At 48.2% G+C, this 69787-nt stretch overlaps 4 protein-coding genes across 6 annotated transcripts; 2 read left to right on the forward strand and 2 right to left on the reverse strand.

Annotated features, from left to right (window-relative positions):
- Nucleotides 1-21798: 21798 nt before the first annotated feature.
- TRIM72 (tripartite motif containing 72) lies at nt 21799-30147 on the reverse strand. Its single transcript, XM_081133692.1, has 7 exons — nt 29861-30147; nt 29198-29593; nt 26846-26941; nt 26531-26761; nt 26046-26068; nt 25003-25121; nt 21799-24101 (listed from the first exon to the last, which is right to left on the reverse strand). Exons 2-7 carry the CDS (start codon nt 29585-29587, stop codon nt 23530-23532), a joined length of 1431 nt encoding a protein of 476 aa, XP_080989818.1. The 5' UTR covers nt 29588-29593; nt 29861-30147; the 3' UTR covers nt 21799-23529.
- PYDC1 (pyrin domain containing 1) lies at nt 27720-28864 on the forward strand. Of its 2 annotated transcripts, none has more exons than XM_081133694.1 (3): nt 27720-28008; nt 28283-28318; nt 28502-28864. In XM_081133694.1, the coding sequence occupies exons 1-2, from the start codon at nt 27743-27745 to the stop codon at nt 28284-28286; spliced, it is 270 nt and encodes an 89-aa protein (XP_080989820.1). In that variant the 5' UTR covers nt 27720-27742; the 3' UTR covers nt 28287-28318; nt 28502-28864. The 2 variants fall into 2 exon arrangements, with proteins under 2 accessions (XP_080989820.1, XP_080989821.1); XM_081133695.1 differs by having other exon boundaries at nt 28505-28864.
- Nucleotides 30148-37876: 7729 nt separating the features above from the next.
- PYCARD (PYD and CARD domain containing) lies at nt 37877-42782 on the forward strand. Its single transcript, XM_081133693.1, has 4 exons — nt 37877-38196; nt 38447-38506; nt 38776-39058; nt 41933-42782. Exons 1-3 carry the CDS (start codon nt 37920-37922, stop codon nt 39030-39032), a joined length of 594 nt encoding a protein of 197 aa, XP_080989819.1. The 5' UTR covers nt 37877-37919; the 3' UTR covers nt 39033-39058; nt 41933-42782.
- A 3621-nt stretch (nt 42783-46403) lies between these two features.
- On the reverse strand, nt 46404-56189 carry FUS (FUS RNA binding protein). 2 transcript variants are annotated; one of them, XM_081131834.1, is made up of 15 exons: nt 56091-56189; nt 54596-54620; nt 54356-54507; nt 53453-53594; nt 53073-53260; nt 52654-52867; nt 51046-51080; nt 49577-49609; nt 48735-48838; nt 48196-48325; nt 47836-47937; nt 47580-47703; nt 47140-47240; nt 46865-47012; nt 46404-46600 (listed from the first exon to the last, which is right to left on the reverse strand). In XM_081131834.1, exons 1-15 carry the CDS (start codon nt 56101-56103, stop codon nt 46561-46563), a joined length of 1551 nt encoding a protein of 516 aa, XP_080987960.1. In that variant the 5' UTR covers nt 56104-56189; the 3' UTR covers nt 46404-46560. The 2 variants fall into 2 exon arrangements, with proteins under 2 accessions (XP_080987960.1, XP_080987961.1); XM_081131835.1 differs by having other exon boundaries at nt 53453-53591; nt 56091-56187.
- Nucleotides 56190-69787: the final 13598 nt, after the last annotated feature.

A 69787-nucleotide genomic window follows, 5' to 3' on the forward strand; every position in this document is an offset into this window, starting at 1 on the left:
CTCACAGTCCTCTTTGTCATGCTTCTTCTCCCAAGTTTTTCTGGCTTTGCTCTCAAGATAATGAAGGTAGCAGGGTCTTCATCTCTCCTGGCCCCACACATCAGCCAGGATCATGGCTGCTCTCTTCTCAATCTCAGACCAGTCTCTCCTAATCTTTTCCCCTTGCCTACACAAATAATTTACCTCTGTCCAGAACCCTCCAATTTGCTTGACCCACCACATTCAAAAGAATTGGCCACTCAGGATCTAGCCCCCGTGAGAAGGTTCTGGGAAATACAAATGACAAAATATTGTTTTTCCATTACACTGAATTGCCAATAAGTTTCACCTGAAAGCCATTCTCAGCAATCGGATTAAGCCTTTGGGGTCTGGAACCAGATTATATGGGGGGTTAAAATCCTAACTCTATAAGTGACCTTGAGCAAGTTAAGTCTCTGGACCTCACTATCTTCATCTGGAAAATGATAGTAATAATAGTCCTCATCTCTTGGGGTTGCTGTGATGATTAAGAGAGATAACAGATATCAAAGCGCACGGAGTGAATATTCAGTCAGTGTCGCCACTGTGTTCTGGGTTGACCAGCCCTGAAGACACATAAAGAGTATTGGCCTCCAAGTTGCCTGCTGCTCAGTTGGAAGCATTCCAGACTGCTCCCCCTGCACCCCTGGTAGTCTAAGCAAGGGGCCGAATGTCAGGCACGTCAGGAAAACTGACCGCCCACAGACTCTGGGGGAGGCTTGGGTGCTTCCACCGAGATCACGCTAAGAGCGTGGTTGGCCAGAGGTCACTTGCAGGGCAGGACAGCCATGTAGTAGCACCACCCCTGAAATGCTTCCTCTTGCTTCCCGTCCTTGGAAACAGAAGTGTCTCAGAGCCTGAGTTGAGCAATACAGAGAAGAAAACTACTCACTCCTGGACCAGGACAGGAGGGCCACTCACTTCCCTCCCAGGAGAAGAGCCACACTCCTCTGTGTGCCTTCTTGTGCTTCCTGGGGTGAAGAGTGTAGATGCAAATGTCAATGAGTAACACCCCTCCCCAGCTGCACAGGACAGGTAATCTCTGGGGGTGGATCAGATGTGGCCTAAGGTACCTGACTGTTCAACCCCTGAGACGCTGGGCCAGCCCCAGGAAGCTACTGTAATTGCATTTTTTTCTCCCAACTTTACTAACTATACAAACAGTATTATAACCATATTAAAGAAAAAAGAAAACAGAGGACAGTCCCACCACCACAATAGATCAGCTTTTCTTCACTCACTCCCAGCGCAGGCATCACTTACAATCTTGTCACGCTAGGGTCGGTTTAATTTTGTATCACGGTTTCGTCATAGAACATTTTAGCACAAACATTTTGTGTAGCTTTACAGGACGCGATTTTAAGGCACACAAAACACTTTGCTAAGCTGGGAAATTTTAGTGCTTTCGTCAATGCTGCGTTAAATAATTCTCTACACGCAGCTTTTTGCTTCTGTGGAATTCTTTCCTCCGGATGTAATGTCTTAAATGAAAGGACTGGGGCAAATTAGACGCACATTCTGGGACCCTTCGTACTCACTGCCAAGCGGCTCTCCAAAGGGGTTGCACCACACGCATTCTGCTTCCAAGGCAGCGTCTGCAGAGCGTTTATAGTTTCAAACCATTTTATAAATTTCATCTCAACCGCCCTGGCAGGTGGGTCTGCCCTGCACCTCCTGAGGCAGCTCCTTGAGCGGATAACCCGCCTGCCTCGCCCGGGCCTGTCTCCAATAGACTGGAAAAGCCGCCCGCAGGCCTTCCCAGCCTGCCTTGCAGCTGTGAGTGGACATGTGACCCATTCTGACCAATGAGATCTAAGGGAAAGCCTTGATGGACAGGGGGCTGGCACCGCCCCTCTCTGAACCCCCTGCCTGGAAGGTGGAGGTGCTGCCTGGAGCGAGCTCGGTGAATGAGTCGACGTAGCGGGGAGGGGGTGGGGTCTATTCGCAGGGAGGGGCAGGGGTACAGGGGGACCGGGGAGGGGGACGGGGGGCGGGGGAGAGGGGGCACACGGCCCGAGAGGCGGGGGCCCGGGTGCTGGCGGCCTTTCCAGCTCAGTCCCGCCCTCACGCGCCTTCACTCCAAACCCCACTTTCTCGTAGAACTTGGAGCAGGTTTCTGTCCCTTGCACACAATTAAGGCTGCAGGGAGGACAACTGTTTTTCTCACAAGTTACGCTCTACGTTGGTGGAGTCAAAGGCGGGGGCAGTCGGGGGTTTGTTCCGGGCTGCGGGGGGGGGGGGGGGGGTCCGTACCCGGCCCGCGGGCGCTGCGCGAGCCTCGCCTGCAGCGCGGTGCGCAGGGCGCGGCAGCCTGCGGGAGGGCGGCGGTGTCCCCGACTCTCCAACCGGCCCGGCAGATTCTGTCCTCTCGCCAAAGTACGCCCCCAACTTGTGACCAAAGAATCGGCAGGGAAAAGGCTCCCATTAGATCCACCTTCATACCCTCTCGGTGAACAGAGCTGGGTGGGCACAGGACTGCTCTGTGCCGGCGCAAACATCAGTGTTCCTGGTCTGAGTTTAGAAGGCGAGATCTAACCCCCAGGTCCTCCATGAAAGCGTGAAACTGGATCAGACCACACCGGGAATCCTCTCTGTCTCTGCACTTTGCATGAGCCAATAAATTATTTTTATCCCTTAAGTCATTTTGAGTTAAATTTTATTTGCAACCAAAAGTATCCCAACTGATACAGAGATATTAAGTTCTACATAGTAGAATAATAATATTCAAGCTGGCATATGACACAGAGGTTCCAAAAACAGCCCAACACAAAGCGACAGAATGAGATGTGTGTAGGTCTACACGAGGTTTCACGCACCCCAAAGAAAAAGCACAGAACACCGAGGGGCTTATTTAAACATACTGGCAAGCTTCCGCTGCCAAATTTGGATAAGAAGAGACAGTTCGACCCTTATGTGCCTTCTTAAAAACCTTTCAACATTTCCCTGTCACCAACAGTTAAAAGCCAAACTCCTTAGCTCCTGACAATTTGGTCCATAAGTAACTGTCAGCTTTATGCCTAACCATTTATAGCCCAAGCGCGCCACATCGGTTATACTCAGCCTGCCCTATGTGGTAGCCAGCAATGAGGATGGCCCCTAATGATATTCCTCTCCAGTCATACCCGTGTGTAGTCCCCTTCCTCAACGAATCGTGGCTGGCCTGTGTGACCAATAGGATACAGCAGAGGTGAAGGTGTGTGACTTCCAAGACCAAATTTTTGCAACTTTTGCCTTGCTCCTTTGGATTACCGTCTCTGGAGGCTGGAGGAAGCCACTCACCTGGGAGGACACTCAAGCTCCCTTGTAGAGAGCCCCTGGTGGAGAACTGAGGCCTCCCACCCATAGCCAGTCCCAACTCACCCTCCATGTGAGTGAGCTACTTTGGAAGCAGATCCTTCTTTTTTTTTTCTTTTTTTCTTTTTTTAATATATCTTTATTGATTTCAGAGAAAGGAAAGGAGAGGGAGACAGAGAGAGATAGAAACATCCATGATGAGAGAGTCATTGATCGAGCCCACAACCCGGGCATGTGCCCTGACCGGAAATCGAACCCCGATCACCTGGATCCCAGGTCAACGCTCAACCGCTGAGCCACACCTGGCCAGGCAGAAGCAGATCCTTCAGCCAAAGTCAAGCCTTCGGATGACTGCTGCCCCAGCTCACATGAGGTCATGAGAGACACTGGGCCAGATTACTCAGCCACACCATCCCCAATTTCCTGACCCAGAGATATCATGGGAGATAAATAATTATTGTTGGGTTTTTGTTCATTTGGGGTTTTTTAAGTATAGACTTAATTTTTTTAGAGCAGCTTTAAGTTTACAGCAAACTTGAGGGGAAGATTTCCCATATACTTCCTACCCCCACATAGCCCAGCAATTTTCAAACTTTTTCATCTCATGGCACACATAAACTAATTACTAAAATTATGCAGCACACAAATATAATACATTTTTTTCTGATCTCACAAAAAATAGGTACAATTTTGATTCATTCCTACTGGACAGCTATTGTTGTGCTGGCTGTTGTCGTTTTTTTAATTTGACAGTCTAAGGGGAAAGAGGTCAATGTCCCTGACTAAATAGACAGATACTGCATATTTTAAAAATTCTTGTGGCACACCGGCTGAAAATCACTGGCAAAGCCTTTCCCATTATTAACATCCTCCACCGGAGTGATCTATTCGTTGTCTTCGTAGTTTTGCCTTTTCCAGAGCATCATATATGCAGTCTTTTCAGATTGGCTTCTTTCACTTAGTAATACGCATTTAAGTTTCCTCCATGTTGTCTCATGGTTTGGTAACTCATTTACTTTTTTTTTTTTTAATATATCTTTATTGATTTCAGAGAGAGGAAAGGAGAGGGAGAGAGAGATAGAAACATCAATGATGAGAGAGTCACTGATCGAGCCCGCAACCCAGGCATGTGCCCTGACCGGGAATCGAACCCCGATCGCCTGGATCCCAGGTCAATGCTCAACCGCTGAGCCACGCCAGGCCGGGCTCATTTACTTTTAATGCTAATACTCCCTTGTCTGGATGGACCACAGTTTATCCATCCACCTCGTGAAGGACAGCTTGGTTGCTTCCAATTTTGACAACTTTAAATAAAGCTGCTATGAAATCCATGTGCAGGGTTTTGTGTAGACATACTTTATGGCTCCTTTGGATAAATACCAAGGAGCACAATTGCTGGGTCATACGAGAAGAGTATGTTCTGTAAGAAACTGCCAGACCATCTTTCTAAGTGGCTGCACCATTTTGCATTTCCACCGGCAATGATTATTGTTGTTTTAAGTCATTAAGTTGGGGGTAATTTGGTACTCGGTTTTAGATAACTAATACAATCTACCATTGAACATGTCTAGAATGCCTTCTGCATCTTTTTGTAATCCTTAAAAACTCCTGCTTGCTCTCCAAGTGCCAACTCAAGCTGTCACCTTTCCTGAGAAGCCTGCCCTGATTACCTACTCAGACCCAGGCTCTCTTGCACATAGCTCTATTAGAAGATCTCACACTCTGATCCCATTAAATGTTTATGAGGTTATTTCTTCCATTACAGCTTATTGAAGGCAACAATTCTGAATTATCCAAATGTATATTCCCAGTAATGAGAATGGTCATGCCACATTAAAAGGAGCTTAGCAAAGTGTTGATTGAATAAATAAATAACTGAAACTTCAGCTCTGGACAAGGCAAAGAATGCTTTACACTGGTCTGAGGAGCAAAGAAAGGGTAAGAAAGAAGGAAATAGTGGAGAGAAAAACCAAAGGTATTATTGCAGGACTGATCTTGCTCCTAGTTCTTTAGTTCACTTTGAAATCTCCTTTCCCTGGTCACAAAAATGTCAACGAAACCTAGGTAAGCAGTAATGGGTTGTCCCATTTTTTCTTAAAAAAAATTATTCTGTGTATAGAAAAGTGTAAAAACCATCGCAATAGAGAACTGGAGCAATACGTGGCCAAAAGCTGAGTGTGAGGGCCGTGGTGAGGGGAGGAACAAAGGCTGGATCTTGACAGCATTGAGAAAAGAGGAAGGAACAATCTGGCTTTAGACATTTCCTGCTCACAGACAGAGCAAGAGGAAACGTGGTTTTAAAAGGGGCCCACCAGTGAGGCTAGAAAAGCCATGGGTGGGGGGCCTTTTTCCAGAATCTTGACAATGAGTTATTTTTGGGGTAGAGGACAGAGAGGTTGTCCTGGATGTCCAGTTAGAACATAGGAGGGAGAGGTGGATGTTGGACATATTTAGGAAGTGGTGTCCAATGAACTCAAAGTCTGGAGGAATTGCTAAAAGTAAGTGATAAAGAGTTATTCAAGGCTCTTAGAGTTTGCAGACTGGGAACATGGCTAGGAAAAAAACAAGAAGCATTCCAAAAAAGGAAGAAAAGTTAAGAGTTCTTATAATAAAAAGTGCATTCTTGTGCAAACGCTATCACTGACTCTGAATGATGTTACAGAAGGGAGGGGAACCAAATTTGCTAAAGTAATTGTGGCGATAGAAATATTATTAGCCTCAGAAGCTACTGAGGTGATCCATTCTATCCTAGTTCAGTGTAAGGGGGGGGGGGAGTGCATTCTTAGCCCTGGGGTTGGTCCAGGATGGTTATCAGTCAGGTGTCAGGCTGTCTGGATGATGGATGCCAGGTGGTCTAGAGGATGACCACCAGGAGGTCTGGTCACGTTTGGTGGCTGGATGATGGATGTGTCAGGTGGATGTTAGGGCACCTGGATTCGTGAGTCCTTCAGGGGATAATCAGAGGGTTATCTGGAGGTCTGGTGTGCATCCATGTATTAACACATAATGAGCTGATGTATATCAAAGGCCATGACACAGGACTGGAAAGTTCAAGAGTCTAAGTTCCCAGGCTAGTGAGCACAAAAATAGGATCATTTCCTCATGCCTCAGCCTATTAGATTTTGGTAACTTAGCAGCTTAATTATAGTGACCCCAATTTATTTCTCTACTCTTTTCCTCAGTAAAAATTGAGGACAAATTCTGATTTAGTTATAGATGTGGGAATTAAGCGATTGATCTAAACAACACAACTAATAAGGTAACAATTTCAATTTTATGCCCCAAAAGAGGAAAATGATACATGCCATATTCTCTGATCATGATACATTACGGTAAAAAATAGAAAATATCAACAAAAATGTTTAATTTTTTAATTAAACATTTTAAGAATGTAGAATAAATAGCTAACACACAATATAACAACATGTTTTATTGTAAAATAATAATCATGAACACTAATAACGACTGACATTAAGTGTTTACTCTGTGCCACTATTAAGTGCTTTGCATGTGTTTACTCGTCTAAATCTGCATAGAAATCCTATGAAGAAGATAGCATTCCCATTTTGTAGATGAATAAACTGAGGCACACAAAAGTTATGTAATTATATACCAAGTTTTTACAACAGAGATTATATCTGTTGGGCTGCTTTGGGCTACAGATAATGGAGACTGCAACTCAAACCATAGCCAACGTTCATATCACATCACAGAACAAGAGCGGAGGCGCACTCCAGAGTTGGGGATTCAGCAGCTCAGTGACACTAGTAAGGACCCAGTGATTTCATGTCATTTCATTTGAATACCATGATTATGCTAAACTGAGTTGTTCTCAAGTTCCTCCTCACTACTGTAAAGGTTCCCCTTGATCTTTCACCTAAAGTGTTTCACTTCCACAGTATCTACTACTGTAGTTTGCTGAGTCTCCTTCTGAACCTTTACAATTGAATTCATGAATTCCTCACTCATTCCTTTGTTCATTAAAACACTATAGATTGAACAACTATTATGTGCCAGGCACTGGGGATCTAGACATAAGCAAAATACCCAAAGCCCCTGTCTTCATAGACCTTACATTCTATTCGGGGAGTCCAGCAGTACCGCCCTCAAATCCCTCAGATCCTAACACCTCAGACCCTGCAGGTCACCTTCCAGATGGCTGCTAGGCCCAGAACCCATTAAGCTGAAAGCGCTACTCTGCTCCCAACCAACTACTTTTCTTTTTTAATATATCTTTATTGATTTCAGAGAGAGGAAAGGAGGGGGGGAGAGAGAGAGAGAGAGAGAGAGAAATATCAGTGATGAGAGAGTCATTGATCAGCTGCAGCCCGCAACCCGGGCATGTGCCCTGACCAGGAATCGAACCCCCATCGATGGCCTGGATCCTAGGTCGATGCTCAACCGCTGAGCCACGCCTGGCCAGGCCCAACCAACTGCTTTCAAAAGTTGCTATATAAATACCTCAGCTCCCTTGCACCTTAGGTGGGAAATTCTGAGGTATGTGTCTTCATCATTTCCCAGAGTTTCCCCTCAGGATTAAGGTCTAGTCATTCCCTGAGGTAACTGCTTAATAATGTACTCTTTGTACCAAGTTTTGCAGGCTGAATAAGTTCTGGGGATCTAATGTACAGCATGATGGCTATATAGTGAAAAATACTATATTGTAGACTTAAAACATGCTAAGAGTAGATCTTAAGTGTTCTCACCACAGGGGAAAAATGACTGTGTGAGATGATGGATGTGTTAACTAGCTTGATTGTGGATAATCATTTCACAATACATACATATATCAAATCATCACATTGTACACTGTAAGTATATATAATTTAAAATATATATTTTTACTAATTTTTAGAGAGAGAAAAAAGTGGAGGGAGAGAGGAGAGCAAAACATTGACCAGCTGCCTCCTGCATGTGCCCCCAACCAGGGATCAAACTCACAACCCAGGAATGTGCCCTGACTGAGAATTGAACCAGTGACCTTTGGGACAACACCCAACCAACTGAGCCACACCAGCCAGGGCTTTGCAATTTTTATGTGTCAATTATACTTCAATAAAACAAGGAGTCGGAGGATGCTCCCTTAATTGGCTGCCTTTCCTCCCTTGCCCCTCAGCCAGTGATCCCTGCACCACCTTCCTGGTTCTAGAATCCTTGTCTCAGGGTCTGCTTCAAGGAGAATGCAAACCAAGACAGAGAGACAGCTGATTAGCAAGAATGAGGAAACTAACTGCTTCCAGGAAGTCAGACATCAGCCATGTGAAATGCTGCTGAGAGGTTAAGATAAAAACAGAACTGAGTGCATTGGATTTAGCAATACAGACTTGACCTTGTAAAAGGCGCTAGCGGAGGTGTGGGGCATGTGGATACCAAACTGCCGTGGCTTGAAGAGTTAAAAAAAAAAAAAGCTGGCCCGGCCAGACATGGCTCAGGGCACATGTCTGGATTTCCGGCTCAATCCCCAGCAGGGGGTGTGCATAAGGCAGCCTCTCACCATTGATGTTTCTCTCTCTCTCTCCTTCTCACTTCCTCTCTCTGAAATCAATAAAGATATTAAAAAAAAAAAAAAAAAAGCTGTGAGAGCCCAGCTGGTGTGACCCAGTGGTTGAGCGTTGACCCAGGAACCAAGAGGTCTAGGTTTGATTCCCAGTCAGGGTACATGCCGGGGTTGTGGGCTCAATCCCCAGTAGGCGTCGTGCAGGAGGCAGCCAATCAATGATGTTTCTCTCTCATCGATTTTTCTGTCCCTCTATCCCTCTCCCTTCCTCTCTCTCTAAAAATCATTTAAAAAACATATTTTTTAAAAAAATAGCTGTGGGAGTTCTGGTCAAGTTGGTGGAATAGGTAAACATGGTACTCACCTCCTCCCACAATCATATCAAAATTGCAGTTAAACTACAGAACAATCATCATTCATAACCACCTGAAATCTGACTGAATGGAAGTCCTACAACTACGGATACAAAGAAGAAGTCACATCGAGACTGGTAGGAAAGGCAGAGACCTAGAACAGGCTGGTCCCACACCTATGTGTGACAGATAAAAATCAGGTTGGATATCTCAGCTGCAGAGGTTCTCCCTGAGAAGAAAAAGTCCCAGCCCCACACCACACCTCCTAGCCCAGAGTTCCAGTGCCGAAAAGAGAAGTCCCCATAACTTCTGGCTGTAAAAACAAGAGGGGATTTTGGCTGAGGAAGGCTAAGGGCTGCTGGAGTCCCAAACAGTTCCTTTTAAAGGGCCTGCACACAGACTTACTTGAACTCACCTGCTCTAAACTCCAGCACTGGGGCAGCACCTTGAAACGCACCAGGGACATAGGAGGAACTGAAGTGTGTGACATTAGGACAAGAGCTGAGGGGACAGCTTTCTCCCAGACAGAAGTGCTGGCAGAGGTCATTGTTCCTTAGATAAGCCCTCCACCACAGAGCAAGCAGGTAGGCACCATGTCTGAGACTCCATCAACCTGGCTCACGTTGTTTTCCCCTCCCTGGTGGTTCCCTGAGGCCCCACCCCATCCAACATTCTGGCCAACCCAAGCCTTTTCCAGTGGCTTTTCCATACAAATGGCCTGTCTTGGCTCATGCTTCATCTCTCAAAAAAGCATCTGGCCTCAGTGTGTCCCATACCTCTCATTAAGTGACCCCAGCACTAGCAGCAGCCAACCTGGTTAACAGATTGGCCTTGCCTGGGCACTCCAAATCCAGCACAAATAGCAGCCATCTGCAGATCACTTTGTACCTCACGCTGGGTGGCCCTGGGCAGAACACAGCTAACCTTGGCCTGCACCTCCCAGGAAGCCCCAGAGCCAGCACACCCAGTGGATAGCTTCAGATCACATTGAAGCACCACCACCCATCCACCTCCACAGCAACACACTTAAGTGGTGGACTCAGCAGGCACCAGAGCCCTGCTGAAGTAAGTCCTGCTCTGTGGGGCAAGCCCCTGCACAGCTGATCCTCCATGGTGGTTGGTGGTCTCAGTCATTCCTTGTGGCTGATCAGCCTGGGAGTAAAGCCCTCCCACTGACATGCCAACAGCAATCAAGATTCAACTATAAGATAAGGGTATACACAGCCCACACGGGGTTGGGGGACATACCTGGAGTGCCCAGCTCGGGTGAACAGGGAGGCTGTGCCACTGAACACTACAGAACACCTACTACATTAGGCCACTCTACCAAGCCTGGGAGATGCGGCAGCTCTATCTAATACATAGAAACAAACACAAGGAGGTTGCCAAAAGGAGGAGACAAAGATTTCTCAAATGAAAGAACAGAACAAAACTCCAGAAAAACAACTAAATAAAATGGAGACAAGCAATCGACTAGATGCAGAGTATAAAACACTGTTTATAAGGATGCTCAATGAACTTAGTGAGAACCTCAACAGCATAAAAAAGGACCAGTCAGAAATGAAGGAGACACTAACTGAAATGAAGAATAATTTACAAGGAATCAACAGTAGAGTAGACAAAGCTAAGAGTCAAATCTGCAATTTGGAAGATAAGGAAGCAAAAAGCACCCAATCGGAACAGCAACAAGAAAAAGAATTCAAAATAATGAAGATAGTGTAAGGAGCCTCTGGGACAACTTCAAGTCTACCAACATTTTGCATCATGGGAGTACCAGAAGGAGAAGAGAGAGCAAGAAATTGAAAACCTATTTGAAAAAGCAATGACAGAAAACTTCCCTAACTTGGTAAAGGAAATAGACATACAAGTCCAGGAAGTTCAGAGAGTCCCAAACAAGATAAACCCAAAGAGGCCCCCACAAAGTGTTAAGTAACTACAATAGGAAGTAGGTGTCCCTTTGTGCTTCCACTTGTATTCCGGGAATGTTCTGTCAGGGCAGCACCCGGGCATTGACTCCTTTGTCAGCAGCAGTGAGCTCTGAACGGCCTCGCCAGCCTTCCTGGTTGACTGATAGCTGACCCACCAGTGGAATGCATGAATAGGATCATGTAGAAGTGCCCTCCCCCCCCAGTGGTTTTGGTAACCACATGTAGGCTGCCCCATTGCTACAGAAACCTCATATACAGCATAGAGCTGTCGAAACTCCATGAATCAAGCACTTACAAGAAATCCAATAAGAATAGCTTCCTGAGGGGCCCTAGTCAGAACTCTCCAATGGGGACACTCACCAGACACCCCTGAAGACAAGGCGCTGCCTCAGTTCCCCTGCGTCTTGGAAACACTCTTTGGGTGGTAAGAACTTACTTTCCTCTTTGTTTCATTTTGCTTTTCTCTGTCTGTTTCACTTAATGCTCCAATAAATAGTGTTTTGTTTCCTCAACTCCATCTCAAGTGTGTGTGGTGAATGCATATTAGACCTTCAAATTCTGTGGCCACACAAGATGTAGCCCCTTGTCGCTACACCAAGACACATCACAATTAAAATGCAAAAGGTTAAATACAAAGAGAGACTCTTAAAAGCAGGAAGAGAAAAGCAATTAGTTACCTGCAAGGGAGCTCCCATAAGACTGTCAGCTGATTTCTCAAAAGAAACTTTGCAGGCCAGGAGGGCGTGGCAAGAAATAGTCAAAGTGATGAAAAGCCTACAACCAAAGGCCTACAACCAAGGTTACTCTACCCAGCAAAGCTCTCATTTAGAATTGAAGGTCAGATAAAGAGCTTCCCAGACAAGAAAAAGCTAAAGGAGTTCATCACCCCCAGACCAGTACTACATGAAATGTTGAAGGGTCTTCTTTAGAAGAAAAAAAAGAAAAAAACATCAAAAATATGAACAATAAAGTGGCAATAGACCTTGGCCTGTGTGATTCAGTTGGATGAGCATCATCCCATTAACTGACAGGTCGCCAATTCAATTCCCGGTCAGGGCACATGACCAGTTTGTGGTTTGATCCCCAGTCAGGGTGTATATGACAGGCAAGCCATCAGTGTTTCTCTCTCATGTCAATGTTTCTTTCTCTCTCTCTCCCTATCCTCCCCCCTCTCTAAAATATCAATTTTTAAAAAACATATTGGTGCCCTGGCCAGTGTTTCTCAGTGGTTAGAGCATTGGCCCATGAACCAAAGGGTAATGGGTTCAAATCCCAATCAAGGGCATGTACCTGGGTTGCAGGTTCGATCCCCGGTTGGGGCGCATGCACGAGGCAACCAACCCATGTGTGTTTCACTTCAATGTTTCTCTCTCTCCCTCCCCATCTTTCCCTTCCAGTCTCTCTAAAAATCAATGGAAAAAATATCCTTGAGTGAGAATTAACTCTCTCTCTGTCTATATATATATATATTTAAATAACAGATAAAATGGCAATAAATGCATATCTATCAACAATTGAATCTAAAAAGTAAAATTTATGAACAAGCAGAACAGAAACAGACTCATAGACACAGAGAGCATTTTGACAGTTGCCAGATGAGAGGAGGGTTGTGGGGGATGGGTGACAAAGGTGAAGGGATTAAATACAATTTGGTCGTTACAGAATAGTCATGGGGATGAAAAGTACAGCACAGGGAATGCAGCCAATAATATTCTAATAACTATGTATGGTGTTAGATGGGCCTGAGATTTATCGGGATGATGACTTAGTTATGTAATGTCCAGTCACTGGGGTGTACACCTGAAAGTAATATAATAATGTGTATCAACTGTAATTTAAAAATTATTTTTCAAAATAATTAATTAATTTAAAAGTTGAGCAAGAAAAAGAACCTGCAAAACTTGTTCTCTGGGACTTTTGAGATATTGCTGTCCAACAACATATGTCAGTTTGTCTCAAATAAACCCTTAAAAAATTCTCCACACATTTGAGCATTTCTTACATTGAAACCCTGTCATCCCCCAAAGAAAAGGTGTCTGGGCCCAAATATAATCCTTTTTTTTCTTTTGTCAATAACCCCCCTGCCCCACCCTTCTTCTTAAAAAAAAAAGCAAAAGAAAAAAAATAGCAGAAGTCTCTGCACCAGGAGGGAGAGGCAGTGGCTTTGGCGGCTGAGGGAAAAATACAGATTTAACCATATTGAGAGGATGGAGGGAAGGGAGAAGTCCTGGTGAAACAAGAGAAAAATCCCCATCTTGTATAGTAGGAAGACATAAAAAAAAATAATGCCTGAAATTAAGAAGTAGCATTATGCGTTTTACTTAGAGTTTTAAGGACAAGTAATTAACAAATTAGCAAAATGATCACCTCCACGGGGGGGGGGGGGGGGGGGGGAAGGACTAAGGGACTGCAGGGTTTGGTAACAAATTCTTTATAACTGTTTGACTCCTGAAACCAATGTTCTTCAAACTTTTCTGAACGTAACCACAGTAAGAAACTGAATTTTACTTTACAACCCAGTACAGACACCCAAGTGTTAGAGAGGTTAGGGATCCATGGGATCTCCAATACACTGCTGGTTAATGTGAAAACTGCATCACCTGCCCAGCAAGTCCACTTTCAGGTATTTGTCAAAATAAATTTGGTATGTATTCATCAGGAAACACAAGCAAAAATATTCATATCCACACTACCTATATTGGCTAAAAACTGGAACAATGCCCATCGATAAGAGAATCAACAGATACAATTAATAAATAGAATATTATTATTCAGCCAAAGGAAACACCATGGATAAATTCTAGCAACGGAATGTTACGTCAAATTAGCAGGTCCATGGTGCTAAGGAATAATTGTTGGATTTGTTAGGTGTAATAATAGTAATATGATTATGTAAGAAAATGCCAACAGCTTTTAGAAATGAGTATTAAAGTGTGGAGAAGTGATTGTATGTACAATTTTTTAGCAAGTGGGTTGTAATCGTTATTAAAGTTATTTTTACAAATTTATGTCTTGTAAGGTTGTTTTTTACTTTAACACATGCTTTGCATCAGCAGTAGGAAGGGCTTTGGTGAGATGATAAACTATCTAAGATTTACTTTAAACTATTCCAAGAAGAGGAAGGAAAACATGATTGTTAAATCAAGGGCAGCAAGACCTTGGTAATTGCTGAAGCCGGGTGATGGGGACACAGAGGTTCAGGATCGTCTTCCTCTGTTTTGTGAGTCTGAAATTTTCATAATAAAAAGCTTTTTAACAAACCAGGCCCAGAAGACAAAATATTTTCATGCCTCTTTTATCCAATCCGTGAACAAGTCAAATGAAACTGAAAGCACGTGTGATAATTAAAGGGAGGCGCAGGAAAACCACAAGTCTAGGCCAAGCATCCCTTTGAGAGGGAGGTGGGGTTGGGACAGGGGAGAGGTGCATCTGTAAGTTCTTAGAAATAGTCGACTTGTTGGGTCAGGTGTTGGGTCCACAGGCACTCAGATTTTTTTAAAAATAGGTAACAGAACACAAGAGAGGCATACATAGATGCCTGGTGATAGCACTGTGCCTAATCCAGCTCTGTGCAGAGGGGGTTAAAACCAGCATGCGGTTGCTATACTTAGGGACCCGCGCTTCCCACGGTGGAAGTGGCATCTCAAAAAGATCTCTGAACCCGGAGTTGGGAATGAGATGTTCTGGTTTTTGTTCTGCCACTAACTTGCCACACTGCTTTGGAACCAAATTCCTGTGGATGGCTGTTTCCTCGCCTGTGAAATGAGCAATTGGGCCAAATCATTCCCGAAGCTCCCATTAAGAGGAAGGATGGCTGAATACTGGGCAGAGAGGCGGAACACCACAGGTGGCTCCGGCAACAGGCTGCCAGCCCCTCCCAGCAGCAGAGAACCTCACCCCACACCCTCTCCTCCAGGACTCTGGGTCTGGCCTCCCTTCTTCTCTGGTTCCTCGCCTTTGTTGGCTCAGTGCTGAGCCCATTCCTCAATGCCCCCAGACCCAACATCTGCCGCTCAGTTTCCCTTCCCCTCCCCATTGTGGACTCCCCACCCAGAAACCCAGACGTCCTGGCCGAGCCCCTAATTATTCTTGGGAAATCTGTTCTGCCTTGGGTACCTGAAGATCCAGTGCAAGGCCTGGTGATTCATAAAGCCACCTACACAGCCCCTTCTTGAGGCCTGGAATGTTGCTCCCAGACATCCAGGCACAGGCAGGGCCAGCGAGTGTAACTTGGTCCTCACAGCAGGGGTGACTCAGCCCAACAAAGAACACCCAGTGACCCTTCTTCCTGTTGTGTCCCTCCCAGGCCAGGTCCGGGTACCGCTCCCCTTTGTCTCCCTACATCACCCTCCCACTGACCCCCCTTTATCTCAGGAAGCCCTTGCAGGCTCAGACTCTAAGCCAGTCTGGAGGGTGAGACTGGCACTGGCTGATCCCCTGGGCCTCTCTCTGTGCTCGGACTCCCCGCCCGTGGCTGCTGGTCCCTGCCTGCCAGCTTTCTCAGAAGGTGGCCCGGCCCTTGTGAGGAGCCTGCTAGCTATGGAGGGGAGATAACCTCCCTCAGAGCCGCCCCCACCGGTGGCTGCACTGCCTGTTCCTGCCCCCCCACCTCACCCCATCTCCCGGCTCCTCAGTCTGGCTGAACCAGGCTTCAGCATCCTTCCGACTCTTCCCAGCCACGACCTCCTGTTGGCTTCTCAAGTCACTCAGGATCTTGGCCAGGTCGGTGCCGGAGCTGAATTCACCTCCACCTGACCAGGGCCTGCTTTCCTCCTTCGGGCCCTCAGCCTGCATCTCCAGGTGGGCCCTGGCCAGGACTCTGGTGTCCCCTCCCGCTCCTGTGCGGGGCCTGCTGTGTCTCCAACTTGGTTGGGAAGTCATCCGCGGCCAGACGGGCATTGTCGATCCACAGGACGCTCTTGGAGTTCTCAATGGTGGCAGCAAGAATCTTGTCCCACGTGTCCTCGACGGCCTGCTAGTAGCGGCTGCAGTCGGGGGCCGGCCCCGGCTCCTGCTTCTGGTACCAGTTGCGGATCTTCGCCTCCCGGGCAGCCCTTGGCCGCCTCCAGGTGGGAGGCCGGGCAGTTGTGGAGGTTCTGCATGGTCACCTTCTGGTTGGCCCCCAGCAGCCGGTTGGCCCCGGGCTGCCGCCGTATCCCCCACAGGAGGACCAGGACACAAAGCAGGCAGAGGACACCGACACGCCACGGCCACCCAAGCCCCGTGGATGTGGGCGCTCCCTAGGTGTCTCCTGCCCCGCAGCTCACGGCGCCACCGCCCAGTCCGAGAAGGACCAGGTGGCCCACGACCTGTGGTCAGCAGGAGGAGTGCAATAAAATTATGCTTTTAATAGGTAATAAATACACCCACATGGTTCAAAACTCGGAAGGTCTGCTAATGCACACAGTGAAAAGTTTCCCTCCCAGTCCCGCCCCCAGCCTCCCAGAACCACAGTACCAGCTTCCTATGTGTCTTCCTCAAGACAATCTAGAGCGCTACAAGTGCGTGTATGTGGGTTTTCTCTGACAGGTGTAATTTTTTTTTTAAATATATCTTTATTGATTTCAGAGAGAGGAAAGGAGAGGGAGAGAGAGAGAGAAACATCAATGATGAGAGTCATTGATCGGCTGCCTCCTGCACGCCCCCGACTGGGGATGGAGCCCACAGCCTGAGCACGTGCCCTGGCCTGGAATCGAACCCCGATCGCCTGGATCCTAGGTCGACGCTCAACCCCTGAGCCACGCCCTGCTGGGCAGATGTAATTTTAAAAGTTAATGTTATAGCAAAACCATAAATAAAAATCAGTATCACTTCCTTATGATTAGAAAGTAGTGGTAAAAATAAATATAATGAAAACAAAATAAAATTAAATTCCTGGAAGACTTTGCTTGTTAAAGGGCCTGAGCCTGAGATGCCCTCTTTCTGGTACAAAGACGAGGGAGCGTCAGAGAGGAGCTAAGGACCTAAGAGTCCCACTGGAGACTTTCTCCTGCACTGACTCGCTGTTTGGTGGCACTGGGAAGGGGACAGCAGTCTGTGTGAGCCACTGATGGATGCCAAGTCTGTCCCAGGATCACCAACTCACAGTTGGTAGAACATTCCTCCAGAGACCCCTCGCTTCACGCCTTGGGCGGCGTGGCTGCCTTTGTGCCGCCTTCTCTGAGCGTCCCTGCCCCTGCGAGTGCTCCGGAGTGCAGCCCAGCAGGCGCTCGGAGGCCCCACGCCCCCACCTCGCGGGCATCCAGCGCGGCTCACTACCAAAAATGGGGAGACTGCGGAGAAGCGAAAGAAGGAAAGCCAAGTCACCAGGAATCCCATGGGGGACATGTTTTGAAATTTGTCTTTTTTTCAGAGGCTTTTTTTTTCTCATAATTGCAACCATGGTGGCATATAGTTTGATACGATGCTTTGTTGTTTCTCACATTATGAGTATTTCCTAGTTGATTAAAAACCCTTAGACGTACTGTTTGGTTCAGAAAGTTTCACGATGGTTTAAAGGAAAAGGGAACATGTTTACAGGATGGGAACTGTTTCTATCCATTCAGCCAGGCCTTGGGCAACTCAACAGGGCCTGTTTCCTGACTCTCCACTGGAACTCCCAGCTCCACCCAGCCTTGCTAAATTTTCTACTCAGCCTCTACTCTCAAGAAAAAGCCAGAAAAACAGTAGGAACAACTTAGATCATCTATGATGACCTTCAGTTTTACTAATACAGGATTTCTTCTGAGGATCTCGGATTACCTGTCACATCTCCCGCAACAAATGATTCAAAATTATTTTAAGATGGGGACAATATGTGATAGAAATGCCGCCCCACATTCCTTTTTGTATGTACTTCTATTGATTTTGAGAGAGAGAGAGAGGAAGGGAGAGGGAGAAAGAGAAACAGCGATGTGAGAGCGAACCATCGATGGGCTGCCTCCTGCATGCCCCCTACTGGGGATCCAGCGCACAACCCGGGCACGTGCCCTGGCCCGGAATCAACCCTTTTGGTCACCAGCAGACGCCCAACCAGCTGAGCCACACCCACCAGTGCCCCACATTCTAAAGGGAAGTCCCAAAAACACCCTTTGGGACTTTCTAGTGAGACTGCAAATTGCACCCTTCCTCGATGGGTTAGGGAGCTGTGGTGCCTCTCTTCCTGTCGCCCACAGAGGGCTCCCCATGCCTCAAAGCGAGTGAAAGGGTTGCTCCCGGGAACCCCTTGAGATTGGAGGTCCCGTTCCTGCTCTGGGCTGCAGGAGCTGGAAGGCCCAGATGAAGGCTGGTGAGAAGTTCTCAGACGACCTAACACATGTCCCCGAGAGTCTGAAGACCTACGCGAGCATGGAGACTAGTTCTGGCTTACCCCTGGAGACTCCCAGAGTGGGACAAAGTATACCGGCGCAGCCCAAGGTGGCCAGGCGAGGAGAGAGGCGGAGCACGCCCTCGCCTCTGTATGACACACCCTAGGCCACCTGAATGCCGCCAAAAGTAGGTGGGCTCAAGGTATTGTGATAGATCCCTGCCCTCGGCAAAGGGACCCAGCAGTAGTGTAACTACTACTGCAGGACTGTGACTCCAGAAGCGGGGTGCGGGGCAGGGGAAGGGCAGGGCAAGAGCTGAGGGGTTGTCACAAGAGTCAGCCCGACAGTGTCTGCTGAGGAGCCCACGAAAGCAGCAGTATTTGGATGGCCATCAGGACAGAGGTCCCAGATTATAACCACACCAGTCATGTGTCATCTGACTCTTTTCCTCTAATTTACCTGAACCTTGAAGGAGCCAGCAGAGCAGGGTGGGGAGGGTTTGGGGGAAGGAGGGGGATTGGGAGTGAAAGCAGATCCCCTTCCACTTCGAGTCATTTTAAATACGGTGTGCTGTTGAAATTTTGAACTATGCTGGACTGGACACTTTCATACCTGAAAATGAGACTGCTCTTCAAGCTGAAATTACCTAAAAGCTGTGCAATCCTCCAGAGCACGGCTGAACTACTGATAAAAGGTAGTTTCCTGGTGTAACCCTTCAAGTCCAACCACTTAGAAGTTTTAACCACTTCATGTCCATGTAATCCATCAAGCCCACCAGTTTTTCCTCAAGTCCACAATTTAATGGTAATACCATTAAAACTTTAAAGGAACACATGCTAGGACACAGAAGCTCAGTACCTACCGAAGAGAAACCTTAGCACATGTGCACATAGCATCATGTACAGGGATGCTCATTTCAGCATTGTTTGCAATAACAAAAATTAGAAACGAATAGCAATTAACCAAGGCGTGATTAAGTAAGCAACGGCACAGTCATATGGTGAAACACTACACGGCAGTTAAAAAGGAGAAGGTATGCCTGGGCAGTGTGGCTCAGCGGTTGAGCGTCAATCCCTGAACCAGGAGATGGCAGTTCGGTTCCCGATCAGGGCACATGCCTGGGTTTTGGACTTGATCCCCAGTAGGGGGCGTGCAGGAGGCAGCCGATCAATGACTCTCTGTCAGCGTTGATGTTTCTATCTCTCTCTCCCCTCCCTCTCTCTAAAATCAATAAAAATATATATATATATATATATATATAAAGGTGGCCCTGGCTAGTGTGGCTAAGTGGTTAGAGCATCCGCCCATGCACCAAGGTCTCGGGTTCAAATACCAGTAAAGGGCATGTATCTGGGTTGCAGTTTCCATACCCAGAAGGGGGATGGGGGTGCACTGGTCAGGGCATGTGGGGGAGGCAACCAATCGATGTGTCTCTCTCTCCCCCTCCCTCCCTTCCACTCTCTCTAAAAATCAATTTAAAAAATATCCTCAGGTGAAGATTAACAAAAAAATAAAAATAAATAAAATTTTAAAAAGAGAAGGTATAGTAACATGAACAGATCTCGTGAATGAATGAATGAAAAAAAGCATATTGCACAGCACATAGAATAAGACGTCAGCTTCACGTGGAATATTACATCATTTATATAGGAAGCAAAGTACAGTCCTATATACTTTCCGTGGGACATAAACCTGTACAGAAAGTCCTGGAAAACTACTCACCAAACTGGCAACAGGGGGGTATGTCTGAGGGAGGAAGACAAGAACTTGGGGTTGGGGAGCATGATCTGAGAACTTTCCCCTTACCCATAAGATATTAAATATATTCATGTATTATTTATATTTTTTAATTTTTTAAATAATTTTAAGAACTCATATACCTGAGAGTCTGGAAGTCTAGATCCAAGCAACCAGCACCAATGCAAAACTTTATGGACATCTCTAATTTATCTCAAAAATACATGCAAATTCTGTACTCCATAACATGTTTGTTTTACTAAAAGCATGATGTTTTCAATGTTTACTCATTGGTTAAATTACACAACTTTCCTGCCACCACCACCATTACCAAGAAGAAGTCTGGCATAAAGTTGGTATTCCAGGAGGCACCACGCACGTGTGGACTTGGGTCTTTCATGCTTGTACCACCGTGTTCCCTGGGGACACTCCAACCCCAGGGGAAGAGGCAACCAGGCCGAGTGGGGTGCTAGTTGTTTCGAGGCCTGGTGCTGTGAGGATTAGATCAATGAGAGTACAAAGTTATTGACACATAACAAGCTCTCAATAAATGTCTTTGCTTGCAGTTTGGCCAGGCTCTGGCAGGTGCCCGTTTGTTCTTGTGCACTGGAAGTCAGGAGGCACAGGAAACCTCTCGGTGCCAGTTGCTCTGGGAGGTTCTGATCATTTGAGAAACGAGTGCTGGAGGGACCCCCTTCTCTGTTTCCATTTCACCTTCCTACATCCCCAGGGAGATTCTGGCTGGGCCAGGCAGCCACCATCCAACAAGGAACCCCCTGATTAGGCAGTTTTCCACAAACCCGCCCCACCATGACTGCCTTTGGCTCGGGGACCTCATCTCTCACTCAGCTGGCCATGGGCAAGGTCACAGGGTCATTTCCCTCAATGCACACAGCTCAAGCCAGAGTAACTTTACGCAGAAAGAACCTATGGTGGCTGTGAAAAGAAAGCTTCCTATGTAACTCCAACAGAGGAGCAAATGAGCGAGGGCGCAGCTGAAGAGCTGTGAAAGCCATCCCTGTGTCTGTGGGGGCCAGCGCCCAGGGCTGCTCGCAGCCAACCAGGGAGCACGGCAGGGACACACAGGGCTCCTCCCGGGCCAGCCTAGTGGAGGAGTCCCCCCCATAGTTCCTTCCACCCACGCCTCCCTCCCTCGCTCCTTCACCCGGGTCAGACTAGCATCCCAGTCTGCCGGCTCCATTCTCTCGCACAGCCACCTGCCCTCACCGATCTGCACATTTGGTCCCGCCTTGGCGTCTGCTTCTCAGAGGCCCCATTTCCTCAGAAAGGGGTTGGGGCTCTTGGAGCCCACCAGCCCTCCCCAGGCGCCCATGAGAGGGGTTCAGCGCCGTGGAGTGTGCAGTGCACACTGCAAGGAGGCGCCGAGGTGAAGAGAGTAGGAGAAATGGTGTTTCGTGCGTCCCGGAGGGTGGAGCAGGGCAGAGGCCCTCAGGGCAGAGCAGGGTGATCTGGGATGCAGGGGAGCGGCACAGATGGGGCTGGAGAAGGGCAGGGCGCCTCAAAGGCCGAGCCAAGGCCCGGGCTTTCTCCTGTAAGCAACAAGGAGCAGCTGAAAGTTTGAGCCCCTGAATCGCATGACCACATTCGTGTTTTCAGAAAGATTTGGTGGGTCAGACTGAGGGCTGGGAGGCCCATAAGGAGGTCACTGCCGAGCAACAGGTCTTGTCTCTTCACACAGGTTTAATGAGGAAAGAGTCAGAATAAGATCGTTTTTATTAATGCTGCTGGGTTGACAACCAAATAACCCCTCTATTTTATTGCTTTATTTTCTACCATTGAAGAGCTCCTCAAATTAATTCTCTCTTATATGTCCTAGAGCCAGGGCCCAACAGACCTTCCTCTGAGAGACACAGCCAGGGGTGCCCCCCTCCCCAGCCAGATCTTGAGGCCTTTCTTACCCTGACCACAACCTTCCTTTGGCACCATCCCTTAGTTCCATCACCCATGGAAATCCCCACCCTGGCACCAGCTGCCAGGGGTCCCCAGACCTGTCACACATCAACAGTAGCCTCCCAAGCTGTGAGAGCGAATGGCCCCAGGAGGGTAGGCAGAGCAGCAGCTTCCAGTGCCACCTGCTGAATCCCCAAAGGCCTCTCAGCTCAGTGGCTACTCCAAAGCCCAGGAATGGGTCTTGGAGCTAAAACCAAGGAAGGTGTGAACCAGCAAGTAAGCTTGGGGAGCTTTATCGTCCACAACCAGCGGGGCCCAGGGCGGGGCGAGGATCAGGCTCTTCTCTTGGTTGGCAACTTGGGGTATTTCCTCAAAGTCCAAGACACTCAGCAAATATATTCCAAAGAAGCAGGGAAACAAGTCGGGGAGGCTTTATGCACCCAGCACAGGCTCCGGTGGTTTTTACATGGCCGTTGAATGCAGGAATGTATTTTGGATTTTCTGTACAGGGTAGATGATAGCTATCTGATCACTGACTGTAATGGAAGGTGCCTGAACAGATGGGTGCCCGAGGCAGCTCTACTCCAGGGGTGACCGCATCATCAGCATCACCTGGGAAGCTGTTAGAAAGGCACGTGTTGGGCCCACCCAGACCTTCAGAAGCGGACCCTCAGCCACTAAGCTGTCTGTCTGCTTTGACAAGCACTGCTGTGTGCTCTGAACGTGGAGGGAGTGGGCTGTAAGCTGGCAAAGCCCTCACAGGCCCAGAGGTGGGGCCAAAGGCCAAGCCTCATTTTCCTGGAATTGGAAACTCTGAGTAATGCATTCCAAGGTGAGAGCAAACAGGTTTGCCCTCGCTTGGGGGCAACTTGGGGGACCTGTGGCTGCGGCCAGGCAGAATGAGAACAATGATATGCCATTCCAAGAATGATTTAGAAATAAACAAGTGCTGTATAAAATAAAGCTGCAAAGCCTGTTTAGGGTTGCCTGCATGCCATCAGCATGCGGTGCACCTCCTGACCCCGCTTTCTGTCTCTCTTGGCTTTTTTCCAATCCCCCACCGTTCCCACTCAGCCTGGTGGGAAGGAGTCACGCGGGAGGTGACATGAATGGTGGTGTCATCTGCTCCCACTGGAGGGTGCTAAGTGAAAGGTGTTTTAGTTTGGTGACCCCGACCCTGCTCCAGGTCCTGGAGGAGGGGAGCGTGAGGCTGCAGGGGCCCCTCTCTCTGTAGAGCTCTCCGGCTCTTCCCCTCTTCCTTCCCAGGCTCCTGACCCTTTTCCCTCCTTCGCTCAACCTCAGTTCTTCCTGGCACACTTGCACCTCCTGGTGCCCAAACTGGGATTTCCTCAATGACCTGACTGTAGACCTCCCTTCTTCCCCACCACCACCCCAACCCCTCACTGGCAGCCCCCCTATTCTGCCAAACTTCTCAAAACTCCTGGAGTCCCCGGCTCCCTCCCTCCACCCCACAAACTGCGCCCCTCCTCCACCCCGCAGGCGGCTCAGGCCTCCTGGCCCTCGGGCGCCACCAGCAGCAGGGGCTGAGCATTCTTGCCCTTGTCGTGCCAGCACACGTCGAAGAAGGGGTACACGGGCCCGGGCAGGCGCTCGTGAAAGGCAAAGAGCAGCTCCAGCGCGTCCGTGTCGCTGGCATCGTAGAAGGACAGGACGCCGTCCCGGAAGCTTAGATAGATGCCCACGCGCGCCGGCCGCCGCTCCAGGTTGCGGAGCGCGCGCGGCTCCTTGGCTTCCACGTGCGCCTCCAGGACCTTGCCGTCCCGCAGCCCGAGCAGCCAGAAGCCCTGCGAGGGCACGGCGTGCAGGCGGCCGCGGCGGCCGGCCTGGGCGGCCATCACGCCCAGCGCCCAGCGCGGCTTGTCGCCCACCTGCACCTCCCAGTAGTGCTCGCCCTCGGACAGCAGCTGGCGCGCCACCACCGCCACCGCCTTGTCGAACTGGCGCGGGTCCTCGCCGGCGGGCGGCGCCTTCTGCTCCGAGCACTCCGCGCGGCGGCCGCAGGGGGACAGCACCAGGCTCGGGTGGGCCGTGCTCGGGTCCAAGGTCAGCTCCACCACTGCGGGAGAGACCCGTAAGGCCCCAGTGGGCTAGCCTCCCGCGGGCCTTTTCCCACAACCAACTCGTGGGCCAGCCTCGCGTCCTCTAACCTCCCAGCCCCTCCCGGGAGGTGACAACCCCGCTCTGCGTCCTGGCTTCTGCCAAACACTGTGCTCTCTGAGCTGCAGCTTGCTCGGCTGTGAACTGAGGCCATAATTGCCTCCTTCCAGGGTTGTGGGTGGATCCAGTCGATACAAGGCATATAACTCACTATCTAAGGCCCAGGTTACAAAGGAGGAGACGGTCAGGACGCCTAGTCCTCGGCCAGGCCCCATCTCAGGGCTGTGCGGCCTCAGTCAGTCCTCACCCAGTCTCTGGGCCTTAGTGCAGAGGTCCCTCAGTCCCACCTCCCGCCAGGCAGCGAGGACTACACCGCCATGTGTACATGTCCTGGAGCTCTTTAACACGCACCTCAGTGACTCTAGCGCTTGGGGAGAGGAGGCTGAGCCTTTGGGCCACCCAGCCACAGGCCAAGGCCAGTGCCCAGGGTTCCAGCTCCGCAGACCCTGAGGCCCCAATTAGCAGGGATTGTCATCTCCACTGTCAAGGATGCAGAGGCTGGCCAAGGAGCACACAGGGTTCAAACCCAGGCCCAGCCGCCCCTGCTGCCAGCAGCAGCAGGACCCTTCTTGTAAGCAGCAACCTCACCATGTCAGTCACCCACCTATAAATCCCAGGCCCTCAAAGGTCCTTCTCTTAGCGCGAGTACAAGGGTGCAAGGGAAAGCCTAGCGATAAAGGGGCAACAGGCACCTTCTTTGGTGACCTCTTAGCTGAGATTGGGAGGCCTCTCTGTGTGTGGCTGTGGCCTTCCACCAACCACAGTTGCCAACATAAACCCAGAGTGAGCCCTCCCAGTACCTGGCATCAGAGCACGGAACATCTTCCGCCACACCTGGAATTTGAAGTCATCTGAGATGACCGGCAGCTGGATGTCCAGGCGGGCAGGCGGTGGTGACTCTCCCAGGATCTTCTGCAGCCTGGGGGTGGCAAGGTGTGGGGAGGTGTCTATGAAGGGACTTCCAGAGGAGGCGTGGGGGAGGGCAAGAAGCAGTACCCCAAAGAGAGGACAGGGCTGTGGCAGAGTTCCAGGATCTCTCCACACCACACTCTGGCTTAAAACTCCTCTGCTGAGTTTTCAGTTCAGAAAGATGAAAGATGAAAGGTTGGAGCTTTGTCTCCTACGCCAAAAGGCTGCAGGTTCAATCCCCACTCAAGGCAAGTGCGGGAGCCAACCCATTGATGTTTCTCTCTCACATCAAGGTGTTTCTCTCTCTCTCTCTCCCTTTTTCTCTCTCTAAAATCAATAAACATATCCTAAGATGAGGTATAAAAAAAAAGATGAAAGGTTCTGGAGATGGATGGTGGTGATGGTTGCATAACATGAATGTACTTAATGACTCTGGACCTAAAATGTGCACTAAAAAATGGTTTAAGTGGTCAATTTTATGTTATGTACATTTTACCACAAATTTTTTTAAGTCTTTTGTGGGGGCGAGGTCCAAGCCCATCAGCTCTTCAGTTTGCCCCCACCTGCCACACCAGCGTCACCTGTGCTCCCTCTTTGCCTGCAATGCTCTTGCCCCAGCTCTTGGCCTGGCTAACTCCAGCTCATTCCTCCAGCATCCAACTCTGCACAGCCTGCCCTGGCCACCTGCTTCCCCCCCCCCCCCCCGGGCAGCACTGAGCACACAGTGATCCCTACGTCCCTGCCCACCTCTGTCTGGGAGGTTCCTGAGGAGAACACCCAGGTCAGGTTCATTTCTATGTTCAAAACAAAGTGCAAAGCAATTGCGGAGGAATTGGTAGGAGTAGGCTGGCATATTGGGAGTACAGGTGAGCCAGCCAGTGTCCCTGAAGACCAGGGCAGGTTGGGGGAAGGGGCAGGGCCAGGTAGATCTCACCTGCTGGTCACCAGGCAGTATTTCTGGAAAGAGAGAAAGAAAATGGAGGTGAGGCAGGCAGGAAAGACACTGGATACTTCTCAGGAGGGGGTCGACCAAGAATGCTGAATATGGGGCCAGGAAGAATCAGAAAAGCCAAAAGAAACCCAGAATTCAAGGCCACCCCTAGCGCTTTATCTGTGTAAATTAGAAAAAGGCACCGCCTTCCTCAAGAAACTAATTCTATGTGGTAGAAGATTGTCCTAAGAAATACACAAACCTGCAACATCTGTTATGTGAAGGGTGCCACTCACATACAGTGCCCTTGTGCAGTGCCCAACCCAAACAACCGTAACAGCAGTCTGGGGCTCGCCCCGCCTCCATGTGTGACTCTGGCTTGTCCCTGCCCCCTCTGGACCTCAGGGTCCCTGCCTGACCAGGGGATGAGGTATCTGGGACCTGAACCCCGGCTGAGGGGCAGTGAAGAAAAGTCACCGCATGCTCACCGTGAGGAACTCAGTCTGAGGCTTCTCGGCCACTTCCTCCAGCACCTTCTCCATCTGCCGCAGCTGCTCCAGGTAGGAGTTCAGGCTCCCCAGCTCCCGCCGCAAGGCCGCCCCTGCCTCGCCCTGCACACGCTCGGCCTCCCGGTCCAAGGAGCCCTCCAGCGCATCCAGGAACAGCCGCATCTTGCCCAGCTGCTCCCCCACCGCCCCCCGGAACTGCCGCACCGTCTCCTGTGGGGCAGACAGGCGAAGCACTTGGCTGGGGACCCTAGCCTGGACGCCCAGCCCCCAGGCCCTGCCACGCTGAGCCCTCACCTCCACCTCGGTCAGCTGGTGCTCCAGCACAGCCACGCTCTTCTCCTTGCGCGTGCAGGCCTCCTGCAGCTGCAGCTTCTGCTGCGGGAGCTGAGTCTGGGGGCGAGAGGAAGGAAGCGGCGCTGCTGCCCCCCACCTGAGCCCTCCCCCTACGACTCAGCCGCAAGGCCAGCTCCTCCTCCAGCCCAGCTGGCATCTTGCCTTACCCCAGACCCACCTGCAGGTCTCCAGGCCCTTGCCAGTGCTGGTCCCGGCGTCTAGAGGCCTGACCCTGCGCTCGCCTCTTTGGGTCAGGTTCTCCCTGGCCTGACCCGACCCCTCAGCAGCCAGCCCCAGCACAGTCTTGGTGAGGGTGACAAACACAATGTGATTGGGTCTCCGCCACCACGGGGGTATGAAGTGGGCACACACAGGCCTCAGGGGGTGCGTGTAGGATGTCTGATTCCTGGGCTTCACCCACACTTAAAGCAGAACGTTAGCAAACACCCCAATCAGCCTCCCAGCACACCGTGGGCTACCAGTTGTTGGGGAGCTCCTAATACCTACTGCCAAAGCCACTCTTTACTGGGAGGCGCATGGCCCTGGAGACAGATGGTTCCAGTCCTGCCTGCATGGCCTCCAACCTCAGTTTCCCCTTCTGGAGGATGGCAGCAGCCATCTCCCCACGCCTGTGGTTGCACCAAATTGGGGGCGACCTCCCCCTTCCCCTAAGGGTTTGTCGTTGGGTGCCCGCTTCCAGGAGCCCCTGGATTGACCCGTGGGGCTTCCGGTGCCAGCCCCTGGAAAAATCTCCGCCCTGGGACACCCCGTTCCTCCGGACAGCCACGCCCGCTGCGGCCGGGGCGGGCCGGGCGGCTTCGCGCGGCCGTCGGGGTTCAGAGGAGACTGGCCCGAGCCATGGGGAGGAAGCGGGACGCCATCCTGGACGCGCTGGAGAACCTGGCCGCCGACGAGCTCAAGAAGTTCAAGCTGAAGCTGGGCGCGGCGCAGCTGCGCGAAGGTTTTCGGAACATCCCGCGGGGCGCGCTCGCGACGCTGGACGCCGTGGACCTCACGGACAAGCTGGTGGCCTTCTACCGCGAGGACTACGGCGCCGAGCTCACCGCGGCCCTGCTGCGCGACATGGGCATGCAGGAGGAGGCGGCCCGGCTCCAGGGGCTCGCGTGAGTGCCCGCGCCCCCGGGCCCCGTCCAGCTACCCTTGAGTCTTGGCACCTGGTCAGGTCTGGACCCAGCCCCTCTTCCTCCCAAAAGCCCAGGCGTCCAGTCGCACCCCAGCCCGCCTGTCCCCCTCCTCCAGGCCTCTGGCCAGCCCCTCCCTGCGGCTTGGAGCGAGCTGCGGCGGGCGCGGGCACACTGCACCCGGCCCCGCCTGCCCCCTGCAGGCTCCTTGGACTCCGTGCCCCGTCTCGTTTCACCCTCTCTTATCTCTCCGCAGATAAAAACAGACGCGGTTCCACAGTTCTCAGCAGAGGTGAGCCCGGGTCGGGAGGGCTCCCGGGAGTAGGAGGCTCCTGCCCTGGGCCGGGAGACCACCAGCCAGCCCTGGGCTGGCCTGTGCACTGCAGGAGCGGGAGGGGAGGGGAAGGGAGGCTGGCCCCCAGGGGAGTCTGCAGGCCTCCATACCAGCCTGAGGACTGGGGTCTACCCCCCCAAGGAGTCTGGGGCCAAGGAGAAGCGCAGTGCCATGCTGATGTTTGTGCTCAGAGATAACCCGCAGAAGCCCACCCCAGCCACCAGCCGTGAGAAGTTCGCCGCGGGACCCAGGACCGCTCCGTGCCTCCAGCCCCCGCCTCCTCCTGCCCCCGCCCCTGTCATTGATTCTTACCCATCCCAATAAATGCTTCCTGACAGACCTTCCTGGGCCTGTGCAGACACACGCCCTCCCGTGATTTGCCACACTTGTGGCACGGGTGAGGCAAAGCGTGCCTGCCTCTCCATTTGTCTTTTCTGGACACCCATAGGGATCGCAAACCTCGGGGTGCGCAGAACTATGTGTGAGCCCTGGAAGCGTCCGGGACTAACAGCTCCAACCAGTAAAACAGCCCTGACTTGAGTCTCGATGCCAACACAGAGCTGCGTGCCCGGGCGTGCCCGGAAAATCTAGGTTCGCGCCGCGCCAGCCCGCCAGGGCCCCCTCTGCGCCTCGGCGGAGCTCCCCTCCCCAGCGCCCGCCTTCGGCTCGGGACAGCCCCGCCTTCCCTAGCCGCCCCGCCCCTCCCGCATCCCCCGCACCTCCAGGCGCCTCGGGCCCTGAAGCCCAGGGCCCAAGTCAATGCAGCGACCCCTGGTAAAGCCCGCCCGTCCAACAACCCCACACGACCCGACCCCCGAGGCCGCCAGCGTCCCACACCTTGAGACGCGCGTGGGCTTCGGCGGCGGGCAGCAGGCGGTGGCCGCGGTGCGAGCCCAGCGAGGCGCACACGCCGCACACGAGCGCGCGGTCCTGCTCGCAGTAGATGCTGAGCGGGTCCAGGTGTTCCTCGCAGTGGCCCTGCGGCACCTGGGCCAGCCCCTCCACCAGGCGCGCCAGCTGCAGGTTGGTGCTGAGCGCCTGCGGCCGCGTGGGCGCCTGACAGCAGGGGCAGGGCGCCGTGCCGTCCGGCCCCGGCTCCCCGGCCACGCGGCTCAGGCAGGCGCGGCAGAAGCTGTGGCCGCACTCGGCTGTCACGGGGCCGTCGAACAGCTGCAAGCACAGCGGGCAGGACAGCTCCTGGCGCAGGAGGCCCGGCGCGGCCGACATGGCGGCCTGGGTGCAGGAGAGGTCAGTCAGGGAGGCTCGGCGGGGCGGGAAGCTGCCCGGCCCCAGCTCCAGAATACCCCCTATCCGGGACGTTTTCTCGGTCCCAGTCCTCAACACGAGCCCGGCTTGCAGACAGCCTTGCCCGCTGCCCTTCCCCGGTCTTAGCCCCAGGTTCTCCAAAGCCCCCAGGCCAGACCCTCCCTGACTCCCTCCCCAGAGTCCCCTGCCTTCCCGTCCCCAAGCCTCCAGGCCCACAGGATCCACAGGACTCACAGGTCTGGTTGGAGATCTTGGGCAAAAAGAGATTCCCAGGAGGCTCAGTCAAGGTCAGGCCTAACCAGCCGCAGGCAGGGGGTCAGAGCTGCGTCTGAAGATAGGTGAGAGGCAAGCAGCAAGCTCAGAGCAAGAACGGGGGACGCGGAGGCGGCAGCTAGCAGTGGACCCCACAGGTGATGGGCAGCAGTGAATAGCAGGATCCTCCCAGACTAAGCCTGGCCCCAGGACTATATTTAGCTGCCCTGCCTCTGCCTCCCAACATTTCTGGAAACCATTCTAAAAGTGAAGACTGAGTAGTCCGGGAACAAGCAACACATGTCAAGGCCACCTGTCCTGGCCCATCCCACTGTCCCCTCCCCTGCCCAGTCTGAAGCCACAGCTCAGAGCTAGCAGGAGACAGGGCCTCTCCACACCAGAGAGAAAAGATTGGTCTGCCCTTTCTCTCCCACCCCCACTTCCACAGTCTCCAGTTTCCCCTTCCCCAAGTGTGGCCCCTCCCCAGTTTGTCACCCCCTTATTTCCCAGGCTTATGGCTCTCCAGGTCACACTGACAGTGTCATCTCCCCCTGCAGAAGGACAGGACCTCGCCCTACACTGAAAGGTTTTCTTCCTCCAGAGCTGAGAGAAGAGTCTTTTTTCTGTCTCTTCAGAGCTCAGCACAAGGCCAGGGACAAAGTTGGCCTCCTTAAATGCTTGAAAAATAAATAGTAGAGTGACAATTTAATAAATAAATGAGCTGAATCCAGAGCCGGCAGCCCAGAAGTCCATTCTGCCCTGGATGCCTCAGGCCTTCCTGTATGCTTGTCCTTGAAATCTCAGTTTAAATTTCATTCAGAATAAAAACCAAAGTCCTCACTGTGGCCTACAAGGCTCTACCCAATTCCACCCCATTCCTCTCTCACCCCTCAGCCCCCACTCACTCCAGCCTTGGCCTTTGCAATTGCCATTCCCTCTGTCTGGACAACTCTTTCAAACCCAGATCTTTGGCCTAAGTCACCTTTTCAGTGAGGTTTTTTGTAACTCCCTGATTTTAAATCTCACATCCCCCTTCCCTGCTTTCCTTTTCTTCATCACATTTATCACCACCTGACATGCAATATATTTAACTTGCTGGTTTTTCACCTGTCTCCTCCTACCAGAATATAAGTTTGTTCACTGCTTGTCTGCAACTTAAAGTGAGTGGCACACAGCAGGTGCTCAACAAATAACCAACAAAAATCGACACAAAAACTCTTGGCCTCCCGGTCACACCTCTCAGACTTTACCCTCAACCGCTGTCTGTCTCTCTCAAAGATTCTGTTTCTATCTCAGTATCTTCTCCTTCTTGGACTTTCTCTGTGCCTCTCTCTTGGGTTTTTAATGTTCATATTTATGAATTTTATCCCAAATGTGCACACAAGGTGTTCTGGAACAGAGATAGACTTCTCATTAAATGCCTCACAGTAAGCAGTTCACGAGGATGATGCCATGAGAGCCAGTCCATTATCCTGTGAGAGTAGCCACAGACCCCACAGGTGAGCCACAGGAATTATCTTCCTGCTTATAAAAGGGAAGGAGGTGCCCTGGCTGGTGTGCCTCAGTTGGTTGGGCATCGTCTGGTGCCCCAAAAGGTTTCTGGTTTGATTCCCCGTCGGGGCACATGCTCAGGTTGCAGCTCAATCCCCAGTAGGGGGCGTGCAGGAGGCAGCTGATCAATGTTTCACTCACATCAATGTTTCTCTCTCTCCTCTCCTCTCTCTAAAAATCAATAAAAAAATCTTTTTTTTTTTTAATATTTTTAAAAGGTGGGGGAGGAGGCAGCTGTCCCCTCCTCTGCTTAAAGGTCTTCTTACCCTAACTCTTTGGCAGGTAAATAAACCTCCCCAGGGGTCAGACATCTCCTTGCACATCTTGGCTTTTATGACAAATCTCCAAGTTCTGGATTTGTCTCCAAGCTGTGGGCTCATTTCTTCTTGAATGCTTGAAGTTCTTGCATGTTGCATGCTGGCTCGCTTAGGAAGCTACTCCAGGCTTCCTGGCACCTTGGGGGCTTAACCTAGGACCTTTGTTCAGGCTGTAATCACCTGGGCCTCTCAGAAGGAGATAAGAGTTTTGTGGAGGTTTTTTTTTGTTTTGTTTTTGGATTGGAGCGATTAACTGTACAAATGACTCCAGATTTAATTCTCATGATATGTGAGCAGTCTCAGGAAGCTAAGGCTTTTTACCAGAACCCTGAGAAATCCAGAGAAGTTTGATATCCCCACTGTATCTCTAAGTCTCTGGTTTTCTCTCTGCGATTTTTGATGGCTCAGACTTGGCCTGGGGTTGGCAAACAGGAGGGAGGTGGGGATAAGAGTGCATCTGGAGCTGGTCTCTGAAACCATAAGCCACTTCGCTTTGGTTCAGAAAAGCCAACATCCCGAAAGTAGATTTCACCTGGAGTTTTCATCACTGCCAGGCTGGGGCTGAGGGTTTCGGTCAATAGGAGTGGGAACCCAGGACAGGGAGGTGACAGTCAACTCATTCCCTCTCTGTAGATGGGCTGGGTCTGACCTGTGACCATTAGATGGGACAGTGATTGTCTACAACAGGTTGGAGGACAAGAAGGGGCCAGAAATCATGTATAGGCGAGGAGGAGGGGAGGACAGTGCCGCTGACCCTAAGAGAGAGCTGGGGCCCACAGAGCTCAGAGGGGGCAGGTTTTAGTTTGTCCTAAGGGAGGGCTTCCCAAGAGCCAGAGTGGTAAGTACAGTGGGACATGAGAGCTCCTTGTATTGGATAAATGCAAAAGAAACCCGAAATCCCCCCATTCAGGACCACTGCAGAAGCAGGTCCCGAATGCTGACATCACGAGCTCTGAAAAATCACCTACCTCTCTGGGCTCCGGCATCCTCAGCTACAATAAAAGGGTAAGGGGGATAGCAAGACCAGCTCTGCAGGGCTGTCCCGAGGACTGAACTGGACAATATAAATAAACAGCAGGGTGGCCTGCTGGCACCACAGGGCTTAGGGAGCGGTGACTGTCACTGCTAGGGGAAATCTTCACTCTGCTCTTGCCTTGTTGTGCGACCTTGAGCAAGTTACTTCACATGGCTTTCTCATCTGGAAAATGAGGATTATTTAGGATTAGTATCAGGGTGTTGGATTGTCATGAAGATTCAACAAGCTAATTTGTGTAAAGCTTGTAGAACAATGCCAGGCCTATGGGAAATGTTCACTAAATGTTGGCAATTGATATTATTACAATTATTATTACTAATTGTTCCAATGAATCTTCCCTACAACATCATCCCCACTTCACAGATTGAGAAACTGAGGCTCAGAAACTTTAATAATGACAAAGACGCCTACTATGCGTCAGGCCTGTTCCAAGCACTTCGCAATTCTTAATCCATTTATAATCTCTTAATTTCATTTGTAACCTAAGAACTTCATCATTATTCCTGTCTTACAGGGAGGCCTTGAGACCCAAAGATTAAGTGACTTGCCCAATGTCCTGGCAGCCTATGGTCCTTCTGGCCCCAGGAGGAGCAGTCCGGGTCCAGCAATCAAAGGGTTACTTGTGTTGGGTGGAGGATCATGCCCAGGAAGCATCTTACCACCAACTGCTCTGGCTCTAGTCCAGGGGGCAAGGGTGGGCCTTGGGTAAGAATGGAGGTTCTTTCCTGCCAGGGGTCAAAGCTCAGAGCTCTGAGACTCCCCCCAGGAAAGGGGTCAAAGGAGAAGTGATTACCATGGCTTCCCAGAGAGCTGCCCAAGGCTCCTATTCCCCACCCTCCCAGGGTGAAACCACCCTGGAGTCTCCAGGAATGAGCAGGCTCCACCTCTACCTTCCCTGGGGGCCGCGGCAACTCACAGTCCTTTTCAGTGAGGTGAGCCCATTAATGACACAGGATGCAGACCCCAGGGAGGGGCTGTGACCTCCCTAAGTCACACAGCTAAGAGGCTGAGGGTCTGGGAACCAAATCTGAGTGGGCCTGACACCCGTATCTCCTGCTTGTCCCACTACTCCACTACCTTCTGAGTGTGCTTCGTGCTAGAGCATTCTGCAGAGGAGGCAGGGAATGTTATCCTCACTATTACTGCAATATCTGCCCTCCTGAGGGTGTTTGTGGACAGTCTGGAGGAGGCAGAAATTTCCATATGCATGATCTCTCCAAGCAATTTGTCAACTTTTGAGGACAGACATTGGGACTTCTAAGATGGCGGTTGGAACCTGGGCCTAGGAGTCAGATGGGCATGGGTTCAATCTGTTTTCTCAGCTATTACCAGTGTAGGCTTCCAGAGTAATTTCTGAAAACCTCCGTTTTCTCCTCTGTAAGGTGGGATAAATATACATACTGCATGGGATTATTGGGACAATTAAATGAGATTATAAATGTCAAGTGCTTAGCACAGTGCCTGGAACATAGTAAATTCAAAAAATGAAAGCTGTGGTTACTATTATTCATCTTCCACCAGCACTTATCATGGGGTTGGGCATCTAGTAGATCCTAATACCTGTTTTCAGAATAAAGTAGTCTTCAAAAGCCTTCTGAGTTCAGAGTCTACAATGTTCTCATAGAGCACAGGCCCCCACCAAAAGGTATAACTTGTTCCTACTGAGCCCCAGCCCAAGACTACTGAGGAGGGAGGCTTCCAATTCTAGGAGAGACCAGCTGTGTGTCCCCGGGCCCTTGTCCCTTGCATCCCTGCAACATCACACTAAAGTGCCAGCAGTTGCTCAGAGGTATGTCAGGTGAAAACCACAGCCAGGTTCTTCCACGTCTCAGTATGAATGTGTGTGAGCAGGAATGTGACCGGGATTGGATACCAGGGGCAGGCTGGGCCCAAAAGGAAGGATCCTGGGTGGTGATATGCAGGAATAAGGGAATATGCACAGTGTCACACCACCATGACACAAGTCCTCAGTTCCCTCACCCCCAGGAAGCCAGGTGTGAGAAGCCCACGTTCAGGTGCAATTTCCTGCAGCCCCAAAGGTTCAGTTAAAATGTGTTATACTGGTTTTACTTAAAGCCAAGGCCACCCATTCAAACAAGGGCTCAAGTGATGCAGTCAGTGGCCATGTGGCCAAGGGATCCCTGCTCTGTGTAGGGGTTGAATTGGATATTTTTAAAATTCCATGGCTCAAACACTCAAAGCTTCTAAGATTCTACCAAATGTGAAAAGAGCAGGTTTCACCTGGCCAGTGTGGCTCAGTGGTTGAGCATCGACCTATGATCCAGGAGATCTGGGTTCAATTCCCAGTCAGGGCACATGCCCAGCTTTCTGGCTCAGTCCCCAGCGGGGGGCATGCAGGAGGCAGCCAATCAATGACTATCTCATTGATGTTTCTATCCCTCTTTCCCTCTCCTTTCCTCTCTCTGAAATCAATAAAGATACTTAAAAAAAAAAAAGAGCAGGTTCCTATGATTCTAGATTCTAGGATTCTTTTGTCATTGCATAAAGGCTTATCAAGGCAGAATCTGTGCAAAGCCTTGCTGGGTGCTATGGATCAGAAAGGAGCCTCATGGAGCTCAGTCTAGTGGGGGAAGTAGAGTGACCAAACACACTTTGTGATAAACACTGCAATAGAGGCATAGTAGGGGCATCCTGTGGACAAGGCCAAGCAATAATTCATTGTGCACAGACAGGACAGAAGAGTCAACAAGGGAAGAGTAGACCAAGGACAGATGAGAAGCTAGACAGACAAGCTATATGATCCCCTCAGCTACATGACCTTGGGCAAGTCCTTCAACCTCTCTGAGCCTCAGTCCTCTCATTTATAAAATGGGACTATTATTCCCTATTCCCAAGGGATTGTTGTAAGGCTCAGAAATAATGCACATGAAGGCTCACAGCCTAAAGAGGGGCTCCAATGTTTATTATTTCTGACAAAAAGCAACTCTCTATGAATGCTGGAGTACAGGCAGGAACCCACCAAGCAGACCAGAAAGAAAAAAAAGCTGAGCAGAGAGCAAGTACCACGTGTGCAGAGGCGCAGAGGCCAACATGGTAGAAGGTGCACTGAGGAGGTTGGCAAAGGCCTGAAGGCCAAGCCAAGGAGCCTGGACTTGATCTGAGGCACTGAGAGTCATAGCAGGTTTCTGAGCAGGGACGGGACAGGATCCATGTGTGGGCCAGGAAGATGTAGCCATCCGGCCACAGTGCATAAAATGAGCTGGAGATCTGAAAGGACGAAGACCAGTGAAGAGGAACAGTAACAGCCATGAACCAGGGAACACTGGCTGATGGGCCACAAGTGCCGCCCAAGGTGAGGATGTTGGCACATAGTATGACCCAGCCCGTGTGGGACAACACACACTAGGATGGGGATCAGGGCCCTGCTACCCTTCTGGAAGCTCTTAAATACGACATGCTGCAGGTAACACAGCCTCATTCATCCCTTCATGCAGCAAATCTTCACTGAGCATCTCCTGTGCACCAGGCACTCTCTTAAGGCCTGGGGTTCAGCAATGAACAAGACAGACGATGTCCCTGCACTCACAAAACTCATATTCTGGTGGGGAGATGGATGCCCAATAAATAAATGTATAATATGTCAGGATCACACCACTAGAAGGACTGGTGATTATTACAGCCCAGGTACAGCGAAAAATGAAGGATTCCCAGTACTCAACTAGCAAGCAGAGCCAGAGCTCAAAGAGGGACTGTACAGCTTCAAGTCCACAGTCCTTCAGCTCCTGGAAGCAGCCTCTCTTTGAAGAGAGGCACACCTTCCAGTTACTGGCATCCTCCCGTGAGCCATAAGGCCCATTCACTCATTATTGATGCCACAAAGATTTATTGAGCACTTACTATAGGCCAAGCACTGTTCTGAATGCTGTGGCTCTAACAGTGATGTGGACAGGCATGATTTTCAGGCTGACCGTGAAGACTAGTGCTACACAAATAGACTGAGTTAGTTGCAATTTAGTCACAATTGCTATGAGAGCTACAAATAAGTAGCAAGTGTTATGAACTACTCTGGGAGGGATTCTAAACCTGGTCTCCCTGAGAAAGTGACATTTAATTTGAGACTTAAGTCTCAAGAGTTTGCCAGGCAGAGTGAGGGAACAGACTTCCAGGTTGAGGGAACAGCATGTGCAAAGGCTTAAATAAGCGAAGGAGCCTGGTACATTTGAGGAACTGAGAAGCCAGTGTGGTGGGAACTCAGAGACGGAGGGAGAGCAGGATGTGGTGCAAGACAAGGCTGGTGACATCCACAGGGCCAGACCAGCAGGGCCTTCTCAGCCACGGGAGCAGCAAGTTAAGGACTCTGGGCACAGCGTGGGCTCCAATCCCCAAGTTTTCACCTGCTCTTCTGGGTCAAGCCCCCTGGGCCCAGAGTGACCCTCCACCCATGACTTTCCCTCCAGCTGAGAATTTTCTCAACCATTACAAGTGTGTCTTGTCATCACTTCTCAAGAACTTCAGCTCCTGGGGCCAAATCCTGGACCCCCCAGGAACCCTTTGGCGAGATGTCAGGAGCCATCGGGTAGCCCCTGTCATGTTGGAATTGCCACTAAGTGGGTGAGCAAGTGTTACCTCCATTTTACAGGAAAGGAAACAGGCTGAGGAATAAAGCACGCGCAGCTATTCGCCTCCCTTTTTTTACACCTCGTTTCTCCCCAGTATGTGGAATTGGGGGAGCTACAAGACTCTGGCTGTTAGGAGTGATTCTAAGATCCTCTGGCCTGCGAGAGAGGATGCTAAGGTTCAGGGGAAGGTGGACGTTTCAGGGCTCTAGAATTCCGAGATTGTGAGCCTTGGCATCGCAGGAACTGGGTCCGCGGTCTGTGCCAGCTGGTGCAAGCCTGGAGCCGCAGGCACCCTCCCTGCGCCCTCCCTCTCCCGGCGCATCTCGGGGTCCCAGCCTGCGGGCCAGCAGGAGGATGGGTTCCCGGCGCCCCCTCCCCACGGCCGAGGGGCTGACGCTGGAGGCCTGGAACCCAAGGGATCATGTGGAGGACCTAACTCACACCCGAGGGCAATGGGCAGAGGCGGGAGGCAGGGGCGGGAGCGCAGGTCCCGCCCCAGAGCCACTTCCTGGTCGGCAGACACCGGGTGAGCGCCGCGGCGGCGGGGCCCGGGAACCATGGCGGGCACGCGGGACGCCATCCTGGACGCGCTGGAGGACCTGACCGCCGACGAGCTCAAGAAGTTCAAGATGAAGCTGCTGTCGGTCACCCTGCGCGAGGGCTACCAGCGCATCCCGCGGGGGACACTGCTGCCCATGGACGCCGTGGACCTCACCGACAAGCTCGTCAGCAGCTACCTGGGGCCCTATGCCACCGAGCTCACCACCCACGTGCTCAGCGAGATGGGCATGCAGGACACGGCGGCGCGGCTGCAGGCCAAGGCCGCCAGGGCGGGTGAGCGAGCCCCTGCACGCCCCCTGCGCCCCTCACTACACCCAGCCCCCAGCCCGAGCATTTGCCCGGGGCCCTTTCACTTTCTGTTCCTCCCGGGGTCTAAGAAAAGCGCCTCCTGCTGGGGAGCTTCCCGGCTTCCCGCGCTTGGTCCAGATCGGCCTCCCGACCAAGGACCAAAGGAGCCCCGACCCGGGAGCCCCGAGTGCGACGGAAAGGAGAGGACCGCCTCATTTCCTCCATTCCCTTACAGGCTCCGGAGCAGCGCCGGCGGAGTTCAGGGCCCCTCCTCCCCAGATGGTAGCCACGCCAGGTGAGGCCTTCACACCCAAACTCCCCCGCCTGGGCACCTCACCCGCCACACCCCTGCGCAGCCAACAGCGCCAGGAGAGCGCAGGCTGGGCCGGCCCTTCCCACCCACCTACTTACACACCTCCTTGGGCAGAGCCTCGTTGGGGGCAGAAAGGGAGACAGTTATACTCATGCCCACCTTGAGCCCCACCCTGAAGCAGTGTTCAGCGGGAACAGGCCCCAGCTCCCCCCTGGGCGCCAGCTCACCTGCTCTACTCCCTCTTCCCCCAGCACTGCACTTTGTGGACCGGCACCGGAAGGACCTCATTCAGCGGGTCACAGATGTGAACGGAGTGCTCGATGTCCTGCACGGGAAGGTCCTGTCGGAGGAGCAATACCAGGCAGTGCGGGCAGAGGCCACCAACCAGGACAAGATGAGGAGGCTCTTCAGCTTTGCTCCAGCCTGGAACCTGACCTGCAAAGAGCTGCTCTTCCAGGCCCTGAAGGACACCCAACCCTTCCTGGTGTCCGACCTGGAAAAGAGCTGAGGCACCAGCTTCAACTACCAGGGGTTGTACGTACTGATTTTTTTTTATACACATTATATAAAGAACCAGCTTGTACTTGTGTGGGTTTTTCCTGCTTCCAGCCTGGAAGCACATGCAGAGCTAAGCTACATAGCTAAATGAGCTTAGGCTCAGGTGAACCTCTACTCCAGTCTTTCCTGGGGCAGCAGGCTCCCCAAACACCATCCTTCCCGCCTCAGTCACCATGAATATTCCTTCATTCACGTTTAGTGGCTCCTCCAGTGCTATCCCAGAGGGTCTGCCCTAGAGACTCGTTAGCCTTGTAGTCAAAGTTAAAATAGAGGTATGTATAAAGGGTCTGAAACTGGGGAGCCAGACTTGTCAGAAGGCATTACCTTAGAGCACTCTTTGCTAGTCTGCAGAGCTCCTCTTTTGCTTTTTCCATGGGAAAGAGTAGTTATACAATTAGAGCAACTTTCAGGGACAGAGACAGTAGCATCTAAACATAGACCACAAGCACCAAATATAATTCTAGGGTTCCTTGTGGCACTGACACTAGCAGGCCAAATTACTCCCTTTGCTCCCTCCCACCCCCTGGAGGCAGGAGTTATAGGTTACACTATATCCACAAAACATGCCAACAAGCAAAACTTTAGGAAATGAATTCTAGTAGCTATTTCTTCTCATGATGGAATGAAAGTTAATATAAGTACAGTTGACCCTTGAACATGGGGGTTAGGAGTGCTGACCTCCCACAAAGTCTTTATTGATTTCAGAGAGAGGAAGGGAGAGGGAGAGATAGAAACATCAATGATGAGAGAGTCGTCATTGATGGGCTGCCCGCAGCCCGGGCATGTGCCCTGACTGGGAATCGAACCTCGATCTCCTGGATCCTAGGTCGATGCTCAACTGCTGAGCCACACCTGGCTGGGCCCACAAAGTCTTAAATCCACAAATCAAACTAGCCAGCCCTCACAACATAAACTAACAAAATAGAACAGACTCATAGACTGACAGCTGTAAGAGGGGAGGGGAATTGCGGAACTGGGTGAAAAAGGTGATGGGAATAAGAAAAAACCTCATAGACACATACAGCAGTATGGCGATAACCAGAGAGGAAGGGGGAGGAAGGAGAGGGTCAAGTGGGATAAATGGTGATGGGAGATTTGACTTGGGGTGGTGCACACACAATACAATATACACATGAGACATTACCAAACTGTACACCTGAAACCTATATAATTTTATTAACCAATGTCACCCAATAAATTCAATAAAAACGTAAAAGAAAAACCTAGTCAGCCCTCCACATACAGGTATTCCCAACTGCAGAGTTGACCCTTGTACAATTTGCATTTGAACTGTGCAGGTCAATTGAAAAAAATCCACTTATTAACTGGACCTGTGCAGTTCAAACGCATGTTGTTCAAGGGGCAGCTCTCTCTCTCCAGAAAAAGCACTTGAGCCTTTCCAGAGCCTGTTAGGAAACCAGGATCCTAAGACAACCACCTGCATACACTTTGCACCAAAATTCTTCCTAGCTGTAGAGCAGGGAGGTGCTGGGGTCAATAGCGTGCAAAAGAACAGGGAGGCCCTGAGGAGCCCTGCGAGTTACTGAAACAGCGACCCGGGTATGAGGCAACGGGTTCTGTGCCACTCAGAATGATATAACCCACAAGGAACAAAGCCAGGGGACTTCACTTTCAGCACCCTCGCCTGGATGACACAATTAGCACACGCAGTTTACTCCCCACACACTCCAGGGCTGTGTGCAGGCTCCGCCCAACCTTTCCTTAGCTAGCTGCCCCCTAAATGCTGACCCATCCTAACCCTCTTCAACCTAGTCTTCCTGAGCCTCATTCAACCCAAGATAGGTGCAATCACTCGTCTGCAAAGACCTTACCATTTCCCAAAGTGAAGTTGTCTTCCTTTTATCAACCCTGTTTTGTTTTTTTTTAATGTCTTTATTGATTTCAAAGAGAGGAAGAGAGGAGAGATAGAAATATCAATGATGAGAGTCATTGATCGGCTGCCTCCTGCCCGCCCCCTACTGGGGATCAAGCCAGGAACCCAAGCATGTGCCCTTACTGGGACTAGAAATGCGATGTCCTGGATCATAGGTTGATGCCCCACCACTGAGCCACACCAGCCGGGCCCAACCCCGTATCTTGACATATGGCGCAGGAGTAGCAGCCTAACCAAAAACAAGAAATCCTACCATGTTCCATAAAGCCTAGACGTAGTATGCAACTACCTTGCTTTTCAACTTTACTGCCCTCACCTGGTTTATGCTTAATGTCTTACCTGCTTCTAATTTATCACTTTCAAGGGCCTGAGTGATCAAAACTGATCATGGAAATGGACTCTCACTTCTTACATTATGGTACCTAAACTATTCTTCCAGCCTGGCCCAGAAGGACCTATATAGCCTTTCCCATATTCCTCTCCACATACCCCATGATCCCAACATCCCTATTTGCTCACACCCTGCGCCCTAGCACAGCTGGTCCCTAACTTCGGAACACCTTGCAATCTCCTTGTCCTAGTGTGCCCATAGGTGTGGGGTGCCTTCCTCTGGGCTCCAGTGCACTTCCCATTGTGCCTCTGTGGTAAAGCAAACCCTATTGGCATGGTATATTTTCAGAGGACTCTAATGAGACCAAGCCCCATAAAAAGACATCTAGGTGGCTCAGTTGGTTGGAGTGTCATCCTGTACACCAAAAGGTTGTGGGTTCAGTTCCAGGTCAGGGCACACACCTAGGTTATGGGTTGGAGCCCTGGTGAGGGCACATATGGGAGGCAGCCAATCAATGTCTTCCCCCCCCCCGACTCCTCTCCCCTAAACAAATCAATAGGAACATACCAAGTGAGAATTTCTTTCAGTCTTCACCGAGGATTATTTTTTCCATTGTTTTTTTCAGAGTGAAAGGGAGAGAAGAAACATGGATATGAGACACTCGGATTGATTGCCTCCCACACACACCGGACCGGGGCCGGGGATCTGGCCTGCAACTGAGGTACATGCCCTTGACCAGTACCAACCCTGAGACCCTTCAGTCCACAGGCTGATGCTCTAACCACTGAGAAAAACTGTCTCGGACTCAAGTGAGGCTTTAAAAAAGTCATCTTTCCAACCTTTGTACAAGTACCTTGCATGTAAAAATTGATAAATGGCAGTTACTGTGTACCTCTACTAACAATATTTTTTTAAAACTTCGCAGAAACCTAGTGATTCTCATGAGATGGGGCCATAGCTAACACTTCCTTGCACAACAGGTAACAAAAAGAGAACCTACAAAAACCAGTGCAGGCCTGAGGCAAAAGAAATGGTTCTAAGAAACAGCTCCATCAAGTTAAAATTTTTCTCGGGCACTTCCTTTTTTCCTTTTGGCAGTTGGGGAATAAAGGGGGCCCAGCACGAGAACTGAGTTCTACTGGAAGTCCTTAAACAGCACCACATAGTGGTGAAGGACACAAGTTCCACAGCCAAAGGATCCAAATCCAACTCTCCACTCCACCTCTCACCAGCCAAGACTCAAGGCCAGTTTGTGCCTCAGCACCCCCATCTATAAAGTAGGGAAATTAGGGCTCAGTTCATCACTTTAACAGCAACTGACCCACAGTTAAGTACACATTGTTAGCAATTATGAGACATTTGTTCCTAGCTCCCCAACAGCTTAGAATCCAATCTGAAACAGTATTTTTTGCTCGAATCTCTAAGCATCACACGACTAGAAAAAGCCAGTGTTGGCTACGCCTATTCTTATTAGGAAAAAAAAAACAAACACATGCAGGTCCCACCCTTCTGTGAGTGGCCTTTTCCTTAACTCCTAGGTAGCATTGTTTATGTAAAAAGTTTATACTATCAAGTTCCCCTTCACAGGAAAGATGGCATTAACAGAAAGGAGTCTCTGCAAAACTTTAGAGCATGGCTCTAAGTATGCTATTGAACCAGCACCACCACAAGAAAGATTGTACTCCACCCAGACCTACATATCCAGTTAGAATCCACATGCTAACAAAATTGTCTAATGGGTTAGTGTGTATGTTCAACTTAGACACGCTACCACATAGAGAATCCAGCCCTGCCATCTCAGGCTGAAGACAGGTTTGCAGAAGCCTTCCCATAGGAACTTGCCTTTTTACTCAGGGAGACAGTACACAGGATGGGCTAGCTTTCCTTCAAAACCTGGGAGGGGAGGGTCCTAGATCTAATAGAGAGGCCCCACCCGAAAGCCCTAAGTACACTGCACTAAATAGGTACAGGGAACCCAATTAATTGAACAACACTGCCGCCCTGAGCTGTGTGCAGTGCTCTGTGGAAAAGCATAGCACTTCTGCTCCCTTGATTCCTGGACCCTTCAAGGATTTTCCCAGACACCTCACCTTGGAATTCCCCACTTAAAAGCTGCCCAAACTTGGTCCATTACAGCCAAGGAGTCCCCAATGTTCAAGTTCCTTCCATCTCTAGTTCCCACACTGGTGGTTCAATTGTTCTTCCTATTATAGGAGCCCTTTCTCTAGCACTATAGCCTCAAGATTTAGGGCTAAAGCCACATCACAATTCAAGGACCTGAGAGCACTACCCATCAGCAGAGCATACTGTTCCCAGACCCAAATTTCTACTTATAAGGAACATTTTTCCTGCCTGTTCCTGCCTCAAACAATGCGAATTTTAGATTCAATGGTCTCCAAAAGATCTTCTAACATCATAGGATTGACAGTCCAACAATTTCTACAAGCCCTAAAGTCAAATCTGCTGGCAAGATCCACTTAACACTTCCTTAGTTCTTATATGCCAGCATCAAACCAGATAATTTTTGTGGGAACTCTAAAATTATTTCAAAATATAAAGTTAAAAATTAAAGATGTTTTCTACATACTGAGGGTCCAAAAGTAGGAAGGGGAGCCTGAGTTGTGGAAAGACTGGGGAGGCATGGTTGCAGATGAGACCCCAGAGTTTAGCCTCTTATTTCTATGCACAGTAGTACAGAAAGTGAGATTAAAGCTCATGGTGAATCACTGAGACAGACTTAAGTGGGGAAAAACACAGCTGGATAAAGAAGTACGGAGTCTCACAGAGACTGGACCCTAGACCCTAACTCCTGGTTAATCTACCCACCAATGACCACCTCAGCCCTATATCCAAGTTATTCAAACCCAGCCAGCCCAGCTTGTGATGAGATAAAAGGCTTAAAAGACTTGAGAACTAAATCAGAGGCAGCAAGCAAAACTATAGCACACCTCTCTCTACCCACAATCTACTCTCCTCACTTCTTCCTACTTAGCCTGTCCCAATCCCAATCCTAATTTTAAAAAGCCAGGCACCTAGTGCTTCAAGACTTTCTCAACAATGATGAGGTGGCAGCAGAATCAGCTTCTCAGAAGCAACATTCCCTCTGCTATGTGTCTTCATCCATTCTCCTACAAAGGCCCCCAAACTGATCCACCCACTAATCAGACACCTCTTATTTAAGGGCTAGCCAAAATCACTGAAGCCCATTAAAGGACGTAAGAACTTAATACCAACAGTCCCAGTCAGTACTAAGGTCTCACAAAGATCTGCAATCTCCTTCACCCCTAGCAGCAAGGACCAAATACCACAACCAAACCCCAACACCAGAACCCTACCATGTGAAGCAGAAACAAACTTCTGAGACACCTATCAGGCCATTCAAACCAAACACCATTTAAGAGAGCAGATCAAACACCCTGGCCACACCAAGGAAAGAACTGCTATAATCTTGGCTCTAAATCTAAGAGCTTCTCACATGTATGAAGTTCAATTATCCAATTCAGATTGTTGCCTGGGAGGCTCAGCCACTCAGCCTACTTCTGGTTTTTTGGGTTTTTAATACATCTTTACTGATTTCAGAGAGAGGAAAGGAGATGGAAACATCAATGAGTCATTGACCAAGCCAGGCATGTGCCCTGACCAGGAATCAAACCTGGATCGCCTGGATCCCAGATTGACGCTCAACCACTGAACCACGCCCGGCCAGGGTACTCCTGGTTTTCGAGCAACCCCTCAGTAGGGAGGGGAAAGCTCTCTCTGGTTAATCCTCACCCAGGGACTTTTTCCATTGCTTTTCAGAGTGGGAGGGAGAGGAAGAGAGAAGCATCGAAGACATTAATTTGTTGCCTCCCACGTGCCCAGAAATGCAACCCAGGTAAGGCCAATGCTCTAACCGAGCACACCAGCCAGGGCAAGACGCTACTCCTTTTGAGAAAGCCACACCTTCCCTGTCTGGTCACCGGAGACCTCAGGATGAACAACTACAGGAAACACCTACAACACACTTGATTTCAAGAGGAAAGCACTTCCCAACCAGGGCTCCCAGGCAAAGTACCTTTTTTGTTATTGGCTCTCATTTTCAATTCTGTGTAACTAAAATGCATGTTCAAATGATTTGGTAAATACAGGTAAGTTTCAACTCAATTTGAGAATTGGGGGGGGAAATGGTGTCTCAGGGTCAGGAAAGGGCATTCAAGTTTAAGAGGCATTGTCCTGAGGTTTCAAACTCATTGTCTCCACCCTTGCCCCATATCCAACACTACCACCTTAAAAGAGAGGGCATTCCACCCCCAATCATTAAAGCTCACACAAGCCCAAAACCTCAAAATAACCTGTCCTCTGGGTACAGACAGGACTTAAGACCCAGGTAGATACTGCCTCCCTACATCATCCTCCCAAGCCCCACCTTCAGGAATACTAGGGGTGCACTGTCACCTTGATGTGATGCAATACCTCTAACCTTCCTTTCCCAGCTAACCTTCCCATTTCTTACCATCTCCTCACTCCCAAGTCTCCTCCCTCAAAAAAATGATTTCAGACTGAAAATGACACTGACTCAATCCTGGCTCTACCATTTTCTGATTCTAAGCCACATGACCAACACGCTTTATTTTCTGCCCATAAAGTGAGGCCACAGTACCCCTGCAGTGAGTAGGTGCTGTTACTCTCCACTGTGCAAAAGACCCAACTGCTCCCCATCAGTCAAATTTGAATACGGCCAAGGCAAACCTGATTTGAGCCCCACCCTTACAAAAGTGTCAAGACCAAGAGTTTAAAAGGGTAAGGCTGCTGTAAATAGTATATTCACTAAGACCAGTATGCAAATAAATGTGCTGAAAGCTATCCAGAGTTGGACACATTTGGGGCAACACTCACGACATCATGTGTTCTTCACTTACCCCATTCATATACCCAAGTTTGTGATGAGAAAAAGTTTAATCCCTACTTTCAAGGAGACCACTTGACCTTTTCTCCCCAGGACCAAGTATCAAACACTTTATTCCAGTTCCTGCTAGGCAGGATGCACTAAAAGAGGAAAACACCCCACATTCCTGACCTGGACATCAATCCTCTGAAGACGGGGTAGAGGAAGAAAATTTAACTAAAACGATGGTTTTTAATGGGAACCAGAGATATGGTTACAATTACATAGTCTGACACAAAAACCCGTGGGTGGTCAGGAGTTGCAAAGTTACAAAATAATGAGGGTCACGCTGGGTATAGAAGAAAAGCTGTTCCAGAACTTCAGGAGGGCTAATACGGCCTCTCCCTGCGATCCTGTCTGTGGTCACCCCTGCAAGAAAGAGTATCCATTAAGGTCCGAGTCACCCACCTCTCCACACCCCTCCCACCCCCAAAATCCTAGCCCAGGAAATATCTCAAATTTATTTAGTCTACAGATTAGTTCCCAGAGATAGATAATTTTCCTCTTCCTTCCCCCTGCTATGGTTACAATCTCAGTTTAACTACCCAGTCCTCAAAATGAAGCCACTTTCTCAACAAAACCTTGCTATTCCATTACCTCTGTTCAATTACTTTTATTTCAGTTTAGTCTTACCTGGAGTCCATCTTGCCAGGGCCAAAGCCACCTCTGTCCCCACCACCCCGGCCCCCTCGGAAGCCCCCACGGTCCCCTCCTCGGCCTCGGTAGCCGCCCCGGTCATAGCCTCCTCTGCCACCACGACGATCATCTCCATAGCTACCCCCTAGGACAAAAGAAATATGACATATCACATCCGCAAAATCCCCCCCTTCCTTCCCTCTAGCCTCCCTGCTTATAATTAAGGGCTTTTTGACCCCAAATTCTTATTACCAGCTCTGCCTCTTCCTTACCCATATGAGAGCCTCCTGGTCCCCCTCCTGGGCCATCTGGTTTAGGGGCCTTACACTGGTTGCATTCACTCCTCCAAGAGAAGTTCATGTTCTCACATGTACTGAGGAGAAAAGTAAAACAATTTGTAGGGGTGGAGAGTAGGCAAGACCTAGAATTAGGAATAGACTCCAGTGACCTTACAGATAGTGAGAAAACTGAGGCCTAAGGCCTCAAAAAGGAAAAAGGCTTGCTTCTCAGGAACATAGACAGGAACAAAAGCTGCAAATTAGTGAACCCAGCCCAATACCTTTCTCTCACTGTAACAACCTTACTTAGGAGAATAAGCTCTTGGCCATATCTGTCCCCATCATGGCAGTCTTGGCTTGACTAGTTTGGAGAAAACACAACTCTACCTTAACATCAGAGGGCACAGAAAAACTGAGAAAAAAATTCCACTCACGGATTAGGACACTTCCAGTCCCCAGCTCGCTGCTGTCCTCCACCGCCACCACCTCCACTGGGGAATCCTCCCCGGCCACCGCCACCACTGCCACCACCTCCGTAGCCTCCACGGCCCATTGGTCCTAGTGTAGATACAAGTATGGATCCGGCCCCCTTCCCAGTTTGGTTAACTTGCCCTTCTTTTCTACGAAACCCTCACAATTCTCCTCCCTGTTTCCATCACATCTTTACACTAGCATCAGGAAGTAACTCACCTCCTCGCCCTCGGCCTCCACGACCATTGCCACCACCTCGATTGAAATCTGCTCGCCGAGTGGCAAATGAGACCTTGATAGGATTCCCAGAGAATTCTTTACCTAAAAAAATAAAGGAGGTATAAAAAGGCTTTTTATTAAGACCTTTGTGTGGGTTCAAAAGCATACTAGGTACAATCAACAAAGACTCTGCCTTCCTGAAAAGGTTTATAATCTAAAGAGGTATAAACAAAAATAAAGACTTCTGAAGTAGCAGATAGAGTAAATGTCGGAAGATTCAAAGAAACCCTCAAATGTATCCCGTTTTCCAATGCTTGCTTGGCCAACCTCCCCACCTGCCACCAGCCTCCTCAAACATACCATCAAACCAGTCAATAGCTGCTTTAGCAGAAGGTGGGTCATCAAACGATACGGTTGCCTCTCCTTTCAGCTTGCCCGTTTCCCTGTCTGTGTACAGATTAATCATGGGCTGTCCTGTTTTCTTATTTGTCTGAAGAAAGCAACATGAGATAACATCAGGCTTACAAGAAATAATAGTTCTACTCACCTTCTACCTTCCTCCTCTACAACCTGAGGTTTATCATAACCATATTTCAGTTCCTCTCTTCCCAGTTACTAGTTCCTATCTCACATGTAACTTGAATGAAAATCAAGGACTACAATTAGTCTCTCACATCATATTGAAAGATAAAACTAAAGGTTGTAGCCTACAAATTGAAGTTTAGGATACTCCTTTTATCAATTGGGCCTTTGTATTATTTCTTTTATAAAATGGCAACAGCTAATGTTCCTTCTTCCACAAATTAAGCTTATAACCATTAAGGTTTATTTTTACTAATGTGCGAAATCCAAAAGCCTGAAACTGATAAAAAAAACAACCACCCTGGCTCCACAAGTACCTTAATAATACCAATCTGCTTGAAGTAATCAGCCACAGACTCAATTGTAACATTCTCGCCCAGTCCTTGCACGAAGATGGTGTTGTTGTCTGAATTATCCTGTTCTGCTTGTGGCACGCAGAAGAAAATGTGAATTAGAAAACAAGCAAAGGTATAATGAGTCAGTGACTCTTGATCTAACTTAACTTTAATAAATACCTGATATTACACTTTCAAAGGAAAAAATTCTAAAGCAACCACTGTAATGTGGTTTGGGTCAAAGGGAAAAAATCCACATCCCTACTTTTTATTATCTGAGTGCCTATATGCTAGCCATTTCACAAATTTAAAATTAGTTTTACAACTACCCTTTCAAACATGTTAATACTAGTTACAGAAACCAGGGATCAGGTTAACGTCCCAAGATCACACAATAAATATACCAGTGTTTGTAAAATCTTAATTTTACACTAAAATCCAGCAATCATCAAAACAAAGGTACACTAAATGCTTCCCCTTTATGAGTCTTTGTGTTTATTAACTGGTCATGACTCAGTTTTAAAAACCCATACTTTAAACCAGCAGTTCTGGTGTATGGTCCACACAGATATATCAGCACTCCTGAGACTTGTTAGAAATGCAAACCATTGGGGCTCCTCCCAAACCTACTAAATTGCTAGTGGAGGAAACCATCAGTTATTTCTGATGTTTATTTATAAATCACTGCAAACTACATATAGCTACATCTAAACTCCCCTTCCTTCCTTTTCTACCCCTGCTCTTTTTCATATTAAGTTTCAAAGAACATCCAGAAAAACTCCTGATACCAATTTTAGCCACTTTCATGCCCCCTGTGGACTCACCAGAGTCATGACGTGATCCTTGGTCCCGAGGGCCTTAAGTGACATGGGAAGGGGGAAAAAAACAAGGAAAGGAAAGAGGAGCCGTTAGTCAATAGGTAGAGACAGACAAGGAAAAAACTTAAAAACCAAATCCAAACTCTTGCAAAATATCAGTTAAGTGCTCACAGCCTCACTCCAAACCCTGTCCCTGGGTTGCCTGCCCAGAGAAAATCCTAGGCATGGCTGTATGTAACTTGAGTCCCCACAGGGACAACTCCACACCTCAGAAAATGCTGCCTCCCCCAGCTCAGGCTGGGAAATGTCCTCAGCACAGATTGGGGGGGCCAAGAGAACCCATTGAAGTTAACAAACCAATTCATAACTTGGCCTTGTTCTCTCATCCGAGAGAGAAATGGGCTCACCACCAGCAATGTGATACGCATCCATCCAGTTTCTCCAAACTTTTAACACCAAGGACACTTATCCCTTGTGGAACAATTTTTAATTTCTTCTTTAGAAACCATTCTTAAAACCATGTTAAGTTTCCCCAAAACCACATGAAAGTAAAAAAAAAAAAAAAAAAAAAATACATAATAGCTATTGAATTTTTAAAGCATGTCCCAGGGAACAGACCAGAAATCTTATTTCCATAATGCAGCCTATTTTTTTTCCGGAGACCATCTTTGACCAAAGTTTCTCTGAATTCACCATATATAAATATCATACCCACATTCAATGACACCAAAATCATGAACCCGGGCCTTTGGTTTTAAATGGTGAGACAAATCAAGTAACCTTTTGTTAGTTAACCAAACCAGAAAAGTTCCAGCTTACTAGAAGACTTATCAAATTTTTCATGAATTCAGTTTGTGCTGTTTCCCATGAGCCACACATGCTCCCAACCTTTCTTGTGATCCACACCTTCCTTCCCACAGCTAGTTTCTATTTGCCCATCTAAGTTGAGTTTAAATACGTTTATGTAGAATTGAATTGACACCATTCAGTATTTAATATATAAATACTGTATATACCAACTTCACCATTCTCAGGGCAGTATTTCACATCCCTCTTCCAGAATTAAAACATTTAGAGGTTATACTTTTACACACTTACACACACACACACACACTAGCCTTGAACACTGATCAAAAAGGATCCTGAAGCCAAGTTGGTTGTGTTCCAGCACACTCTCCAGTTTTTCATAATGCCATGGTCACTAAGTGCGAAGTGTGGCAACACTCCTCATTAAACACCTCTTATTAATAACCTGGGTCAAACCAATTTGGTGCAAGACGACTGCTGAGTCTTACCCCTGCCTGCCTCTGTTAGCACACATCTGGCAGCAGGTGGCATTCTACCCCACCCCTTTCTGGAGGTGGTTCTGGACACTTCAAAACCTTTGACACTTAAAACACGCTAAGACATCTGCAATGAACAATCAGACAAAGCATTGCTGGGAGTTGGGAATTTTGGAAACTCTGTTCACTTACCACCAAATTTATTGAAGCCACCACGGTCACTTCCGCTGGAGAAGACAAGTTAGAAGAAAGGACATGAAGCTTCCAACGGCTACAAACGGGCGTGTGGGTTTTTTTTATATTTTAATATTCCCCAAACAAGGGTATGTGTTTTGGGAAAAAGATACATGTGGCTACTAAAATACATTCCACTTCCTGACCACCCCTTGTCTGACCTTTGATCATGTCACACACACGTGTGCAATTTCTTAGACACAGTTTTTTAAGCATTTTGCTTTAAAATTTCCTCTGGAAAAAAAAAATGACCCATTTTCCTTGGTTGGTCTTCCAACGTAGCAGATGTTTTTTCCTCTTGTCGCAAGTGGTTGACAACCCAGTAGTTGGTTTAAAAACCCTACCCCCAATTTACCCAGAAGACATTTCACACCAGGCTGGGGTAGCCCTGAACACATTTTTGTGGTTTTTGCTTTGAAAGCAGCAAGCAGACCCAACCCCATTCCATAAAAAGTCAAAACCAAAGGCAATTTTCCCTTATAGCGAGACAAACAGCTAAACCCTATCCTAACTACTGAGCTGTTTTTGATTTCCCCCAACCACCGGGGTCACCCCTTCTACACTGCGAGAAGAGCGGAGTATTTTGCAATGTCACCTTTCATACCTGTGGCACATAAAATGCAGAGCAAGTTAACAGTCACATAACAGTTGTTTTTCTTTTTAAAGATTTGCATTAAACACACGCACACAACAGAGTTTTCCTCACTTTTGTACAGTTTTTGAGATTGCCCCCACCCACCTCTGAATACTTACCATATATAAACTTTCTTTAAAAACCTACTTTTTCCAAAAAAGGAGTAACACACTGACATTCCTCCCCTTTCAAGGGAGACAGAGTATGGTCCTTCAAGTCATATTCACCAACAGATTTGACGCATGCTTTAACATCAAATCTAAGGTTTTACTTCAAATCAACTACAGCAGGAAAGGAAGAAGGTCCAGTTGGACAAGTAACCAGGGAAAGGGGGACAGTGGAGCAAATATGTGGGATACCACTGTCCAGTGTATTTTGTCCAAAAGATCTGCACACTTCAATGGCCCCACAAAGCAAGTCACAAGCAAAATCATCACTGTCAGTCAAATTACTGCAACTCAAGCTCATGGATTGATATGACTACAAAATATGGGAAGAGTAGCCAATTCCTGGAAGCTGAAGTCAGGTTCACCGTTAACAACCCCTTAGAGGACACATGGGAACACAAGTAACAAGTTTCCCTATTACCAGGAGTGGGATCATCGGTTTCCCTTGCAAAGAAAGAAGCCTTTACTTCCATGTTTCTTGCCTAGGATATCAATGACTCCAATCCATACACACCTATATATTTTTCCTTTTCCTTTGGAAATATATAAGTGTCAATACTCAGAGGTGTGGATGGGAGTTCACGCTCCCAAGTTCTCACAAAAATAAAATGGGGATGGAGGAATCAATAGCCAATGCCCCCATATCAAAGCCATGACAAATCCCTAGAATAAGACTAACCATGCTCTAAGGTACTGATGATTCATGCAACCCACAACTCCCCCCCTCCCCCCCCAATGTTACTCCCTGGCTCACAAGACACCTACCCCATGCCGCCTCTGCCTCCACGGCCGCCTCCACGACCTCTGGGTTCATAGCCACCACTGCTTCGGTTGTAACCACCGCCACCGCCCCGGCCTCGTCCCCCACGGTCCTGCTGGCCTCCCCCGTAGCCACCGCCACCACCACTTTGGTCCTGATTGCCATAACCGCCGCCACTGCCACCACCACTCATGGAGGACTGATCTTGGCCATAGTTACCTGTCAAAAAGAAGACACCTTGAGACAGAAAAAATTGTGAAGCAACATAAAACAGTTCAACAATGCCAAGGGATAAATGAATAGAAATATAGAGTCTGGGAACAAGAAATCAAGATTTTTAAGAATCCTTTTAGGGCAAGGGCCACGCAGAATATAAACCCTTATAGAAAATAGGTATGAGACAAAACTGAAGACACCTTCTCACCTCCACCACCCCCTCCGCCACCTCCACTGCTACTGTTGTACTGGTTCTGCTGTCCATAGCCCTGAGGAGGGTTATAGGAGCTTTGCTGCTGTCCATAGCTAGGCTGCTGTCCACCATAGCCAGACTGCTGACCATAGCCCCCACTCTGGGGCTGCCCATAGTTGCTGCTCTGAGAACTGCCACCGTAACTAAGGAGAAAGAAAAAAAATTATAACGCCAGTATGTCCACTACTTCCTTTCACTTTTGATGCATCCCATTCTCTAAATCCAACAAAGACACCATCCCCATCACTCCTTTTAATTGCTCCTATGTGGAGTTCATTATCATTCCTTATCAATTCACCCCTAATCTTTCAGGCCTCTCCACCACAATTCCTTACCCTCCAGAGGTGCTGCTAGGAGCTGGCTGCTGGCCATAGCCAGGGTAGGACTGCTGCCCGTAAGACGACTGAGAACTCTGTCCACCGCCATAGCCACCAGTTGAGCCATATCCCTGGGGAGCTGACTGAGTGCCATAGCCTGCTACAAGGAAAAGAGAGAGGAAGTCACAAAAGCTAAGAGGAAAAAGAAAAGGCAAAGAATGGGTTGGAAAAAAACATTACAATTACCTAATGCTACTCATACTTTAAAAGTCAGCCTCTTAGAAGCTGTTTAGAAACCTTGCAACTCAGTTGAAGAAATTACCCTTCTCTTCTACCCTAAAGCTAATAATGTTCCAACTTCTACCAACTTCAGAAACAAGCTCATCCCACCCGTCCCAAAGACAGTCTCTCCAGGACTACCACAGCCCAAGATCCCTATATTCATTAACATTTCACCCTGCTTATGTGTGTCTTCAGTACAAATAGGACAACCCACATTATTTATACTTGAGGACCTAAGGGCAAATTCCACCTCTCAGGATAGCACTCAGAATGACTTCTAATTGTCTAACTTCAAACATCTATTTGAGGTGTGGATGGGAGTTCAAATCATTTTCTCCCTGCAAGTATTAAAAGCCTAAAACTTTCCCCCTTTAGTGAGTACTTTCCCCCCACATTTCACTTTCATGCTGAAGGGAGATGGGGAAAGTGCAGGAAGTAAAAAAAAAAAAAAAATAGAGACAGAATTACAAACTAATAAGCATTTTTGTTTGAAAGGACTCAGACTCCAAAGTTTTAAGGGTAAAATAAGGGGAAAAAAACATGGGACATTTTCAACATTTCAATACTGCTTAGGGTTAAGAAAAGCAACATTCAGAAAGAATGTTGGAAGAGGGAGGGTGACCCACTTAAGAGACTCACTGTTCTGGGTCTGTCCATAAGAACCATAGGTGCTCTGGCCATAGCCTGAAGTGTCCCCTGACTGGCTGTAGCCACCATAACTCTGTTGTCCATAGGGCTGATTGCTCTGCTGGGAATAACCCTGCCCAGGCTGGGTGGGGTAGGCCCCATAGCTGGAGAGAGAAAAAACAGCAATCAAGAAAACATATCCTAGCAACCCCTGCCCTCTACAAACTTTGGAAGCCCAGAAATGACACTCACCTTTGGGTTGCTTGTTGGGTATAGTCTGCAAAAGAAAGATACAATTACATCACTTTCTGCCATCCCTTAGAGTGTAGAACACAATAAAGCAAAGAAAAAGCAAATTTCTACAGAGACCAAAAGGCCTTACTGGGAATACTGAGAGTTTTGGCAGACAGCCACAATTTTCCACACATTCAAATGGTACCGGGAACTGCACAAATTTACACCCATCTCCTTTTCACACCCACTCCAGGGGGGAGGTATCACCAAGAGCCAAGGTGAAGTCAGAGCTACTTAAGTGGCATGGGTTTTCATTCAAGCTGGAAGCGGAAGGCAACAGTGTTCGGGATGGGGCCACTCTCTCAACCAAAGAACAAAACCCAAAGACCAAGCACGTCTCCAAAGAGGCCATTCCACCCTTTGCCCAACCTTGGAGACTGGGAAAGTGGACTTTTAATGCAAAGCCAGGTAACGAAGAGAACTCTAATTCCAAATAACAGAGATCATCATCAAAGTGCGCTCGCCTCAGGAGACAAGTCAACTGGTACTCAAGTCCCCAGCCCGGTGGCTCCAGCCGAATCCATTTTCTCATCACCCTGCCTTCCCCGGAGCGGAGAAGGGACTCGGCCAACCGACAGGAGCGAAAGCGCTTTGAAAAGCCACTACGAAGCCGCACCACAGATAACTCCTCTTCCGCACAGTAAACGAGGAGCTTCCCCCCGCAGGAAAACGGCAAAAGGACCGGGAGAGGGTGTGGCCTCGGGCGGCCGCTCCCTCCGTTCCCACTTCAGAAAAGAGGAAATTTAGGCACGAACACGCTCGGACCCGGTGCCCGAGTCCGTTCGACGACCCTCGGGAACCACCATCCCCCACCAACAGTCCAGCGCGCACGCGGCCCGTATCCCGAGCCTCTGCACCCCGCCGCGTGGCAACCGAGGCGTGAATGGGATGGTCCCGCCCCTTCCCGAGGGACCTGTTGGAGAGTGGGGGTGGCCCGAGGTACCACACGGGACCGGCACTGCGGAGTCTTTAGCCGAGCGAGGGTCTCGCGACAAAAAGCAGGACCAAAAAGGGGCGGGAGGGGGGTTCACGCCGCGAAAAAGGGGGGGAGGGGCCAGCAGAGCGCGTGCGCGCACCCAGTGCCCGGATGCAGCACTGCGACAAAGCGGCCTGAACGCAGGGCTGGGAACCGGGCGGGAAAAGGGCTCCAGGGACTGAGCACTTCCATCCGTATCTCATGTTTCATATCACCAAGACTCGTGTCTCCCAAGCCTCACCGCAAGGAGCAGGACCGCGAATGGAAGACCTCCCGCCCCGCGCAAGGCGCCAGAGGAGCGAAACAAGATGGCGACATCCGCCTCCCCTTCCACCCTTCTCTGCTGCTTCCCGCCACAGTGGTACAATTGGATCCTAACGCGATCGCCGCCCGAGTCCCACAGAAAAACTAAAAGCCAGCTGGGACGGAAAGAAGCCCCCGGTCTGCTCACCACCGCCGCCTCGCGCCCTTACATACCGTTTGAAGCCATGTCGGCGCACGCGCACAGGCCGACAGGCAACAAGCCTCCAACTCCACAGAGCACCGACGCCTCGAGGACTGAGCGGCCCCGCCGCCTGCGTCGAGGTTTATGTACGCCTCCCGCCTACGTACCGCGGCGGAGTGTACCAAGTGCGCAAAGGCAAGGGGGACGCACGGCCGGACTCCCGTCACGCTTCAGAGAGCATAGAGGGCCGAGCCGACAGAAGGGAAGCATGTTAACTAAGACCCTAAGAATCTTCAAATAATATATATAATCATGTTTTTTCTAACAAAGAACTCCGATTCGCTCTGAAGGACTAGCCCCCGATTACCTTCACCCCTAAGAATCATAATGGTGCGGTCTAATTACCCTCTGGGGGCGGGGCGAGGGGCCCAGGGCTTCTGCGGACTGAACCGTAGTCAAAGCCCGGAGTCGCGGGGCGGAACCGAAATTCTTTCGGCTGGCGCGTTTCACTGGGCCCCACTTTCACTCGGGGCGACGCGCTCCATTGTGCTTCCACGAGACCCGCTGCGTCGCTTCTCCGCATCAACCTCCCTCCCCTGAGCTGAGGTTCCTCCCCTGACAGCACGCTCCAACCCTCTTCCTGCGTCTCGGTTTTCACTTCACCGTCTTTAAGGATTGTGTTTCTGGAGTCCTTACCAGGGTTTGTGGATTGTGGCTTTTTGACCTGCAAGAAAGCGTGAAGTTTAGCCCGGACCCCTGGGTCCTAGTTTGGTCGCTCACTGGTCGCCCACCCAAACCTTTCAGCTTTGCCCCTGACTGGCCTTGGGATGGAAAAGCCCAGGCCCTCTGGACCCTTGAGTAGCCTTTTACCGATAAGAAGCTGCTCTGTTTTCCTGAAGCCCTACCAAGGAACCAATGTGGAGCCCCAATAACAACTGATATTTGTATAGAGCTTAAGTGGTTTCAAAATGCACAATTAATTAGTTTTCCATCACAATCTCGTGAAGAAGGTAAAGGTATCTTCACCTTATAGGTAAGAAAAGAGACTCAGAGACCAAGTGCAGCTAAGGGTCAGAGGTCCTGACTCGATTCCAGGTCTGTGTGGCTGCAAAACACTCCTTTTGTTGGTTACATGAACACTTGACAGTGTTCTGAAGCCTGTTGACTCCCTGTGAGACCACGGACAAAAAGTGAAATTCATGTTAACCTGCAACTTGCACTCTAATCAGCCTGGCCTAGAGAAGGAAATTGGAATGTATTGAATTAAACAAGACAAAGGAGGTTATTCCTAGTACACATGCATGCAGATTTTCCTTCCCAACTTACCTTTGACCTAGGTTCCAGAAGTTCCTTTTTAAGTTAGACACGTTCTCTTGGAGAAAAATCGAGAGCTATGCTCTAGGCCTGCCCAGAAACCAAATATTTATTAAATATCTACATACAGTGTCACAGGCACTGTTCTGGGCACTGAGGGTGCACTCGTGTAAAAAATAAATGAAGCAATTAATAACATTTAATAAGTATTTATGTATTAAATATAAAACATTTATAACAGGGTAGCACTTTGATAAGCCTTACTAAGTAGCAGGCACTCTTCCGAGTGCTTTGAGTAGAACTTGTTCAATCTTATTCCTCATAATAAAAGGTTCATGTGCAGATTACATTTTACAGATGAGCAAATAGGCACAGAAATGTCAAAAGCTGTGCCCTGGGCTACACGGAGGTTCCCAACCCAGACAGCCTAGCTCAGAGTCCCTCCTCTTAATCCCTGTGCTTCCACAAACGTCACTTGAGCACTGCATAAAATGTACCACGCGTGGCGCAGACCTGGAGAGAAAGATAAAAAAGATCCAGTCCCGGGTGCTGGCCGGGTGGCGCGGCTGCAGCAGCACCTGGTGCACCAAAAGTTCTCAGGTTCGCTTTCCCATCAGAGCACATACCTGGGTTTCGGGTTCGATCCCCAGTGGAGGCGAGTACAGGAGGCAAATAATCAATGTTTCTCCCCCATTCCTCTCTCTAAAAATAAATGGAAACATATCCTCAGGTGAGGATTAAAAAAAAAAAAAAATCCAGTCCCTGAACCACAGGAACTTATAGGCAGTGGGTGAAAGGGGGTAAGACCCACAGACCCTAAAGTGTATTTGAATCAAATGTGGTAGGCGCTCTAACATGGAACCAAGGGCTCTGGAAACCCAGTGGGGAAAGCAAGTCATCCATCAGGTAGACAACAACGGAAAAGGCAAGAGAGGTGGTAACACTGAAGCCAGGCCTTACAGGATAAATAGGAGTTCATCGAGCAGTGAGAGGAAAGGGCGATAGAAGAAATGACAAGGAGGAAGGCATGGGCGAGGGAAGGCACTAATGGGGCAGAGTGGCAGGGAGTAACAGACTCACATTGTGACCTCTGAAAGGTTTCTCCAGGCTTCTCTCTCTCGGTGAACCTTTCCTGAGTCGCATAACACAGGGCCTCTCACTTCTTAAGTCTTCTTTTAAAGAGATGTCGTCTCCTTACGTGACATCCCTGCTCCTGGCCTTCCCACCTTTTCCACTGTCAATCTGTCTCCTTCCCCTGCATTCACTTCCCCTATTCCCCTGTAGACAGCAGTGCTCTCTGAAGTTCCGTCTTCAGCCTTCTTTGCTTCTCTCTTGAGACCCAAGGCCCCAACTGCGGCCTGAGGCGAAACGCAGCCTGCAGACAGGTTCTGTGTAGTTAAAATTCTGTTTTTAATTTTAACTAGTTGCCAACACTAGAAATAGTGCAAAAATCCAAACTTCTGGCTTTTCTTGCAAATTGAAGTCTGACAAGCCCGCTTTCCCACACAGCAAGGGTCAGCTGCAGCAAGAAGCAGCTGGGCCATAGGACCCCAAATATTGACAGACTGTTGTTCATTTACCCGTTTTAATGGAGTTCAGCAATCAGGCTAAAACTTCTTTGCAAAAGTACCTATAAATAGTCTAGATTTTTTTTCCAGATTTACTGAGATATTATTGGTATACAATACTTTCAAGTGTACAACATAATGATTTGATACACATATACATTGTGAAATGATTACAATAAGGTTATTAACACCTTTATTACCTGGGTAATTACTATTTGAGTGTGTGCTGATAACATTTAAGATCTACTCTCTTAACTTAGAAGTGATACAGTATTGTTAACATTGTGAGCATGCTGTACATTAGCTCCCCGGAACTTATTCATCTTATAGCTGGAATTTGTACCTTCAACTAACATCCCACATTTCCCCCCACCCCACAGCTTCTGGCAAACACCATTCCACTCACTGTTAATATGAGTTTGGCTTTTTTAGATTCCACATGAGGTATCTGTCTTTGGCTGGACTATTTTACTTAGCATAATACCCTCGGGGTCCACTCATAGCGTTGCAAAAGGCAGGAATTCCTTCTTTTTATGCCTGAGTAACATTCTATTGTGTGTACACACACACACACACACACACACACACACCCCAACACCACATTCTTTATTCATCCATTGGTGGACATTTATGGGCGTTTCTATGTCTTGGCTATTGTGAATAATGCTGCAGTGAATGAACATGAGGGTGCAGATATCTCTTCAACATAGTGAATTCATTTACTCCAGATACATGCCCTGAAGTGGGATTACTGAATCATACAGTACTATTTTTTTAATTTTTTGAGGAACGTCTATAGTTTTCCATAGTGGCTGCACACTTTGCATTCCCACAAATAGTGCACAAGGTTTCACTATTCTCCACACTCTCTCCAACACTAATCTCTTTTTTTGTGTGTGATATTCATTCTTACAAGTGTGAGTTGTTATCTGATTTATGGTTTTTATATGTACTTCCAGAGATTGGTGATGTTAAGAATCTTTTTGAAACCGGACACAATGGGTCCTGGCTGCCTGTAGCTACTTCAGCCAATTAAGCAGAGACAAAGTTGAATCCTATATGAGCATTTATTCCAATATTGCTGGCAAAATTGGAAACCAGAGAGATTTGTCCACATAAAATCTGCTCTCCCCTTCCCTTATTACCTGGCTGGTTATACATGGCTGCATGCAAGGGAGAAGGGTGGGGGGAAAGGGGAGGATGGCTGTGGTCTCTGTGTCTCCTTCCCGGATCTTGAAGTCTGATAACAAAGTAGTTAATTTTCAATGGTGTTAAAACCCAATTCCGCCAGTTCCTAAGGATGGTCAGCATTCCTGAGGCAAACTCCTGTGGGGGGGTCAGGCTCCAGGCACAGCAACCAAATCAAAGCACATCCTGTCCTTTGTTGTTCTCAAAATGCATTTTCTTTTCTGAGCAATGGACCCATCCAGGCCCCAAGGGGTCTCATCTTTTTACAGCTGTTTCTCTTCTTGCAGCACATCCTCCAGTTTCCCAGGGTCTGTAGGAAAACCTTATCTACAGTTAGTAAGGTGAATAGTCATTAGACAACTATGGTCCTGTTCCTATTAGGTGCCCTCCCCCCTTTCACAGTCACGGTCAACAGAGCGTGACCAACATCTCTGCCCGAACATTTTCATGTACCTGTTTGTCATTTGTATGTCTTCTTTGGAGAAATGTCTATTCAAGTCCTTTGCTTACTTTTTCACTATAATGGTGGTTTTATATTGAATTATTCATTAACCCTTTATCAGATAGATGATTTGCAAATATTTTCTCCCATTTTATAAGTTGTCTTTTCATTTTGTTGATTGTTTCTTTTGCTGCACAGAAGCTATTTAGTTTGATGTAGTCCCACTGTTTACTTTTGCTTTGGTGTCATACCCAAAAATTGTTGCCAAGACCAATGTCAAAGAGCTTTGTTTTCCTATATTTCCTTCTAGTAGTTTTACAGTTTGGGGCCATACATTTGTTTTAACCCATTTTGAGTTCATTTTTGTGATAGTGTAAGATAAGAATCCAATTTCATTCTTTTGCAAGTGAATATACGGTTTTCCCAATGCTACTTACTGAAGAGATTATCTTTTCCCTATTAAGTATTCTTTGCTCCCTTGTCAAATATTAGTTGACTGTGGGTGCATGGGTTTATTTCTCAGGTCTTGACTCTGTCCCATTGGGCTGTGTGTCTGTTTTATGCCAGTTCTATACTATCTTAATTATATATCTTTGTAACAAAGTTTGAAATAAGGGGGAGGGGGGGAGAAGCAGCAGCTGGGCCATGTGCTCACAGTTCATCAGTCTTCCTTCCTCACCAACAGTTCTGACATGGAAGCCAGTTTTTCTTAGAGCAGAATTAAAAGCAAGGGACATATTTCTTTCCTTCAGACATAGGAAAATGAAAGCAGGCCCTGGATTTCAGGCCTCCAGCTGGCCCTTGGTGGCACTTGGGTTTGTGATCAGTTCCCAGATTCGGGGTTCTTAACCTCTTTTGTGCCAGAGTCTAGTGATGTCTGTGGACCCCTTCTTAGTAAATAATATGTTTAAATTCATGAAAGAGACTTTGTACGTTTGTACAAATACAAAGGAAACCAATTAAATGGAAATACAGTTATCAAATATTTCTTTAAAACATCTTTTTGATCAAATATACCCATCTGATTGATAATGCAATAATGATCTTAATTTGAAGTAGGGTAGAATGCAAAAGATGTTTTAAAATACCTGCAACAGCTGCAATGTGATATGAAATTTTCTGTTGGTGACAGAGACCCAGGAACTGCTGGGACTTGTTACCTTGATACCATATTGAGGAAAATGCTAAACTTCAGTTGGAGGTTAGTGAAAATAAAAATGTACGTAGCCCCGCCTTATCCACAGGAGATGCTCTACAGTGGAAGCCTGAAACTGCAGTAGTACTGGACCATATACCCTGTTTTTTCCTATATACAGTTGTTAAAGAGAAAACCAGAGGCCCAAAATGTTATCACTCATGCTAAAGCCCATGATACCAAACCTAGGTCTAATACCTCATCTAACTGACGTTTCAGCCTCTCCCAGAAACATTATCTTAATCAAGCAGTATGGAATTTCCTGGTCAACGCAAACGAGATATTCTTAGAAAGAAGAAGCAACCTGCATAATAAAAACCCCTCTGTTCTCTACCCACCCCCCCAAAAAAGATGTCCTTCCTTCGATAAAAACTTTCATTTGTACAGCCCCATGGAGCACATTTCTATTTGCTAGGTGGGATGCTCTCCCACCCCCCCCACACAAACAACTCATGAACTGCTTAATAAAGCCATCAGAGCCCGGCGGGGCGGGGCTCAGGGGTGGGGCATCGACCCAGGATCCAGGAGACCGAGGTTCGATTCCCGGTCAGGACACAGGCCTGGGCTGCGGCTCCATCCCCAGTCGGGGGTGTGCAGGAGGCAGCCGATCAATGACTCTCATCATTGATGTTTCTCTCTCTCTCCCTCTCCCTTCCTCTCTCTGAAATCAATGAAGATAGATATTTTTTAAATTAAATAAAATAAAGCCAATTAGATCTTCAAAGTTACTCAGCTGGATTTTGTTTTTTGACACTATACATACCTCTTCACTTAAAAAAAAGGAAGGACTTTATGGTTTCTCTTTGGCATATCAAAATTGCCACCATCACTACTCTTGCACTTTGGGGCCATTATTCAGTAAAATAAGGATTAGTTGAACACAAGCACTTTGATACCACAACAGCTGGTCTGAAAATTAGCCGGCTATTTGGTGACTAACGGTTGGGTAACACACACGGTGTGGATACGCTGAACAGAGGGACGAGTCCCTCCACACAGGGATGGAGCAGGGACGCAAAAACTCAGAATGGCACACAACTGACTAATTGTTTATTTCTGGGATTTTTTGCTTAATACTTTTGGATGGCGGTTGACCACAGGTAACTGAAACTTCAGAAAGCAAAAGCATGGAAAAGGAGAGGCTACTATAAAGCTTTCCTCTCCAAATCCATGATCCCCTGAGTGCTATCCTCGGACCCCTAGCAGGGACTCCAGGCTAAAAACTGGCTCTAGACTCAACAATTTCATCTACATCGTGCCTGCAGCTCCCTGATGTGTATGTCCAGCCAAGACCCTCCTGAGTTCCACGCCTATCTCTTGATAATCTCCAGCCCAGTTTTGTCAAGAAGGTGCATTGGAAGCAGCAACCATTTGTGAAAAGTTTGGATGTTCTGGCCAGCATAGCAGCCCAGGCCTTTGGTCTTTCAGGGGTAGCTCTTGTGAATGTTGTAATATCTGTTCAACAGATTCTTAGTATCATTAAAGGGATCTATGTAATAAATCTGACAAATTCAGTGACTGAAAGTAACCTCACAGGGTGATCTGATCATAAATTCTTAACTGGGCAAGTCACGGTGGGTAATCAGTCCCCAGGCATATAACAGGTTTATCTCTGCCTTCAGCAAGCCCATCCCATTGCTTCTCCAAATCTAGGTTAACACACCTTTGAAAGGCCTCTTTTCCAGACCCCCTCCCACAGTGCAACCACCCTCAAGAGAACCTCATCTTGTTAACAGTCTTGTAATCCAATCCTTGCCTTGTGTTCTCCCACCTCCATGTAATCTTCCTGAAATTCTCTCCCTAATTCCAAATGGATAAAAAGAATCTGCAAAACTGTTGTTCATGGAGCATTTTGAGATCTTCCTTCCCTGCAGTGTCATCAGTTTGGCTCAAATAAACTCTTATAAAAGTCTCTACAGCCCTGGCCGGTGTGCTCAGTGGTTAGATCATCTGCCTGGGCACTGAAGGGTCATGGGTTCAATTCCCAACCAAGGGCATGCACCTGGGTTGCAGGTTGGATCCCCAGCCTGGTTGGGGTGCATGCGGGAGGCAACCAATTGATGTGTCTCTCTCACATCGATGTTTCTCTCTCTCTCCCCCTCCTTCAATTCCTCCCACTCTCTCTAAAAATCAATGGAAAAAATATCCTCCTGTGAGGATTAACAAAACAAAAAAAAGTCTCTACAGGTGTTCAGGTTTCTTATGTCCACAATTCAATGGCATGAGGCAACAGCACTGGAATTTCCACTAGAAAGTTCTGTGGTGGCGTTGGACCCACAGCCTGGGATGTATTTCTGGCTGGGAAGTATCCAAGCTTGACTCGAACAACCTGTAGAGAACTTTCATGAGTTTATTTGCGCCTAACTGACAGCATTGCTGGGAAGCAAAATCTCAAATGCTCTGCAAAAATAACAGTTTTGCAGTTTCTTTCATGCATTTGAAATTAAGGAGGGAATATAAGTAAAATTACATGGAGGTGGGAGAAAGCAAAGCCAGCATTGGATCATGGGATAATTAACAAGGTTATATGCTCTCTTGGGGGTGGTCAGGGCCTATTTCAAAAGTGTTTTAAACCAGATGCACAGAAACAATGGACAGGGCTTAAGGCAAAGATAAAACTTTTACTAAAAGGTTTTATGTCCGGGGCATTACTAAGTCAGGGATTTAAGATCAGATCCCCCTGTGGGGTAACTTTCCATAGAACCCCTTTTTTGGTCCACAGCAGACATGAATAAATGTTCCTTTCTGTTTCATGCATCCTTCAAAATGTCCAGCTTCAAGCAAGAACTCTTGCTTTATTATCTCCTTGGGCAGTGCCCAGGACAGGAAGCGCCCCTGGGCGGGGGCACTCAAGTTTTGTGTCTACAGGAGGTGGTCACGGCAAACAGAACCAGGGAAGGAAATACTGGGCAGATAACTGGGCAGCGCTCGGAGGAAACCTGCTCGGACCAGCTGGAAAGGGCCACACAAGGCACTGGCCGGGTCTGGGCAAGGAGGGTAGAAAGCCTCCAGGATCAGGGCCAGGAGATGAAGTAGGCACGTGGGTTGAGGAGTTTGGCGGTCATGGTGACACCAAAAAGGAAAAAAAAAAAAGGCACATCATTGCCTTTGTCAGGGCGCAGGGCTTTAGGGCACAGCTCTAAACACAAAGGAGAAAGGAGACGGGCCAAGGAGGAGTAGGGACTTCCTGACAAATATGCAAAGAATCTGAAGGAACTTGTTTTTGCTTGACTCATTTATGCAAAGGAGATTTGGGCCCTAACATGCCAAATATATATATTTAGATTTATTTGCGTATTTTGACAGGAAAATGCAGGTAACACTACTGAGAAGAGTTCTCCTGACTTTCTCTTTGGGGCAACTAAAATGAAAATAGCACATATAAAAACATTTTAATGGATGTTGCAAGAGAACCATCTAGAGCAGCAAGATTCACATGTGTACTTTTAATAATTATGAACAGTGGCCAACTATAATGGGTGCTGAAGCCCAGCCCAGACACTTATGGGACTCATTGTTCCCCTGGAATTTGGAAAATTTTGGATGGGAAATGCTCTCTACAAAGTTGTGTCTTAAAAGCCCAGGCACCCCAGTTAGATCCTAAACTTAAATTCCATGTAGTTCAACAGGCTGGCATAGGGACTATCCTCAGTAACACTAGAATACTTCCAGTGGGAAGTAGATGGGCCATATTTAAAAATAATAAACAATCAGAACCATCTCACTATCTGATTATGAAAATCGATTGGTTATGCCCCCAACTTATTTGAAATACTGAATTCACCCAATCCTGGCCTATTGTATCTACCCCAACAAATAACAATATATGGTATATGGTAAAGGGGTGTTTTTGTTGGGAAGGGTTAGAAAATTCTTCTGTTATACTAAGTGATTTTTATTGCAATGACACCAGGTTTACATTAAATACTACTGGAATATGGTATAATACTGAAATTATAGGCAGAATAACTTTGCTTGAGGTTAATAAAACCTATTATAGTATTGATACTGAAAATCCAATGTACTGGGAGATTGAACATAACCTTCCCCATGAAGTCATTTCTATGGAAACTAATTGGCCAGAAAAAAATTAGAGCTTTTGATAATAAAATAGTAGAGAGTCTTAATCCATCTGGCTAAACATATAAGGTACAAGTGACAGTGGATGAAGGAGGAAAACATAATTAGCTTAATAAAAAATTATGATAATACATGTAAAGGGTTTTTCAGTTGGCTGGGATGCTTGCTCCCCTTAAACCCTTCTTTGTCTAGTATTAGACATTTTCTGTTCATAATTGGTGTTACTGGTTTAATACTACTGTTCTTGGTCCTGGTATGTAAATGTTATACTAGATGCAGAAAGACAAAACTTAAGGAAAGCAATAAAAAGACTCAGATCATGGTAGCTCAAAAATCAGCGATGATTTAGAGTATTTTTAACAAAGACATATAGGATCTGACTGCCTCCCATCTACCTGCCTTTTACTTTGAAAAATAATAATTCGATCTTGAATGCCATGTAAGGTTATGGTCTTGCCCCATCCCCAGTGGTCCACCCTGTTCAGCAAGACAAATGCTGACCCTGAGATTTCCCAGAAATAAGCCTTCCTAGCACCGTGGGACACCGTTATCCAACCAAAAGGTTGGCCATGAGTGCATCCTTTGGGTAGGTTTATGACCGAAAGCGGGACGTGTGGCCAAAAGGGGCCACATACTAAACCTGAAAAGCCCAGGGAAGGCCTGCATGGCGGCCTTGCAAACTCAGAGACCTAAACTAACCACAAAGGATATTCTGAAATGAAAACTTTTTAATATAAGCAGTTTATGGTTGGTAGTCACACCCTAAGGCAGTATTTTTCCCTAACAAAGGTTAATTTTCACTTTAACTAAAGTTTTTCTTTTGCATCTGAGATGACATACCTGACTAACACACATGCCTTTGCAAAACAAAGTAATTTCCCCTTTTTCTGGGCCTTCAATGCACCTGGGCAGAGACCACAAATCCTCTCATTGTTATTGTTATCTTGTTGACTGTTGACTGTTAACTATCCTGTACTCACGTATTTAAAAGAAGTATGTGTCTATCTTTTTACTTTTTATCCAATCCCAGGTTTCCCCGCTTTGCTTTCTCCCGCCTCCCTAATCTAGCACCAATGGTTTCACGTAGCCCACCTACATCTCCCTCTTTTGATTGTAATGGATAAAGCAAAGTGCAAAACTGCCATTCTCCAGAGCATTACCTCTGTTGAGATTGTGCTTCCCAACAATTGTCGACAGCTTGGCTTAAATAAACTCACAAAAATAAAAATTAAAGTTAAAAAGTTAAATGAATCAGTGAGATATTTTATACTACTTTTTTCATACTAAGTCTTCAAAATCTGGTGGGTCAGCACAATGAGCCTGGCCAGGCTACACACACTAAGAATACGCAGACAGACAGACAGACACACACACACATCTGCAAGAGCATCTCTTTTAATTTCCATGATGGACTTTTTTGTTTCTAACTAAACAGGTGGGTTTTTTTCTTAATTTTGCCCTAAGTCTCTTCTTGACTCTTAGTGATTAGAAACCAGAGAATTTAGCAACCCCTTTCTCTAGTGAAAGCTTCATATGAAATCACTTAGGAAAGTTTTGCTTTAGCTTTTCCTCCCTGGCTGCTTGAAAATCAGCTCCCATCGTAAATGATACGGGAACTGTATGGACCAGGAGTCCATGACCAATAGGCAGCTCAGTGGAAACAAATGGTCATTGACTTCCTTCACCCTGGGAGGCAACAGTGCCTAAGACAGAAATTCGGAAAAAACTAGCTCAAATGTATAAGACCACAGAACCCATCTTGAGGTGGCTTCAAGGCGACTGGCTTTGGCATGATTTATGGTTACTTGGATTCCGCAAAGAAAAACGAACCCAAACATAGACTTGCAAGACATGGCCTACATGAGACGAAAAAGACCTCGAGAAAACGGAGAAGGGAGCATAAGTTCAGAATGAAGACAGTCAGGGGACTGCTAAGGCCAGTGTTGGCGCTGCGGAGACCCAGCTGGAGACTGGGAAGCAGAAGTAGGCATTCTTCAGTGACTTTATCAGCCATGATTGCGCAGATTTTTCACGAGAGGCTTAACAAAGTAAGAACTTTTACGTGAAAAAAAAAAAAAGTTTTCCTTTAAAAAATAACAAGCATTGCCCTAGCTGGTTTGGGTCAGTGGCCAGAGTGTCAGCCTGTGGGTTGAAGGGTCCCGGGTTCGATTCTGACCAAAGGCACATACTCGGTAGCAGACTCGATCCCTGGTCCCCATCAGGGCTCCAGTGGGAGGCAACCGATCGGTGTGTCTCTCTCACATCAATATTTCTCTCCCTCTCTCTCCCCCTTTCACTCTCTCTAAAAAGCAATGGAAAAAATATCCTCAGGTGAGGATTTAAATATTAAAGTTAATTAATTAATGGATTGATTGATTGATTGATTAATTAACAAGCATGAAAAACTTGGCATAATAAAGCTTGTGATTTTTTTAGATGTGCCTCTTCTCTGTGGTAGGAAAAGAAACACACCATCCCATCACCCAAAAACCTAACTACCACTGAGTCTAAAATTGAAGATACAGGCATAGTTTATTTTAGTCCACAGGGAAAAACAACATAGCTCTGATCAACATAATTGTTATTTGCTACTTTTTCTTTTTCTTTTTTTTACCTTAACCAGAGGATATTTGTTCAATTGCTTTTCAGAGAGAGTGGAAGGAGTGAGAGAGAGAGAGAGAGAGAGAGACAACGATGTGAGGGAGACACATCGACTGGTTGCTCCTGCGCTCGCCCCCAACCAGGGCCAAGCCTGCAACTGAGATATGGGCCTTGGCCAAAGAAGACATACAGATGACCAAGAGACATATGAAAAGACGCTCAACATCTCACTGATCATCAGAGCAACGCAAATTAAAGCCACAATGAGGTGTCACCACACACCTGTCAGAATGGCACCATCCATAATCAACCAACTACAGGTGCTGGCGAGGGTGTGGGGAAAGGGGACCTGGTGCACTGCTGGGGGGAATGCAGACTGGGGCAGCCACTGTGCAAAACGGTATGGAGGTTCCTCAAAAGATAAAAAATGGAACAACCTTACGATTCAGCAGTCCCACTTCTTGGAATATATCTGAAGAAACCCAAAACACTAATTCGAAAGAATATACACACTCCTATGTTCGATGCAGTATTATTTACAACAGCCAAGATCTGGAAGGAGCCCAAGTGTCTGTAGATGAGTGGATTAAAAAGCTGTGGCACATTTGCACCATGGAATACTGCTCGGCAATAAAAAAGAAAAAGAAAAGAAAATCTTACCCGCTGGGACAGCATAGATGGGCCTGGAAAGCATTATGCTCAGTGAAATAAGCCAGTTAGAGAAAGACAAGTACCATATGATGTCACTCATATGTGGAATCTAATGAACAAAATAAATGAAAAAACAAAATAGAAACAGACTCAGAGACAGAGAACAGATTGACAGGGGTCAGAGAGGAGGGGGATTGCGGGGCTGGGTGGAAAGGTGAAGAGATTAAGAAAAAAGCAACTCATCACACAGACAGTTTGGTGATAACCAGAGGGAAAGGGGGGTGGGGGTGGGGGTGGGGGGAGGTAGAAGAGAGTCAGGGGGGATGAACGGTGATTAAAAGAGACTTGACTTGCAGTGGTGGGCACACAGTACAACACACAGATGATGTATCACAGAAATGTACACTTGAAACCTATAGAATTTTATTAACCAATGTCACCCCAGTAAGTTCAATAAAAAGGAAAAAAAGAAAACAATATACTTTTGTGTGATAACACAGTCATCCCCTCTTACCCACAGTTTTGCTTTCTGCCGTTTGTTACTGCAATCAACAGTAGTCTGGGGTGGAACGGGTCATTGGGGAGAAAAAGGGACATCTGTAATATTTTAAACAATAATACAATTAAAAAATAAAAATAAAATAAAATTAAATTAAATTTAAAAAAAGATACTGCAAAAAAACCCCAAAA

The sequence above is a fragment of the Miniopterus schreibersii genome (genome assembly GCF_964146895.1).
Source record: "Miniopterus schreibersii genome assembly, chromosome: 3".
NCBI lineage: Eukaryota > Metazoa > Chordata > Mammalia > Chiroptera > Miniopteridae > Miniopterus > Miniopterus schreibersii.

What these genes read in the sequence shown, in the direction of transcription:
- PYDC1 (XM_081133694.1), top strand. Translation starts at nt 27,743, where the DNA reads ATGGGGAGGAAGCGGGACGCCATCCTGGACGCGCTGGAGAACCTGGCC.
- TRIM72 (XM_081133692.1), bottom strand. Translation starts at nt 29,587, where the DNA reads ATGTCGGCCGCGCCGGGCCTCCTGCGCCAGGAGCTGTCCTGCCCGCTG. An exon ending in ACCAGCTGACCGAGGTGGAG is followed by an intron (nt 26,762 to 26,845) that starts GTGAGGGCTCAG and finishes TCTGCCCCACAG; the next exon opens with GAGACGGTGCGGCAGTTCCG. An exon ending in CTCAGACTGAGTTCCTCACG is followed by an intron (nt 26,069 to 26,530) that starts GTGAGCATGCGG and finishes CTCTCTTTCCAG; the next exon opens with AAATACTGCCTGGTGACCAG.
- PYCARD (XM_081133693.1), top strand. Translation starts at nt 37,920, where the DNA reads ATGGCGGGCACGCGGGACGCCATCCTGGACGCGCTGGAGGACCTGACC. An exon ending in GGCCAAGGCCGCCAGGGCGG is followed by an intron (nt 38,197 to 38,446) that starts GTGAGCGAGCCC and finishes ATTCCCTTACAG; the next exon opens with GCTCCGGAGCAGCGCCGGCG. An exon ending in CCAGATGGTAGCCACGCCAG is followed by an intron (nt 38,507 to 38,775) that starts GTGAGGCCTTCA and finishes CTCTTCCCCCAG; the next exon opens with CACTGCACTTTGTGGACCGG.
- FUS (XM_081131834.1), bottom strand. An exon ending in AGGATCACGTCATGACTCTG is followed by an intron (nt 48,839 to 49,576) that starts GTGAGTCCACAG and finishes TGCCACAAGCAG; the next exon opens with AACAGGATAATTCAGACAAC. An exon ending in ACCAGGAGGCTCTCATATGG is followed by an intron (nt 47,013 to 47,139) that starts GTAAGGAAGAGG and finishes CTTTTGTCCTAG; the next exon opens with GGGGTAGCTATGGAGATGAT.